At 36.4% G+C, this 72,089-nt stretch overlaps 1 protein-coding gene and 3 long non-coding RNA genes across 4 annotated transcripts; 2 read left to right on the top strand and 2 right to left on the bottom strand.

Moving 5' to 3' along the window:
- Positions 1–13,533: 13,533 nt before the first annotated feature.
- On the bottom strand, positions 13,534–30,770 carry LOC144312221 (uncharacterized). The gene is made up of 4 exons (XR_013377687.1): positions 28,686–30,770; positions 25,551–25,600; positions 20,575–20,705; positions 13,534–13,772 (listed from the first exon to the last, which is right to left on the bottom strand). It is a non-coding gene; the product is annotated as an uncharacterized LOC144312221 (long non-coding RNA).
- On the top strand, positions 29,120–34,487 carry LOC144312220 (uncharacterized). Its single transcript, XR_013377685.1, has 2 exons — positions 29,120–29,372; positions 32,584–34,487. It is a non-coding gene; the product is annotated as an uncharacterized LOC144312220 (long non-coding RNA).
- Positions 34,488–36,050: 1,563 nt separating this feature from the next.
- On the top strand, positions 36,051–52,646 carry LOC144312023 (TLC domain-containing protein 3A-like). Its single transcript, XM_077894337.1, is given in 5 exon segments — positions 36,051–36,103; positions 36,807–36,853; positions 36,916–37,058; positions 51,952–52,424; positions 52,426–52,646. Coding segments are annotated over 5 exon segments (831 nt in total). The 3' UTR covers positions 52,541–52,646.
- Positions 52,647–58,529: 5,883 nt separating this feature from the next.
- On the bottom strand, positions 58,530–67,125 carry LOC144311803 (uncharacterized). Its single transcript, XR_013377316.1, has 4 exons — positions 66,787–67,125; positions 64,562–64,713; positions 62,987–63,099; positions 58,530–59,065 (listed from the first exon to the last, which is right to left on the bottom strand). It is a non-coding gene; the product is annotated as an uncharacterized LOC144311803 (long non-coding RNA).
- Between the last annotated feature and the right edge of the window lie 4,964 nt (positions 67,126–72,089).

Consider the following 72,089-nt stretch of genomic DNA (forward strand, 5'->3'; position numbering starts at 1 on the left):
ATAAGTCAACACTCACTTACGCACTAACCAATGTGTGCCTGGAAACTCCAGCAAGTGAACTGTCCCTATGATATTTGAATTTCATACGTAATGAATAAAACCATCTTAGTACTCAGTCCTTTGCTATGTCAGGCCATTGGTAGAGCTTTGACAATATTTCTTCCTTGTGTAGGTGATCCAGTGTTTATTTATATTAACAGTAATTCTTTCATAAGCACCTCATCCTTAACAGTCTTATAACTGTGCACATATACTCAACTATGGGAAGGCTGTGACTTGGACACATGACATATGCTGAAATTAATGTAAGGCATTATTGTGAGACATCAGTCACTTGAAAGTCCATTTATGTAACATCTCTGCTAGTCTCTTGTGCTAATAAGTGTTCTTGGCATATTTAATAACACCCTTTACAAGGAAGCAAAAAGAGAGCTCTGTACACTGAACTGATGAACTGACATACTCATATTCTTCCTATTATTTTGTGGCCTTTGACTCTTAAGGAAGGCTTGTTCTTTGACAAAAAGCATGGTTTTACAGAGATAAGAAGGCTTAAATGCTGGTGTGGTTTCATTATTTATTCATCTTTAGGAGACCTTGTTCTCTCATTCTATAATTTAGGATGCATAGTCTGTTTCTTTCTTGAAGTCAAGAAATAGGTTGATGCCGTTACCACAGGATTCTCAGTTCCAAGGTAAAAATATGAACCTCTCCTCTCCACAGGAAATGTTTTTGGCAGTTTGAAGGACAGACCTAACCTAGGTTCTGTGGCTGAGGTCTTCTCCAAAATTTTCTGACTCCAATTCAGATTCTAATTCCTTCTGTAGCAAAGACTAGTAACCAATATGATGTTCTCATATGACATACACCTATACTACTTTACTTGCACTGCTCTGTGGTAAAGGATGGCCATGTGACTGAGTTCTATGGAATAGATTGTGGGAAGAAGTGCTGTACATGAGTCCTAAGTTCTTTCTTTTTACCATGAGAATACAGAAGATGACTTACGGCCCCACGAATATGTTGGAGGCATAAGATACAAGAATTCTGGGCCCTTAAATTACCACACTCTTTGTCACATGAGTTATAAATCAACTTCTTTTGTACATCCATTGAGATTTGGGGGGATGGTCCAGCAGTCTCCAAGGACTGAAATGTCATCCAGATGCACAGTGGTTTCACTTACTCAATCCAGATTCCAAATGGGATCTGACTTTTATGATCTGAATCCAACTATCACTGTTCCCTTTTCTTCTTTCAGTCTTTAGTGATTACATTTACATTTCCCAGAATGTGTTCCATGGAACTCTAATATCCAAGAATATCAATAGATATTACATTTGATAACATTGGCTCAAACAGACTAACTTGTTCATTTACTGTGGGACCTCTCAATGTCTTTACATTTTTGAGTCTCAAGGAGAGACTACAAGTAATATTTTTCAAGCTTATTTAGGAATTATATCACATCCCATCTTTCTTTTATTAACTTCTTATGAAGTATACTTTAAGATAATTTTAGACAATTAGATTCATGATATGGCTCTTTCTACATAAGTTTTCCTGCCTCTGCAATATTCTATTACATCTCACTGTGGTGGGTATTCACGCTATTTGACATATGGGAAGAAGCACAGATAGACAGTTGGCACCCAAATTGTATAGCAATATCTTTAAAAATCACCAGTAGAAAAAGTACTTACCATGTGTGTTAGTAAGATGATGAAAGGATGCTCCTTTGTTTCTTAAAGCTAACACCTAAGCTAAGGTATCTCTCTCTCTGATTAGTCTTCATTTCTGCAATTCCCTTGGTACTCTTTATAGGCTCTTAGGTATCTAACCTGAATAAAAAGCAGTAAATTTTTGTGGAGAGGCAAGAATTATTTACCTTATGTTTTAGTTGGGACAAATTGCTGTGACTGATTCATTGCCACGCCACCAATCAAGCTTTAGGGCAACAGGACACAGCATAGAGAAGCTTCAATTGCAGGTAGGAGTAAGAAGGGAATGCAGAGTGAAGTCTACTATTACTTTGGTGTGAGGTCCAGGTAACCAGGAGAGAGGCAGGCTACGAATGTAGACATATTAAAGTTGTTTCATTATTTAGTAATTATGTCTGAGTAAGTCGTTTAACTTCCTTAAGTTTTAGTTTTCCATTTGTGAAAGAAAGTAAATAAAACTATCTTACCCCAAAGAATTTTGAGAATTAAATGGGAAAATACATACTTAACATTAACTGTTATTTTTGTTATTACTAATTCGGTCCTCTGAATAGTACACCAAAAATAAGGCTGTTAGTTATTTACCAGTGAATCATATACCTTTGTCAAACAAAGGAGATTCAAGGGTACATTGTTAAGAGAAAAAAGTGAATTATTTGTCATTGGCATTCAATCTTTCATGCCACTCAAAAATTGTGCTCTAAACATCTTCACTTGTAATGTATCATATCATTCAAAAGAAAGAATAGAATTCTTTCCCTTACCTAGAAAAGTGATGGATCTTTTGATTGATATACTTGTGTAACGTCTTCAATTTGGAGTGATTCAAATTTGACCATGTCTCTTTGGAGTTTAGGAAAGCTAAGTATCACTTACATTGTACTTCCCAGGTTTTTGTTATTAGTCAATATTTAATTCAATGAAATGTTACCCCATCAGTGATCTTTGAAACAAGACACTCCCAAACTGGGATTCAGAATTGTTCTTTAAAAATTCATCCCTTCACTTATTGTTAGCACAGCTGTTGTGTTCCATCAAGGAGTTCCTGGTGAGTACATTTTCTTTGTGAGGCTGATTTGTCTTCTTTTTTACCTCTACTTTAAAGTTATTAGGAAAAGAATCTAGCTGACATTCACCCCTGATACACAGATACACTGAGATTTTAAAAAAATCCTTTTGGGACAAAGGTGTGGATGAAAATGTCTCTCTAGACAATTTGGTGAAAAGTAGGATTATTTTTATTGATGTGTCAAATAGAAGGCCATTTTTAATTAATTAATTAGTCTATTTATTTATTATTAATTTATTTTTCCAACCATTCCTCTGTTGTTATATATTCATTTAAACATCATCAACAAATACTAAGCACCTAGCACATAAAAGGCTCACTGTTTAAACTCAAGTTTTTTGTTTTACTGTTTAAGGTGTTTAAAATGTAGATCTACTGTCTGGTTGGGGAGTTAAAACAGAGATTCAAACATAGAGGCAATGTATAAAAACCAGAACAGTTATTACATAACCAAAATAATACTTAACATTTATTGAGTACCTATTATGTCCCAAGCACTTTATTGTGATTTGCAATTATTAGTTTATTTGATCCTCACAATCTTTACATCTATCTTGTAGATGGAGGAATCAAAGTATATAGATTTAGTGACTTATCTAGCAATTTAACGTTAGAAATATTGCAAACAGGATTTAAACCAGTCTTCCCTCTGAATCTTCTTAACCACCACATCACACATATAATAAATGTATTATTATTATTTTAAAGATTTTATTTATTTATTCATGAGAAAGAGAGAGAGAGAGAGACAGAGACAGAGAGAGACAGAGAGAGAGAGGGAGGCAGAGACACATTCAGAGGGAAAAGCAGACTCCTTGCAGAGAGCCTGACGTGGGACTGGATCCCAGGTCTCCAGGATCAGGCTCTGGGCTAAAGGCAGCACTAAACCGCTGAGGTATCTGGGCTGCCCTAAATGTATTATTATTATATACTTAATAGATAGCATACATGAAAGACTTACTTATATCCAGAAGGATAGGCTTCATATCCACATAGGCTTCATATGTGTCATACACACACACACACATATATATAAAATCAACTATTTAAAAAGTGTTTTTTAGAACAGTTTAAGTTTATAAAAAAATTACCAGAAAGTACAGAGAGCTCCCTTGTATCTCCTCTTCATCCTCCTCCCACTCCACAGTTTTTTCTATTATTAGTATTTTACAGTAGTGTGATACATTTGTTACAACTGAACAAAATATGCATTATTTTTTAACTAAAGCCACCATTTACTTAGTGCTCACTCTGTTATACGTTCTATGGGTTTTGACAAATGTATGTCACATATCCACTGTTAGAGTATTATACAGAACAGTCTCACTGCCCTAAAATCCCCCAATGTTCCACCTTTTCATCCCTCTCTTTTTTGTTTCTCCAAAATCCTGGCAACTACTGATATTTTTACTGTCTTTTTACTATTTAGCCATTTTCCAGAATGCCATATAATTCATATATGACACATAGAGTTTATAGCCTTTTCTGATGTCTTTTTTCACTTACTAATACGCATTTAAGATTCTTTTATGCATCTCCATAGCTTGATAGCTTCCTTATTTTTATTGCTGAATAACATTCCATTGTATAGATGTACCCGAGTTTGTTCATCCATTCACCTATTGAAAGTCATCCTTGGTGCTTCCACATTTTGATGGTTATGAGTAAAGCTATAGGAACATCCACACGTAAGTTCTTGTGTGGACATGTTTTCATATAATTTGGATAAATACCAAGAAGCATGATTGTTGAGTTGTGTGGTGAGACTATGTTTAACTTTGTAAGAAACTACTAAACTGTCTTCCAAAGTGGCTGTGCCCTGTTTCATTCTCATTAACAAGAAGTGAGAGTTCTTGTACTCCACATCCTCACCAATGTTTGGGATTATCAGTGTTTTGGATTTTTGCTATTCTAATAGGTGTGGAGCATCTTTTTGTATGCTTACTTGCCATCTATGTATCTTTCCCGGTAATATATCTGTTCAGATATTTTGCTAATTTTTAAATTATTTTTGTTTTCTTACTTTAAGTTTTAAGAGTTCTTTGTATATTTTGAATAGTAGTCCTTTATCAGATAGATGTGTTGCAGACATTTTCTGCCAGTCTGTGGCTTGTCTGTTCTAAGTCTTAAAAGTACCTTTCAAAGAGCAGAAGTCTTAAATTTAATAAAGTTCAACATATCAATGATTTCTGTCATGGATCAGGCCCTGTTGTATCTAAAAAAGTCATCTCCATCTCAAGATCATCTAAATTTTTCCTGTATTATCTTCTAGGTGATTTATAATGTTGTAATTTACATTTAGGCCTATGATATATGTTGAATTCATTTTTTTGTGAGAGATATAGTCTAAATTATTATTTTTTGCATGTAAATGTTCAGTCATTCCACACCAAGTGTTGAAAAGACTACCTTTCTTCATTGCATTGCTTTTGCTTCTTTGTCAAAGATTAGTTGGCTATCTTTGTGTGTGTCTAATTTTGGGCTCTCCATTCTGTTTTATTGTATATTGTTTGTTCTTTCACCAATATCACACTGTTTGATTATTGTAGCTTTATAGTAAATCTTGAAGTCAGGTAATATCAGTCCTCTGACTTTAATCTTCTTCAATATTATGTTTGTTATACTCAGTATTTTGCCTTTCCATATAAGCTTTTGAATCAGTTTGTTGATAGTCATGAAATAAATTCCTGGAATTTGATTGCGATTGCCTTGAATCTATAGGTCAAGACTCATACCTTAGCAATATTGAGTCTTCCTACCCATAAACATGATGTCTCTGTCTCCCTCTACACTTCTCTCTCTTTTTATATTTTTTCTTCAATTTCTTCATCTGAATTGTGTTACTTTTATAGTTTTATACACACATATATGCTACTTACACTGCATAGATCCTAAAAAATATAAAATTATATGACATTAAAAGTCAGCTAATCCAATCCGTTATTTAAAAACATGAGGAAACAGAACCCCAGAACAGAAATGAGATTTAGACAGTCATCAACTGTTTAGTAACAGAGGCAGGACTAGTGCTCAAGTTTTTTGATGTGCAGACCTCTAGAAGGGTTGGGGGGTGGTGGGGAGAGTTAATTTTTATAGTAATATCTTGTAGATCCTTGTATTAGTTCCCTATTTCTGCCTAACAAATTACTTCAAAATTTAACAATTTAAAACATTTATTAACTCACAGTTTCTGTGGGCCAAGAATCTGAACATGGCTTAGCTGGGTGCCTTTGTTCAAGATCTCTTACGAGTTTCCAGTAATATGTGGTCTCATCTGAGGAATCAAATACAGGAAGATCTACTTCTAAGCTCATTTATATGTCTGTTGGTCAGCCCCAGGTCCTTGCCACATGCTGCTCCAAAGGACTCCTAACTTCCTCTAGGGTAAGTGACCAGAGACAGAGAAAGAGGGAAAATAGAAGACAGAAGATACAGTTTCATAACCTCAAACATGACATCTTGTCACTCTACCATATTCCATTCTTAGAAGTGGGTGACTAAACCAGCACCCACATTCAAGGGAGGGGATTCCACAAACATCTGAATATCAGGAGATGGGAATTACCAGGGGCCATCTTCAAGGCTTCTAATTCTGGCATCAGTCTTTTGGGGCAAAGTGTTCAGGACATAGGGGGAATTGATGGTGGAATTAGTTTCTGCTAGCATCCTTTCTTTACTCAGAGAGGAAAGGGGCTATTGATCATAAAAGGAATGGAGACTTACTCCTTTGCATAATAAGACACTTTGATCTTCTATAAAATTATCACCAATCTCTAATCTTAGTACATAGCAACATAATCAAAATTATTCTCTCCACATCTAGCTCTCCTACCTGGTGACTTTTTTGAGGGAAAAAGAACCTGCCCAAGATGAAAGAAGACTTAACATTAAAAAATTATTTATTTATGTTTTTAGAGAAAGAGTAAGCGGGAAGAGAGAGAAAGAGAATCTCAAACACACTCTATGCCCAGCATGGAGCTCCATGCAGGGCTCAATCTCATGACCCTGAGATCACGACCTGAGCCAAAATCAAGAGTCAGATACCCAATTGAGCCACTCAGGCAACCTGCCTTAAAAATTTTAAAGACCTTACATCTGAGATGGTTCTCTGATGCATTTTTTCACATGGTTCTTAGAACATATCTATACAGAGAATATGTGAATATCATACTGAATAAAACTAAATTAGGAACACCATAAAAAACACAGGTATGTGTTTATCTTTTTTGTCTCTTTAAAAAATAATCTGATGTTATTTAAAAACAGCCACATGAGCTATGCAATCCTGTTATTTTATGTAAGAAAGAGAGATCTGAATATTTGCTCATATTATGCATCTACAGTTTTGATTCCCTACCTTGATTACCTGGAAGTGTAATTAGGTCCAAGTAATGGTATGTACCTCTGAACCAAACAACAGAAATAAAAAGAAAGCCTGAGGGAGAAGGAGAAACCTTCATGTGACTCTATCTCATAACTGGACAGCCTTTCTTAGTTCACTAACTGTGAAAAGATTCCCTTTCATAGAGAGTGCTGGAGGAGAGAGGAAAATGTAATTTTACTCAGAGCTTAGAATAAGATCTGTGAATCTCTAAAACTGATGAAGATATTAGATTCTGAAAGAACTACAACTTAAAAGCTTCAGGCTTTTCTCTTATTCTCTTTTTATATAGTTTGTGGGCATAAAGTCATTATGTAAATGTTCTTTTCACTGAAGGACCACTTTGATAAACCTTAAAGTTTTTCAGAGATAAAGCAAAATTTGAAAATAGAAAAATTCAAGACAATGTGGACCCCAAAGCTGAATAGTTCTCCCTAATAATAGAAAAAAGCTGTTTCTATTTTAGCTAACATCCCATCTGATCATATTATGCTTTCCTTAAGAAGAAAATATATTTTCATGTTAAGATTTAGATTGATTCATCTCGAAAATATTGATCATACTTGGAAGATGAGTATGAGTTCTTGTCCTATAAAGTGGACAGAGGTCAAAAAGAAATATGCAGAAGATTGAAAGTAAAAAAAAAAAAAAAAAAAAAAAAAGAAGATTGAAAGTATGATTGGTGGGATCCTGAAAGGGATTGTATTGACTTTGTTATAGAAGTGCAACATGCAGTATTTTACAGAATAAAGAAACCAGACTTTGGAAAGTATATTGATGTTGTCTATTGTGCTAATGTCAAGAGATTAGAAGATGCAGATATTAGGACCAAATTTCTGTGGGATCCAGTGAAGATTGTCCTGAAATGAATGGACTCTTCTGTTGTCAGTCACTCCTGGAAGAAAGGCTGCCTTCTCATGAGGGAGTAAAATGGTCCAGATATATCTAGATATACCCCCTCATTATTTTTAAATGTAAATATTAAATATTTAATATGTAAATACTAAACAACACAGTACTGCATAAGCAATGGGCCAAATAAGAAATTAAATGAAAAATCAAAATATGTCTCAAAACAACTGAAAAAGAAAAGAACATTACAAAACTATGGCATGCATCAAAGTAGATGTTAGAGTGAAAATTATGCTATAAATACTTGTATTAAGAAAAAAAGCAACATTACATCACTAGGAATTAGAAGTAGAAGAAACAGCTAAAAATTAGTAGAGGAAGTAAATAACAAAAAAATCAATAGAGACCAGAATAAATCACAATATAATATTGAAAGTAATCACCAGTTTTTCCAAAAACGTATAAAGTTGGCAATTCTTTAACTATATTAACAACAACAACAAAAAGGACTCAAAAACCAAAATGGGAAATGGAAGAGAAAATAATACAATAGGTACCACGGAAATACTTTGTGTGATAACAGATTACTAGAAACAATCATATAATAATAAATCAGATAACAGGAAAAAAACCCAGATAATTCCTGAAAACATCCAAATTACCATGATTGAATCATGACTGTTGAATCTAAAAAATAGGGAAATCTTCTTAGAAATAGGAAATCTTCTTAGTCCAATAGCAATCATGAAAGTTGAATTAGGAATAAAAAATCTCCCAGCACGGAAAACCCCAAGAAGACATGGATTCATTGGTGAATTCTACCAAACATTTAAATAAATAATTAATGATAGTCTTTATAAAACTCTTACAAATAATGGAATAGATGGAACACATTCAAAATCATTCCATGAAGCCAGGATTACCCTGATACCAAAGCAGGATAAAAATGATACGAGAACAAAAAAAGTCTAGTTTGTCTAAATTAAATATTGCTACTCTCTCTCTCTTTTGACATCCATTCACATGATAAATGTTTCTTCATCACCACACTTTCAATCTGCAGATGTCTTTAGGTCTAAAATGAGTCTCCTGTAGGCAGCATATAGATGGGTCTTGTTTTTTTTTTTTTTTTTTAAATCCATTGTGATACGCTATGCCTTTTGATTGGAACATATAGTCTATTTACATTCAAAGTAATTATTGATACGTGTGTATTTATTGCCATTTTTATTGCTTGTTTTGTTATTGTTTCTGGAGATTCTCTAATGCTTTCTTGTCTTTGTCATTGTTGGTCTCTCCTTTGCACCAAAGAGTACCCTTTAATATTTCTTGCAGGGCTGGTTTAGTGGTCATGAACTCCTTTAGTTTTTATTTGTCTGGGAAACTCTCTCTCCTTCTATTTTGAATGATAGCCTTGCTGATAGAGTATTCTTGGCTGCAGAATTTTTCCATTCAGCAATTGAAATATATCATGCCACTTTCTTCTCACCTGCCAAGTTTCTGTTGAGAAATCTCCAGCTAGCTTTGTGGGTTTCCCTTATAAGTTAAGGACTTCTCTTGCCTTGTTGCTTTTAAGATTTTTTTCTTTACCACTATATTTTGCAAATTTAATTATAATATGTCTTGGTGTTGGCCTGCTTTTGTTGATTTTGATGGGAGTTCTTTGTGCCTATGGGATCTGGAAGTCTGCTTCCTTCCCCAGATAACGGAAGTTTTCTGCTCTCATTTCTTGAAAGAAATTTTCTGCCCTTTTTTCTCTCTCTTCTTCTGAGTATTATGAATGTCATTACATTTGATGGAGTCACTGAGTTCCCTAAGTCTGGTCTTGTGTTGAATATTCTACTTTCTCTCATTCATTTAGCCTCATTATTTTCCATTATTTTTTCTTCGAGGTCAGTAATTATTCCTCTGCTTCTTCTAGCCTGCTGTTCATTGAATCAAGCTTGTTTCCAATCTCATTTATTGCATTCTTCATCTCTGATTGGTTCTTTTTAAACTCTTTTATCTCTGTTCTAAGGGTCTCCTTTATGTCTTCTATTATTTTTTCAAACCCAGTGAATATTCTTTTTTAGGCAGAGGCAGAAGCAGGCTCCATGCAGGGAGCCCAATGTAGGACTTGACCCGAACTCCAGGATTAAGCCCTGGGCCAAAGGCAGGCACTTAACTACTGAGCCCCCAAGGTGTCCCAAGCCCAGTGAATATTCTTTATTATTTTAAATTCTCCATCAGGCATATTACTTAATCTGTTTCTTTTAGATCTCTGGCTGTAAGCTCGTCTTGTTCTTTCATTTAGGATAAATTCCTTCATCTTGGCATTTTGTCTAAGTCTCTGCCTACTTCTGTGTATTAGAAAAGCCACTTATGTTTCCTGTTCCTGAACATAATAGCCTCATGAAGAAGAAGCCATGTAATGCCTAGGGCCTGGAGCTTCAGGGACTGTCTTGATGTTTGTTGCATGCAATCTGCTATTTTCTTTCAGCAGCTCTATCCTTCAGGCCAGTCATCTGCAGAGGTTCTCCTTCCTGCTATGAGCAGTGTTTGGTCCCTGACCTGAGTGTGGTGAGTTTAACTAAGCATGCTCTGGTCTGCTTGTGAAATGAGACCTGGAACCAACTCCACCAGAATTGAGGCCCTGCAGAGCTCTCTGGTTGGGAAATGTGGTGTGGGCATGGTTTTGTGTTAGTTTTCTGGGGGAAGGGCCCATCAAGCTGGGACTGAGGCAAGTTTGATTGAGAAGGGCAGTCTCACCAGAGCAAAGGGGGGCACAGCTTGGTGTAAACATATTAGGGAGCCTGTGTCAGTGCTGGGCTGTGTCTCACAATTGGCTCTGTGTTCATGCTGAGGGTTGGGGAAGGGAAATGACACTGGCAAGCTCTTTTGTTCCAGGGAGGCATCTTGGGGAATGCTGCATCTCAGGAACACACTCTGAGAAGAGCAAATAATCTCTCCATTGTGTGCCTCAGGCATTCTTCAGATCACTGTTTCCATGCTGTTTGCCTTCTATGTTTTTGTTTTCTTTGTTTTTTTTGTTTTTGTTTTTGTTTTTGTTTTTTAACCTTCCCTCCAGGAGCAGAGTTTCCCCCTGTGATCTACCCCAGTCAAGCCTGCTGACCTTTAAAACTCTAGGCTTTAATCCCCACTGGTTGCAAGAACTCATGAAATTCAGCTCTTCTTATTTCCCAAGACAACATCTTGGGAAATGTTCTCCTTGTGCATCTCTCTCTCTCTCTCTCTCTCTGTGTGTGTTTGTGTGTGTGTGGTCACATCTCCATCCCCTCTACAGCACCCACAATCCATTTCACCCTTAAACCATGTCTCCACACCTCCTACCTTCCTTGATGTGAACTCTTCTCTTCCTTTAGTTGTGGAGTTTGTTCTTTCAATCTTCAAGTTGATTACTGCAGTATTTAGGATGATTTGATAGTTATCTAGCTATGTTCATGGGACTCTGCCACTCTGTTTCACCTTGTACCTTTTATTGTTAATAATTAGAAAGCTGGACAAAATATATGACACAATTGTTTTCAGATATCAAACACAATGCAGGACTGTGATTTTTGAAAGAAGATGAACAAATGAAGTAAATGGTACAATTGCCCTGGTTCTATGCCTGAAAACATTTTCAAGTTGTGGCACAGGGAGTAGAAATCCAAACAGCTCAGCAGTCTTGTTGAGTTGGATACTCAGAGATTGGAGTTAAGAAAGGCTGGCATGACTAGAATTCATGAGAGATATATGCAGGGAAATAGCCCCAGAAGTATGCTTATGTCTGTCATTGAGACCTTGACTGAACAACCACCTGCATGTGCAAGAGTAACATTCATGAAGCAGGACAAAAAATAACTTCTGAGGAAAAAACAGTTTCTGCATAGGGGTGGGAGTTGTCAGCCAAATAACTCTCAGAATTTACACAGGACTTGGAATCTTTTAAATCCCAAACTATGATAGAGAAACCTATATGAATACAAAGAACATTCATTAAAGGTTTATAAAGAGAAAACTAGTCTAGGCTCATGATCAAAAAGCTTAAAAACAAAACTTGAAAGGATGAAACTAATGTGCAAATTATTTAAATATCTTCAGGAACCAAATTCAACATTCATTAAAGAAATATAACAGACTTTAGCATTCCAAAAAAATAAAATCACAATGTCCAGGAATCAATAGAAAAATTTTTCAGCATGACAAGAATTAGAAAAGTTTAGTACATAACCAGGATAAAAATAAGTGAGGATATATCCAGTTTCTTATCTGACAGGTAAAGAGCTTGGAAGCTATCACTCTTATTCTCACAACAAAGCCAAGCAAACTGAAAATTTTCCAAACTTGATGATATATACCAAACCGTAGATCCAGGAAGTTAGGAGAACATCAAGCAGGACAAATATTTAAAAAAAAAAGAAAACTTGGATATATCATATCTAATCTCAGAAAACCAAAGAAAAATGAAAATCTTGAAAGAATCCAGAGGAAATAATTCATTACCTGTAGAGAAGCAAAAATAATAATTATGTCAGATTTCTCTTCAGCAATCAAAAAAGCAACAGAAGTACAGAATGAAATACAGCGTTGGATGAAAAAAAAATCAAATGATACAAGAATGTTATATCCAGTGAAATTATTCTTTAAAAGTAAAGGAGAAATAAAACTTTTTCAGACAAGCCGAAATTGAGGGAAATCCAAGATCTCCCTTACTAGAAATGTTAAAAGAAATTCTTCAGAAGGAAGGCAAGTACTATATATAGGTCAGAAATTTGGATCTATATAAAGAAAAGAAAAGTGTTGGGAAAAAAGTAAAATAAAATCTTATATTTTTCTTATTTTTAATTGACCTAACAAATAATGGTTTGTTCAAATAATGATAGCAACAATATGTTTAGTGATTATAGCTTATAGATAAGTGAAGTGGGTGATGACAATGTTATAAAGGAGGAATTATATATACTCTGTTATAAGGCAATTATACTACCCATAAAATAGTAGTATTATTTGAAAGGAGACTTTCATTAATTGCAAATGTACACTGCAAATTCAACATCAGCCACTAAAAAAAAAAAAAAAAAAAAAGGGAAAAAGAAAATATAGTTAACATTGACAATTGATATTGTGGAGTTGATAGTCTATAAGAGAAACAGAAAGACAATAATCAAATAAAATATGTGGTATCTTGAATGACGATATTGCTGTGGTAGAGAATAAAGTTCTTTGTACATTTTGTTTGGGCTTTTATTCAAAGATACTAACCGTACCAAGGCACCTCTAAGACAAGTGGGAATTTAGAAAATGGACTGATAATATATGGTATTGTTAATTTTGTTAGATTTGATGATGGCGTTGTGGCTGCATTCCAAAGAAATAAAAGTAGTTGTCATTTAAAGATGTAGACTTAAATATTTGTGGGTAAGATAACATTGGGTTGCAAAAATTTGATAATTCTTGTTGTTGGATGATAAATATATGAGGCAGAATCTTTATACTATTTTATTTAATTTTATATGTATTTGAAAAATTCCTACAATAGATGGAAAGCAATAAATAGGAGTAGTGGATAGGTTGTGCAGTGAGTGTTGCAAGACCAAGTAGAGAAAGCACTAAGAAAATGACATTTTGACCAAAGTTAAAGAAGGTGGGGAAAGGAGTTTTGTGGATCTCTGAGGAAACAGACCTGGGCAGGATTAGGAGCTAGTGCAGAGGCCTGAGGTAGGAGTTTAAGAAGGGAGGAATCTATTCCAAAGAAAGCTGGACACAGCTGTAAATAAATAAAATATGGTCAAAGTTACCTTCCACACAGCTTTATAGATAGTAATACTGTACCTTATTGTGTCTTATGCAACAGAATATTTTTGTATAGCATCATGATGCCAATTAAGCTGGGGTTGATGCCAATTAAGCTGAGGTATCATTTTGAGACCAATTATTCAGAATTTAAAGAAAAAGGAATTGAATTTGTAATTGAAATTGTAGACATTATGAGTTCTTTAAAACATCCAAATTATTGCAGCTTTTCAAATTAGAAATGAAAAGGCTACAGAAACATCCTATAGGTTTTTAGTTCTAATAAGTTAAACATCAACAGCAATTTTCCACAAAAAAACAAAATTTGCGGGAGCTCCTCCATAGTTTTTTAAAGGAGTGAAGGATTTGTAAAGCCAAAAACTGAATATGATACTACGAATTATTACCAAATGTGACCAATTTTGTTGAAGTAAAATTAACATACAGTGTTATATAGTTTCAGGACTACGACATATTAATTCAACAATTCTATGTTACTCAGTGCTCATTGTGATAAGTATAGTCACTATCTGTCAGCATAGAGCATTGTTAAAATATTATTGACTATATTCCCCATATCATACTTTTTATCTCTATGATATTTATTTTATAACTGGAGGTTTCTACTCTTAATCTCCTTTATCTATTTCACCCATCTCCCCTCCAACTCCCCTCTGACAACCAGTACTTTATTCTCTATATTAGAGAGTGTGTTTGATTTTTTTTTCTTTTTTAGATTTCACATACAAGTGAAATCATATGGTATTTTTCTTTCTCTGTCTGGCTTATTTCACTTAGCCTAATATGCTCTAGATCCATCCATGTTGTTACAGATGGCAAGATCTCCTTCTTGTTTTTATGGCTGAGTATGGTTTTCCACAGTGACTACACAGTGGCTACACCAATATGCATTCCCACCAACAGTACATAAGGGTTTCTTTTTCTCCACATCCTCACCGACATTTATTTCTTGTCTTTTTGAATCTAGCCATTTCAATAGGTGTAAGGCGATCTGACTGTGGTTTTGGTTTGCATTTTTTCTGATGGTGAGTGATGCTGAGTACCTTTTCATATGTCTGTTGGCCATTTGTATGTCTTTGAAAACATGTCTTCAGGTCATCTGCCCATTTTTTAATTGGATTATTTGTTTTTTTGGTATCGAGTTGTATAAGTTATTTGCATATTTTGCACATTAATTTCCTATTGGATATATCATTTACAAATATCTTCTCCCATTCAGTAGGCTACCTTTTTGTTTTGTTTCCTTTCCTTCACTGTGCAAAAGCTTTTTTATCTTGGTGTAGTGCTGATAGTTTATTATTGCTTTTAAGTTTTTTGCCTGAGGAGATTATATATAGAAAAATGTTGCTGAAGCCTATATGTAAGAATTTACTATCTTACGTTTTCTTCTAGGAGTTTTACGGTTTCAGGTTTCACATTTAGATCTTTAACCCATTTTGAGTTTATTTTTGTGTATGGCATGAGAAAGTAATTTAGTTTCATTCTTTGCATGTAGCTGTCCAGTGTCATTTATTGAACACATATACAATGGTCTTTTCCCCATTGTATATTCTTACTTACTTTGTCAAAATTAATTGATTATATAAGCATGGGTTTATTTCTAGGATCTGTTTTACTTCATTGACCTGTGTGCTTATTTTTATGCTAATATTATGTTATTTTGATTACTATAGCATTGTAGTATATCTTGAAATCTGGGATTGTGATATCCCAGCTTTGTTCTTTCTTAGGATTGCTTTGGCTATTTGTGATCTTTTGTAGTTCCATACAAATTTTCATTTTATTTGTTCTAGTTCTGTGAAAATGCTTCTGATATTTTGATAGTGCATTGAATACGTAGATTGCTTTGGGTTGTATGAACATTTTAATGATATTAATCTTCCAATGCACAAATATGAAATAATTTTTAACTTGTTTGGGTCATCTGGCATTTCTTTCACCAATGTTTTATAGTTTTCAGAGTATAGATCTTTCACCTCCTTCATTAAATTACTCCTAGGTATTTTATTAGTTTTGATGTGATTGTAAATGGGATTGTTTTCTTAATTTCTCATTCTGCTACTTTGTTTTTAATATATAGAAATGCAGCAGATTTCTGCATATTAATTATGTATCTTGCAACTTTATTGAATTTATTTATCAATTATAATATTTGTGGATTCTTTAGGGTTTCCTGTATATAGTATCATGTCATCTGCAAATAATGATAGTTCTACTTCTTTGCCAATTTGGAAGCTATCTATCTATTTATTTATTTATTATTTGTTTGTTTGTTAATTTATTTATTTATTTATTTATTTATTTATTTTTCTTGTCTGATTGTTGCAGCTGGGACTTCCAGTACTATGTTGAGTAAAAGTGATGAGAATGCACATCTTTGATTTGTTTCTGATCTTAGAGGAAAAACTTTCAGTTTTTCAGCAATGACCATGATGTTTGCAGTGGATTTTTCATATGTGGCCTTTATTATGTTGAGGTATGTTCCCTCTAAATCCACTTTTTCCAGAGTTTTTATAATGAATGGATATTTTATTTTGTGGAATGCTTTTTATGCATCTATTGAGATAATCCTATCTTTTTAAAATCTTTCTTTGATAATGTGATTTATCACATTGGATGATTTGCAAATACTGAACTACACTTGCATCCCTGGAACAAATCTAAATTGATTGTGGTGAATGCTTTTTAACGTATAGTTGAATTTAATTTGATAATATTTTGTTGAGGATTTTTGCATGTATATTCATCAGAGATACTAGCCTGGAATTTTTGTTTTTGTTTTTGTCTTGTCTTTAGTATCTTTGTCTTTTTTAGTATCTTTAGTATCTATGAGGTAATGATAACCTCATAGAATGAATTTGGAAGTTTTCCTTCCTCTTCTGTTTTTTGGAATAGTTTGAGAAGAATAGGTATTAACTCTTTTTTAAATGTTTGGTAGAATTAATCTGTGAAGCCATCTCATCCTGATCTTCAGTGGGTTTTTTGTTTACTGATTCAATATCATCACTAGTAATTGGTCTGTTCAAATTTTCTATTTCTTCTTGTTTCAGTTTTGGAAGATTATATATTTCTAGGAATTTGTCCATTTCTTGTAGGTTGTTTAATTTATTGGCATGTATTTTTTTATAATATTCTCCTATAAAACTTACTATTTCTGTGGTATCAGTTGTTATTTCTCCTTTTCCATTTCTGATATTATATATTTGAGTTCTTTCTCTTTTTTCCTTGATGAGTCTGGCTAAAAGGTTATCAATTTTGTTGATCAAAGAACCATCGCCTGGTGTCACTGACCTTTTAAATTGTTTTTATTTTCTATTTTATTTATTTATGCTTTAATATTGCCTTCCTTATTCTAGCTTTGGGCTTTATTCTTTTTCTCGCCCTTTTAGATGTAAGTTTAGGGTGTTTATTTGAGATTTTTCTCATTTCTTGAGCTAGGTCTGTATTGCTATAAATTTCCCTCTTAGAAAACCTTTTGCTGTGTCCCAAAGACTTTAGAGCATTATATTTTTATTTTCATTTGTTTCCATGTATGTTTTAATTTCCTCTTTGATTTCTTGGTTGACCCATTCACTGTTTAGTAACATATTAGTTAGCCTTCTTATATTTGTGTTCTTTCCAGATTTTTTTTTCTTGTAATTGATTTCTAGTTTCATAACATTGTGGCTGGAAAAGATGCTTTATATGATTTTAATTTTTTGGACCTGGGTTTTGATTATTCCAGTCCAATAAGATGGTTTTCAGTGACTTGAGGGACTTTGACCAAATTTAGCTTTCTTTGTTGTCATTGTGGGTGTTTAAAATGTATTTATTTGTTGTTAATTTTTCTTTTTCATTTACTCTTCATTTTCCCATTTGTTCTTGTCTTTTTAATTTTCTTTTTCTTCTTTTTTTTCCTACTTATATTTTCTCAGTCTTTTCTTTTAAAATTTAGTTTGTATTTATTTTGTCTATTTTTATTTTTTTTGGCATTTTGTTTTGATTCCATTAAAAGATCAGTTTGTCAGATGGGCTTTATTTATTTATTTATTTTTTAATTTTTATTTATTTATGATAGTCACACAGAGAGAGGGAGAGAGAGGCAGAGACACAGGCAGAGGGAGAAGCAGGCTCCATGCAGGGAGCCCGACATGTGATTCGATCCCGGGTCTCCAGGATCGCGCCCTGGGCCAAAGGCAGGCGCCAAACCGCTGCGCCACCCAGGGATCCCTTAGATGGGCTTTAGAAGTGATTTTTTTAAAGTGAATTGGACAAAGCTTCTCATCAACTTACCTCAATTTTAATTTGATTTCTTGGTACCTTCAAGATTAGTTTAGCAGTAAGTTCATAATGTTGCCAGGCCTCTCTTTCATATCTACTGAGAAGGAGACCTGCATTCCAACTACTGACTCCTTGAGATTATCAGTAATGGTAACTACATAAAGAAGAAATTAGTCTAACACGTCTTGACTCAAAAAGAGGTGTCTGAGAAAGTCATTGATGAAGCTCAGTGGAACTCCTTCAGTAGTGTATAAGAGAAAGAGGCCTGAGCAAAGTTTGTCAGTGTCTGATATACAGAACTGCCACCAAAAATGTATTGCTTGTAGATACTTTCTGTGACAGCTCCTCCTCCCATGCTGGCCTAGAACTCTTCCAGGTTCAAAAGTACACCAAGGATCTAAGGTATATGTATAGAGCTGTAGTCATCCTATATATACTGTTCAGGGAATCCCTGCCTTTTGATAGACAGAACTTCAAGAAGCTACGGGAGTGGATACGGAGCAGAATATATCATATTCCATTCTACTTGCCCATGGAATATGGAAACCTGGTCAAGAAATTTTTCATTCTTAATTTTAGTAAAGAGAGTCACTTTAAAACAAATAATGAAGGCTCAGTTGATAAATGTGTGGGACATGAAGAAGAACTATAGCCCTACACTTCCTGACTACAACAACCCCTAGTGGGTGGTATTCATGGGTTGGCAATATAAAGAGATGCAGGGCTCACTGATGGGCCAAAAGTACTATAAAATAATGGCCTTCTGTCTCCTGGCCTGTAAGAGGTATGAGTTGGAGGCCTGAATCATCACTTTAATGAATGAGGGACTTTGACCTCTCTGTATCCTGAATTCTTTGCCCTTTTTTTCTTCCCAGAACCGGATATTCTCTACAAGCTGCTGTGCAAGGGATATTTGCCCCTCTTTTCAGGAGCTTATGTTTCTTCCATGTTTGTGGGGGAGAAGAGATAGTTTTAGAGAAAATAAAAAATTCAAATGAGAAAAAAATTAGTAAAAATTAATAGACTAAAAAATTATAGAAATTATAAAATTGCCAAACAACAATGTTAAAATGCCCACTATGAGTATGCCCCATATGCTCAAGTATTTAGAAGAAACAAAGGGCATGGTCAGGTGATGAATGGAAGATATAAAAGAGAAATCAAAATGACTTTTAAGGTGAAAAATATCTGAAATGAAAATTTCACTAGGTGGTATTAACACTAAATTAGTTACTGCAGAGGAAATGATCAATGAATGTGAAGAAATAGCAACAAATATTAGCCAAAGAGAAGCACAGAGAGAAAGAATGTTGAAAGCAGTAAACAGAGCTTCAGAACCAATGTTGAAAGCAGTAAACAGAGCCTTGTTCAGGGTTAACAAGTGATCTAACAAAACTGTAAGTAGAATCTCAGAAGGAGAGAAGAGAAAAAAAAGGACAAAAATATATTGAAGAAATAATGACAAAAAATGTTCCATATTAGATGCGAACTATTAACTCATAGATTTAAGAAGGTAAATAGACACCACTCAGGAAACACACACACATACACACACCTCAAAGTACACCATAATTGAATTGCAGAGCATCAGTTAGAGAGAAATCTTAAAAGCAGCTAGAGATAAGAGACAAATTATATAAAGGGACTAATGATAAGAAATATCACCTACTTTTTGTGAGAATCGACATAAGCCAGAAGGGAGTGGTACAACATCTTTAAAATGCTAAAATTAAAGTGTCAATGTAGGATTTTATATTCACTAAAACTGTTCTTCACAAACGAAGGTAAAATAAAGACCTTTCCAGAAACACCAAAGCTGAGCATATTTATTGCCAGAAGACCTTAACTATAAGAAATGTTAAAGTATGGGTTTTTTTCAGGCTGAAATAATATGCCTAAAATTTGGATCTATACAAAAGAATGAAAATGCTGAAAGTGGTAAATACTTGAATATACATATGACTTTTAACCCATTGTTTCAAAATCTTTTAATGGAACGCAGTATTTAAAGCAAAATTAACAACACTATAATGGGGTGGTCATAATTTTTGTAGAAGTAAATTGATTTACTATATTAGCACAGAGTATTCAATGGGCATTTCATAGTTCACTGCTGCAATGTTTTTACATTATATGTGAAGTGGCATGATATTTGAAAGTAAACTTTGATGAGTAAAAGATGCATTTGTAAACTATAGAGCCAACCAGCCTAAAATATAAAAATAAAACAAAGAGCTAATTAATAAACAGTAGAGATAAAGTCATAAAACATACCCAACCTTAAAAAGGGCAGAAAAGGGGTAAAAGATATAAGGAACAGAAGGAATAAATGCAAAATATATAACAAGATGGTAGATTTACACCAAACCTATTGATAGCTACATTCAACTTAAATATTCTGAACATTCCTGTTTAAAGGCAGAAATTGTCAAACTGGATAAAGATGAGATCCAAAAATATGTGTCTATAGGAAATACAGTGGATTAAACGTCTACCTTTGGCTCAGGTCATGATCTTGGAGTCCTGGGATTGAGTCTGGCATTGGGCTTCCTGCTCAGCTGGGAGTCTGCTTCTCCCTCTCCTTTTGCCCCACTCATGCTCTCTCTCTCAGATAAAAATATAAAATCTTTTTAAAAAGATAGATATTGGTTAAAAGCGAAAGAACACAAAAAGATATAGCATGCAAGCAGTATAAGAAATATAAATTAGCTATATTATTAGACAAAGATAACTTCAGAACAAAGAATCATAAGAGATAAAGGCGAATTTATAATAATGAACAAATGCACTTATGTGAAAGCTTAATAATGTGTGGACCTAATAATAAATATACAAAATGCATGGGGTAAAAAGTGATAGAATCGGAAGGAATAAATTGACAAATCTATAATAATAGTAGGAGATTTCTAAACTCCCTTCTTTTTAGAACAATTAGAAACAATGATAGTTATTTAGAACACAAATGCTATCAGCTAGCTTTACCTAATTGAATGTATGGAACACATATGGAACACTTCACCCAGCTGCAGGAGAATACATATTCTTTAAAGTGCACATTGAACATTCTTTAAGGTAGGCTCTATTCTGGACCATAGAATAAACCTCAACTAACCAAAAGATTTTAAAATTAACCTAGAAATAAATAACAAAAAAGCTATCTGGGAAATCCCCAAATACTTGAAAATGAAGGTATACATTTCTAGTTAACTTATAAAGGAAGAAATCAAAGGGAAATTAGATCATATTTTTAACTGAATGAAAACTCAGCATATCAAAATTAGTGAGATGCAGTTAAAGCACTGCTGAAAGTGAAATTTATGTCTTTAAAAGCTTATATTGAAAAAGAGGTCTAAAATCAATTGTTTAAGTTTCCACTTGAAGAATGTAGGAAAAGAATAAAGCAAACTCAAAGTAGGCAAAAAGAAGGAAATGGTGAAGAGAAAAAAAATCAATGAAGATCCTAGAGAAAGGTTTAGTGAATTCTGAGAGTAGTCACAACTTATATTGCCTTTAAGTTCTTTATTGTTGCTATTCTTGTCTGTCTCTAGCACATGCTAAGACTACATCTTGGTCTCCACAGTCATGGAGACCTGACGGAAAGGTCTGTTACCAAAGCAGAGGCAAAATGACTCAGTGTTAGGCAATAGTGGCTGGACAGAAAATGATTTCAAGATGGTAAGAGGAAATCTGTGAAGGAACAGACCAGTAGCATGAGGCCAACTGGTTGGCTGTGATAGTGAGCCACAATTAGGATATATATGAGAATCATACTAAGTTTTTCTAGAGTTTCCTAGAGACATGTGGGCAAGGAAACCTGGAAAAAAATGGGCCTTCTACAGTCAGTTAGGATCAGGACTTTGAGATTTAAGAATTAAGGAAATATATTACCTCATAGGCTATTTAAGTTTGGAATATTTGAGCCAATGATTTTGGTAAAGCTATTTTCTCTTTTCTCTATGGTTAAGAATGGGTATTACTAGAAGTTTTCACTGTGAGGAAATGGTAATGTTCTTAATTCAGGAAGAGAATTGGTTGATGAGACATGAGAGTTCAAGGGGGAAGCTATAAGTAATGATGTAGATGGCCTAGGATGTCTCAACCATATGCTGCCATACAGGAACCAATATGTTAGATTTTGGCCACTTTTAAGTAGTGGGGACTCCTACTAGAACCCCAGTCTTCTGATTTCTCATACAATACCTTTCCCATTTATTGTGATTTTTTGAATTTTACTGATTAAAGTATATAGTAAATCAAATCATTGGGAAGTCATTTACTTAGCAAATATTTATTGAATATTTTCAAAGTGCCATGCACTGTTTTAAGTTTTTGAGACACAAGAATGAAAAAGAGAGACATCCTCTTGGCTTTCATGGTACATAGTATGAGGGTAGATAGAAACATACACTTGTTAAAAAGTAAATGGAGAAGATATTTTCAGTGCTATCAAGGGGAAAATATGTTGTGATTGAGTGACTGGCAGAGAAGTGAGAATGACATTAGACAGAGTGGTCAGGAAAGGCCTCTTTGTACAGTGGCATCTTAGTTGATGTTAAATGGTGTGAAGACAGCCCTCTGTGTGAAGAACCTTCCAGTTAGAGAAAAGGACAAGTCTCCAAGCTGGAATATGCTGTCTGTTTGCAGCTGGATCTGTCTAGAAAAAGTAGCCACAAATAGCAAAGAGGCTCTATGGGTGATCCAAGAGAACTATTTCTGGTTCTCCTTCCACCACCATTTAACTCTCGTCTTTATTTTTTTTTTCACCTGTTAAAGGGTCATAATCAGTGTCTCTTCTGTTCCCCAAACATACAAGATAGCCAGAAACATTGAATAATATCACTTATGTGAAAGCAACCCAAAAATCTGAAAGGAATTCTCCAGCCAGCAGGAGGTTAGGATTAGAACAACCACTGAGAGCTGGAGAGTTGCCTGATCCCCACAGAGGCCATATGATCCCCTACTAAAACTTTCTTCACTCTGGCTCATTTGCTTGCATGTGCTAGGAAATTTAAATAAATAAACAAATAAATAAATAAGTAAATAAATAATAAGTTGGCCTCTGCCCTTCCTCAGGATTAGGGTATTAGGGTTAGTTTAAGAAAACAGGTTAGGGCCTGTGAAAGGAAAATGCTAGGGGAGAGTAGAATGTATTTCAATGTTACATTATACCTTGGAACAGTGGGGAGTAAGAGACCTTCTCACTTGTCAATATAGTTTAGCACAAAACCATGCTGTATTTAGGCTTGTGCCCAATCCCAGAACCACATTCTCCCTGAAATGAGGTGAATGCTTTAGGGATATGTTCAAATTACTTCCATCAGGGCAAAGCCAATAAATGCATTAGGGAGCTTTAAAAAAAAGCTTTGCTCTTGTTTAAGAGGAAGATAAATAATTACATTTGAGTTTATGACCCTGGTTTTTAGGACAAATTTTAAAGCCAGTTTCCAGCCCCACAGTGCTGCAACATGAGTGTGTGTGTGTGTGTGTGTGCGCGCGCACACACACACTGGTATTTTGAGGATGCCAGCCTGTTTTTCATCCAAGATGATTCCAGCTCAATGAAACAGAACAGGAAGGGAACAGTTTCCAGAAGACAGAGGTACACCAAAAGGAATCCACTACTTTGGGAGAATTGAAGAAAGGTTAGTGAATTTCACAGACGGTCTACAACTCTTCATGAATAATCTATGAAAGAACTAAAAATAGGAAAGCCTTCCATGATGCTATTTATGAGGTAATAATAGAACATGCATGTAGATCGCTTACTGGGGACATCTCAGGCAGTCTGAATGGTTATCTCATTAAAAGAAGTACTTGGTATCTGTAGATATATAGATGGAGGTATAGTTCCTACTGAATGATGTAATTTATGAAACTTAATGTAGCCTCCTTAATATAAATCTTTTAGAATGATGGTAGCAATCCTATCTCCCCACCATCTATGAAATATCCTAGGGCCATATTTAGATGGGTGACAGGCAGCAAGCTGAGCTAGTTTTTAAAACTAGTTCCTTTCCTCAGAAGTTTTCATGCCTATTTAGGGCAGAGGTGACAAATCTGTAGAAGAGCCTTCAATGAACATTTCTGTTGCTTTTGGCCCCTCTCCACCCCCATTTAAGAAGATTGGATTCATAGCCAACATTTAAAAACTCAGATAACTTGAATGTCCAACTTCTCTTAAGATATGGGATGACCTAGCAACACTAGACTCGTCTTCTTACATAGCTACATTTATTTAACATTGAGTAGCAACTCCCCTTTAGACAGGACATGTTGGTTTTTTCCCCTAGGTCTTCACCTGGTCCACTTATATCTTCCTCCATTTGATTTTTAACCCCTTATGTGGAGACATCATGTATGCTTGTCTCCTTACCACCACTCTTATTGCTCTATGAGGCAAAGTTTGGCACATACAGCATATCTATATCTTGTAAGTAGTTTGTATTCTATAATTCAGTTGCAGGTAAGCTTTTTGGAACTAACCATTTATCCATAGAAAAAATACTAATTCAATTTTACAAATATTAATTGAAGTCCTATCAAATGCAAATCACTATACAAGGCACGTGGTAAGGAGGGTAATTAGAACAAAATATATGGTTCTTGCTCCCAAAAAGTCCAGGAAGGGCCTTTAATATTTGTTTAATATATAGTGCATTTGAAATGAAAACATAGTGGAAATATAATTTGCAATTACTTGCTAGGTAAAAAAAGTTGCATGTTGCATGTTTTATTCTAAAACCTGCTTCCTGTGGATAAGCAAAGATAATAAGAAGTGGATGTTGACAGTTGTCAGTATTCTGAAGGAAAACATTGAGAAACTGTTAGAAATTTAGAGGTAAATGATACTTGTTCCCTTGACATTTTTAGGTTTTGAACCATTATATTATTTTTCTATTTAGGAAGAGGCAAAATGTAGAGTGAAAGGAGAAGAGACAGGTGTATAGGGAAATAGAAAAGGGAAAGCGAAAAGAAAGAGAAAGATTATTTTTTCATCTTTACAAAGGCTGTGAAAGCTAGATTGCTGAGTTGGAACTAATGAGGAGAGGAGATGCACTTGTGTGTGGAATCCTGATCTGACTATTGATGAAGACTGATAAAGACACTTCTCTTACCAAAGCCAATGTCTTTCACATTGGGAATTCTAAAGATCAGTTGTCAGTCTTCATGTTCTACTTAATTTATCAGAACTATTTAACGCAGGTGATCATTCCATCCTTCTAGAAATACTTTGGCTTGAAGGACACCATACAATCTTGGTTTTTCCTACCTTATTGGCTACTCCTTTGCACTTCTACAGATTCTCCTGATTCCCCCAATCTCAATGGTAGAATGATCCCAACACTTAATGATCGAGCTCCTTTGCTTTTCTATCTACTCGTACCAACTTAGAGGTCTCATCTGCCTCATGGCTTTAAATACCACCCACATACTAATCATCCTTGAATACATACCTCAGCCAAATACATACCTCAAATACATATTCCAGATTGGTCGAGTTTTAATATCTCCACTTGGTATCTAATAAATAGAGATCTCAATTTTAACATGCACAAAAGCCAATTCTTCATTTTTCTTCTCCAAGTTGCTCCTCCCTCAGTTTCTCCTTCTTAAATAATGCAAAGGCCATCCACTTGGGTTCAGGGAAAAACCATTTAGAATCATCCTTCACTTGTCTATTTCCCTCACCCTACATTTAATCTGTTTGCAAATAATTTTTGACCTGAAAAATCCAAATTCATACAACTTATCACTTATATCATTATCATCTTGGTATAAGCCATCATTATCTCCCTCTTGGGTAATAGCAACTTAAGGCTCCCATTCTTATCTCACCAACGGTCTATCTTCAACAGAGACCAGATAAATTATTTTAAAATATAAGATCATATCCATCCTCTGTTCAAAATCCTCTAATGGCTCCCCATTTCACTAAGAGCAGAATTCCAAGTCCTTACAGTGATCTCTAAACCTACAAAATCTGGTAGCTCATTACTTTCTGAGCTCACTTCCAACAACTTCGCCTTCCTCTCTAGATTGCAGTCCTATTTGTCTTTTTCCCATTTGAACATTTCAGAGATGCCCACTGACTGTGGTCCTTTTCATTTACTTTTTTTCCTGCTTAGAATGTTAATATCACAGATACATGCTTCAGTCCTTTGCTCAAAAGTTAAAACTTCTCATGGAGACCTTTCCAAAACATGTTATTCAAAACCAGACCTCTATGTAGAAGCTAGACACCTCCAATCCCTCTAACTTCTCTATTTTTCTCCGTAGAAATTATCACCATACATACTGTAACTTCTACTTGCTTGCGTTTTAAGAGCCCTACACTGAAATGTAAATAGATCTTTGTTTGGCTATGTTTCCTCAGCTATACTTTTCAGTCTCATGACTTATTTATTTTATAACTGTAAGTTTGTACTTCTTAATCCCCCTTAATTTATTTTATCCTTTCCTCTGGCAACCACCAATTTGTTCTCTGTATTTATGGAACTGTTTCTATTTTTTGTTTGCTTGTTATTTTGTTTTGTTATTTAGATTCCACATACAAATAAAATCATATGGCATTTGTTTTTCTCTCTCAGACTTATTTCACTTAGAATAATACCCTCTAGGTCCATCCATGCTGTTGTGAATGGCAATTCTTCATTCTTTTTTATGGCTGAATAATATTCCATTGTACATACACAGTATATCTTCTTTATGCATTCATTTATTTGGACACTTTGGTTGATTCTGTATTTTGGCTATTATAAATGCAGCAATAAATATAGGGGTGCATATATCTTTTCAAATTAGTGTTTTCACTTCCTTTTGGTAAGTACGCAATAGTGGAATTAATGGATCATATAGTGTTTCTATTTTAAAATTTTTAGGAACCCCCATACTGTTTTCCATACTAGTTGCATCAATTTGCATTCCCACCAACAATGCATGAGTGTTCCCTTTATTCTACATCTTTGTCAACATTTGTTATTTCTTTTCTTTTCTTTTCTTTATTTTTATTCTAATTTATTCTAATTTATCACTATTCTTACTGTTGTGAGGTGATATTTCATTATGGTTTTGATTTCCCTGATGATGAGTGATGTTGAGCACCTTTTGGTGTGTCTATTGGCTATCTGCCTTCTTTAGGAAAATGTCTATTCAAGTCCTTTGCCCATTTTTAATTTTTTTTAATTTAAAATTTTAATTTTAATTTAAAATTTTAATTTTAATTTAAAATTTTAATTTTAATTTGGTGTTGAGCTGTATAAGTTCTTTATATAATTTGGATATTAACCCCTTATTGTATATATCACTTGCAAATATCTTTCCCATTCAGATTACCTTTTAATTTTGTTGATAGTTTCCTTCACTGTGCAAAAACTTTTTAGTTTGATATAGTCCCAGTTGTTTATTTTTATTTTGTTCCCTTTGTCTTGGGAAACAGATCTGGAAAAATACTTCTAAGGCCTGTGTCCAGGAGTTTACTGCCCATGTTTTCTTTTAGAGGTTTTATGGTTTCAGGCCTTACATTTAAGTCTTCAATCCATTGTGAGTTTATATTTGTGTGTGGTATAAGAAAGTAGTCCAGATTCATTGTTTTGCATGTAGCTACTGAGTTTTTGAAGGAAGACATTTTTGTCTGTTTTACTTATTGTGTCCTTCTCATACCCAGGGTAATGCAAAGTATGGGCTCAACAAGTAGCTATTTAATGAATGAGTAAAAAGTAATGGTGCAACTAATTATTTTATCAGATAGCAACCTTGTTCAAACACCAGGTGGCATCTAGCACCACCGTTCCAAGATAGTTTCATAGACCATCATTTAGGAGAGGAGGTGAGAAGTACAGGGCAGTTTATGGTTCAAATAAACCTATTTGACCTTTTTCCTTCTTTATCACCGAATCATATGCCATCCTCCATTCCCTCCCCACCCTCACCATGGGGCCATATATATAAGTTGGAGGGAGGGGTACTGATAAAATAGTGGAGTGTGGCATGGGAGTCTGGCCACCTGCCCATATAGCTTACTGGTGCCTTCTGTACTTTCTCATACCTGATACCAAAAGTAACACATCCATTTTAAGGATGAATTGCTGCTGAGTCCTCTGAACCTTATGCCTTGATGGGTTTGGAAATCCAGCTCCTGATGGGAAGCTAGGGCCACTGATCAATTGGTGTTCCATGATCTGATATTCTATTCCAGCCAGGAATGAATAGCATATTTTTTTAAGTGGCCAAGAAATCTCTTCAGTAGATAGAATGAGCCTTGCTATCAAAATATACCTAGAAGTCTGTAATATCATTCTCATATTAGAGCTCACCATAAACTCTACACATCTATTGTCAACACAGATACCTCTAATACCATAAGGTCTGCTAGGTCTCATGCCCCAAATAGAATGACTGCTTGCACTACACTTTGGGCCTGTTGCAGATCTCTTTCCTGTTCTGGGATTCATTCAAAGCCATAAGTCTTCTGTGTCTCTCAGTAAATGGGTGGAAGCAGTATTCCAAAGTGTGGAATATGTTGTATCCAGAACCTAAAAAGGCCTACCACACATTGTGCTTCCTTCATATTGATGGAGGTTATGAGATGCTGTGATTTGTCACTCACTTTGGAGAGGATGTCCCAGCATACAGTCTTGGCTGGAAGGAGAGTAAGAAGGCTGTTTCTTAGTCTTCCACTTGGTTTTTCTTATAATAGCTCTTAACCTACAGACTAAAGGAGATGTGTATAGGTCCTAACAACTACCAAGAATATTTATTCCAATTATACACCCAGAGACTAGGGAAATGATGATGGAGTAGGTCCATGGTCCTCAGTGGACCCATAGTGGGCAGGTATGGACCAGAACTCCACTTATTGCATGTACCCATTTAGCCCCACTAAAATAGAGGTCCATTGAGATGCTTTGATAAAGATGTCAATTTGGACTCTGTCCTACAGTTCTCATCCAAATATTTGGATATTTCTTTTTCAAGTATGAAGTTATTTGAGTAAATGGACAGAGATCCCTTATGTAATAATCATTACCAAGCAACCTTTCATGGTGTTATGGAATTCTTTTTCCTGGAGACATGACATTTCCATCAGCCAGTGTATTCCAGGACTGAGAAAGGCTCAGGTCTGGATATCGGACAAGTTTGTGAATCTTTATTGAGATGTCCACCTCTAGCCTCTTGATCATCCATCCTTAATTTCTTTTCATTGTACATCTTGAGCAATACTTTCAAAGGCTGCCCATTTATCATGACATTTGGAGTACCGTGTTCTATTAACCATTTCCATGGTTCTTTAGAGGTCAGCTTCCTTGATTACTACTTTGACCTTACTATTTATTAAGATAATTGTGTTCCCCTTGCTTTTTTCAGTTAAGTGGGTTATTTTCAGTGGGTTGAGTTACCTATATCTTTTATATGAGGATCCTCTCATGTCCATTGTTATTGGGGAGCCTAATTCTTTAGCAGAATCTCTCATTGCCCTGGAAGACCAAAGACAGCTGTCACTGAGCTTACTGATGCTAGTGCCCATCTTACTGGAATGTCACTTAACACTTTGGTAAATGGATTGCTCTCTAGGCCCTTTCTTAGAACATTATAAATGGGTTGGTTTTATGGATTATGTATTATATGTTATCTAGCAGCCTCACTTCTCTGAATCTTTTGATTACTGTCTTTGCCATCTGTCTCAATTCTACTTCATTAGGTGTGGGCTATTGCTTTGTCCAAGCTTCTAAGAATCATCCTAGCAACATATTAGCACTGTCTTCTGGGGTCCTTGATGGGGTGTAAATCTTGGATCACAAGAGACTGCTCACATATTGATAAACTCATCCCTTTCCAACTTCACATTCTGTTCTCCTTGATACAGCATACCCAGGATGCATGTAAAGTATCCTGGCTCCTGCTGAGAAATGTTGACTAGGTGGTACAGCTTCTTTGATATATAGTTTTTAAGTTCCTTTAGCAGGTTAACTATCACTGATGGATTGTTATAACTTTCTCCATGAACTGGTGGCCAGGAGAAAATGTGGAGCAGATCATAAAGGGTATAGGTTATTTTGGAAGTACAAAAGCATCTGTACCATATATGAGCAAAAGTGGAATGAGGAGTGCAAGACTTTAAAGAGAGAGGAGTGGACTACTTTTGAATAGCTAGAGGATTCAGGGCAGTCTGAACGTCTCCAAAGGTTCAAGTTTTCCTAATGCATCAACCAACATGTTCCCATCTCAAGTCTCCATGTCCTACTCCTTCCCAACCAGAACACTGCCTATATTTTAAAAAACAACCTGGTATGGAGAAGTCAGCTCTCTCTGCAGCTCTGTCTGGGTTCGATCTGCAGTTTTCCTGTCCTCTGGTTGCAGGAGATGAGTCTTTTTTATATTACTGGCAAGGCCCTTAGCGTCTTGTACCACCTTATGTTGGCAGTATTTTACCCTTGGGGTTTCATTTCCATCTCAGTTCTCCATTAGTGGGATTTTAAATAGTTGCACCATAACTGTACACTAGTAATGGGATTCTCATCTTGGAGCTAGGTGATGATCCAGCTTGTAAATTCCATTTTATAGTTGTCATCCTAGAATCATATTTGGCAGCAATTGTCCCAGGTTGGCTTCCTCAGGTGACTGAGACTGAAATTTGCATCAGGAAGTTAACTGAAGAGTGCTTTTAATAATAACAGCTGTGATGAGTGAGAGTTGCTGGACTGGGCAAAGGGAGAAGTTGAATTGTGACATAGTTTCAAGAAGGGCCTCAGTTGATTCTATGTTGATATCTGGAACTGTGATGTTCTTCACAGTTGTTCTAAGTGAGTCAAGAGCCTTAGTACTCTAGCACCACCAGTCACTGGATGCAGAAACCTCCAGGAAGGGGGATGTGTATTCTTTCAGCTTAGAGTAATTCCTGGGGAGGAACTCAGTTGTGAGCTATTAGCAGTCTGTACTCCTGGAAGCTGGAGAAATGGGTTTGTCAGTCTTAAAAGAGTATTTGGGCAGTGGACCACAAAGTTCACCATCGTTACCAATAGAGATATGTTGAATTAATGATTGAATGGTCTTTTTGTGGTTACAAACCTCTGGAATGTAGATTCCTTTTGGGTTATTATGTAGCAATTAGAATAGCACCTTCCATATAATAGTTGATTGGTCATTATGTGTTCATTGAATATATGAAAGAATAAATTTTAGGTCTCTTGACTATTCTAGGTCCTAGTCAATACTTTGGAGATTTTAACTGTAATCCCTCTGCATTATGGTTTTATAAAATTTGTCATCCCCACAAAGAAGGATGATGTGGGTTACTCTTTGTGTGGAACAGTGACTGGGAAGGTCACTTTGAGATATGATGATGTGAGTGGGTACTACCTTAGCCCAATTGAATTGCAGCTATGACTTTAAACCATGATGTAGAACCCACTCGAGCCTAGTGGATGTCAATTCATTGGCATGCATGGGCTTAGATAGAGGCTGAGTCTTGTGTGCTGTGGAAATGGGTATTAGCTTCATTCTGAATACTTAAGAGCATACCAGACATGCTTAAAAATTCTTTCTTGGAAACAGATTGTTGGTAAGTGCTTTATTTCCTCTCTAAATACATAGTTTGTCACCACATGCATTAATTCTTCATTAAATGATGTCAACATTCTACTCAGTAGAAATAATTGTACCCTTTTCTTAGGTGCAATTATCCTGATGAAAGTAATTAGTCAACACAGCTACTTAAGAAGGAGCCCTGCATTTGGAAGAGATTCAACTTATATGTACCATGTGGTAGGGATTTAGCTTGGCACTGGATTCAACTTGGCAACATGCACAACTTCACAGAGGGCTCCTTGGTTGTTTTTTTCTCTCTTCCCCATAAAGGTGATGTCCCAGGAAAATCCATTGCAAAGAAAACATACTTACATGTATTAAGACCAAAAGTGTATCTGTTGTTCTGACAAAAATTATTTGTATGCAGTATTTTTTAAATCCACATAACAAAATAGGATTCTAATTTTGCTTTATTCTCTCCTGCCTGACTGCCAACTCACTGGACCATCAGCTAATATTGTACATACTCATAAGTCTCTCCCTTGCCATCAACTATGCATTTAGAGTTTGGATTTTGCTAATACAAATAGAGGAAAGCAACTCTTTAATGATATGATATCTGAAGCAATTTGTGAGGGTGGAGAGTTCCTATCAAATTTTAAACTCTTTAAATTATTCTTGAACAGTTTCTTTCTGAGTAAACAGGTAAAGAAATTATTTCAAAGACTCTCAAATATCCACTGCTAAATTTTCCAGGGGTGATGGTAATCTTGATAAGGATTTGTGTTGCACAGGTGTTTGCATTGGTCAAAATTTAGTGAATGATCACTTTATTTCAAAGGCAAAGACTTGAAACAAATATTGAATTCTAATGATATGGATGCAAAGTATTTATGGAGAAAGTTACCAATGCCTGCAATTCAACTTGAAATGCATGAAAAATAATATGAGTTATTCCTCTACCTTTCCCCATTCAACAGATATCCACATCTTCTGGTGCAATGCCAAGCCACATCCCCAAGACATAATGATGAAGGTTGGAGTAAATAAATTTGGCCGTATTGGTCACCTGGTCACCAGGGCTGCTTCTAACTCTGGCAAAGAGGCTATTTTCACCATCAGTAACCCCTTCATTGACCCCAACTACATGGTCTACGTACTCCAGTATGATTCCAACCACAGCAAATTCAATGGCAATGTCAAGATTGAGCACAGGAAACTTGTCATCAGTGGAAGACTTATCTCCATCTTCCAGGAGTGAGGTTCTGCCAATATCAAATGGGGTGATGCTAGTGCTAAATATGTTGTGGAACCCACTGGAGTCTTCACTATCACTGAGAAGGCTAGAGCTCACTTGAAGGGTGGGGCCAAGATGATCATCATCTCTGCCCTTTCTGCTGACACCTCCATGTTTGTGATGGTTGTGAACCATGAGAAGTATGACAACTCCCTCAAGATTGTCAGCAATGTCTCCTGCACCACCAACTGCTTAGCCCCTCTAGCCAAGGTCATCCATGACAACTTTGGCGCCATAGAGGGACCCATGATCACAATCTATGCCATTACTGGCACCCAGAAAATGTGGATGGCCTCTTTGGGAAGCTGTGGCATCATAGCCAAGGGGCTTCCCAGAACACCATTCCTGCTTCTACTGGAGCCACCAGGGCTATATCAAGGTCATCCCTGAGCTTAATGGGAAGCTCACTGGCATAGCCTTCTTTGTCCCCACCGCCAACATGTCAGTCCTGGATCTGATCTGCTGCCTGGAGAAAGCTGCCAAATATGATAACATCAGGAAGAAGCTGAAGAAGGCATCAGAGGGCCCCTTCAAAGGCACCCTATTGTACACTGAAGACCAAGTTGTCTCCTGCAATTTTAACAATAACACCTGCTCTTCCACTTTCAGTGCTCGAGCTTGTTTTTCTCTCAATGACCACTTGTCAAGTTTATTTCCTGGTATGACAATGAATTTGACTACGGCAACTGGGTGGTGGAACTTATGGTCCACATGGCCTCTCAGAAATAAGAGCTCTGTGGACCACTAACCCCAGCAAGATAAAGAGGAAGAGAGAGTTCCTTAGCTGCTGGGGAGTCCTTGTCCCAACTTATCTCCCAACACACTGAGAATCTCCCAACCACCACATAGTTTCCATTCCAGACCCCCTGAAGAGGGGGAGGAATTTAGGGAATCCTACCTTATCATGTGCCATTAATAAAGTATACAGTACCCAGCCAAAAAAATAATATGAATTGCTGGATGTATATAGGGATGGATAGACAGTTATATGATAAATCAAGTAGAACAAGATGTTAATAGTAGAATCTAGGTCAAAGGTAGAGGCGTGTTCCATGAAAAATTATTAAATTTTTCTAAATGGGGGGACAATTCAATTTATCCAGTATTTATTGAGTATCTCTCTTGGCAAAGTTTGGTGCTGGGTATGAGATTTCATTAAGATTCCATGCTTAGCAATCTCCCTCTACTCTTAAGTATGGCTAAGTGCAGCAGCTCTAACCTCTCTCTTTAATTCCAGTTCCAGCAGGAAGAATATAGGCAAATGTATCCCAACACTTTGGGATTCATGGATCGATTTATTTGGGCCACCCTTCCTTCCTTCCTCCCTCCCTGCCTCACTCCATCCATGTATCCATACATCAGTCTGTAGTCTATTTTTCTGTTTGGCATGAAGCATTTCAATAGTGTTTAAGAATTCTACAATCAAGAAGCTTCAAATGTAATGGCAATCTCAGCATGAAGTCACTATTCTTGCAAGTTCCACTCTGACCTTGTTTATTCATACTTTCAGATACAATCACTTCAAAATGAGGGATGTGATGTAAGATATATGAAAATATACTTGTGTGCATCTGGAAAACTTCAAAAGTAGCATTTTTAAAAATTTTCCTGGTAATTTCTAAAGCCACAAAATATTCCAGTCACAAATAAAAAACCAAGGCTTTCCTGTGGGAAACTTTAGAGAAAACCTAACAAAACTTTCCCCAATTGGAGTAAACCATTAAATACTTAAAAGCATTTTAGTAGCATATAAAACCAAACCAAGTCCTCCGAAAATCATGAGGCCAAATCAAATAAGATTTAAAAAGTCCCAACTGAATGCATCTCACCCAGGTCCTGCCAAGGGAGTTACTGCTCCCTCCAGAGCTGTCTCCTTTTTTTTATTGGTTTTAATTAAGTTTTACAGAATAAATTAGTTCACCATATTTGAATCACATTTGCACACAGCGATGAAAAGTTCTTCTTTCTCCCTTCCAAATCAGGGCTTTACTGCGGAAAAAGCAATCTGTGTGATGCAACCACGACTGAAGCTCCAGTCAATAAAAAAGTTCAATGAAGTGAGAGGGAGAGGAAATAGGAAAAGGAACCAAAGAGGAGGAAGCAGAAGCAAAGGAAGCAAATGGAAAACAGGAAGGGGAAGGAAAAAACTAGGGAAAGTAGATAAAGCCATAGGTAGGCAATGAGTTGGTACTCTTAGTTAGAACCAAATGCTAAAAAAACGTTCTGTGAGATTCTAAACATGTCTCTGGTTCCCTTTGCCTCCACTTCAGAATCAGTAAACTACTAGTTGAAAGGCTTCATATTCCATCTTTTGCCATCAGGAATAAGAAGTGCCAGGTTCTCTGTGATCCTAAGAATTAATGATCCAGATCCCAGGTTCTTGGCTTTTTAAAAATTTTATTTATTTATTTATTTGAGGAGGAGGGGTAAGAAGGGTAGAAAGAGGGGGAGAGAGAGAGAATCTCAGGCAGACTTCATGCTGAGCCTGGCTGGAGCCTGGTTCCTGGACTCCATCTTACAACCCTGAGGTCATGACCTGAGTAGAAATCAAAGGTTGGATGCTCAACTGGCTGAGACACCCAGGCACCCCTATGACTTTTTAGTATCATCTACAATAGGAAAAATATTTCTCACCTATTTCTGTTTTGGTATTAGAATTCCTGGATGTTTTTCTTTACCTGCTTTTGCCTCCATTTAGGCATATATAAAGAAAAACAAACAAGCAAACAAACAAACAAAAACCCCATGTTAGACTAAAGAGAGAGCTTGAAACTTAGAGAGGCAGGTCCTTCCAAAGATGGTGCTTGTCTTTCTGTCTTTATTTTCCATTTTGAGAGTTAGAATGACTCTGACTTGTGTTTCAAAATGATTTTGTCAATTATACAAACACATTTTTTTAAAAGGTTTTATTTATTTATTCATGAGAGACACAGAGAGAGAGAGGCAGAGACATAGGCAGAGACATAGGCAGAGAGAGAAGCAGGCTCCATGCAGGGAGCCGATGAGGGACTCGATCCCGGAATCCCTGGATCACACCCTGAGCAGAAGGCAGACACTCAACTGTTGAGCTACCCAGGCATCCCTACATACACATTTCTGAAAGTATCATAGGATTTTATTCATTGAGACATTTAAGTTACATGGTACATTATGGAAGTGGGAGATGAAGGGAGTATTGCAGTTTGGAATACTGGAATTTTCCAGTATATAATATTCCAGAATATAATCCTGGAAACAGACACTGGGATGGAGATTAGTATGCAGGGAATTGTGGAATGTTTATGGGATTGACACCTGTATAAGCAAATGGAAAGAAGCAGGATTGGGCATAAGGTCGGTTTAGACTGTGATGGAGTCGCAATGCAGGTTTTAGCTAACTCATGGGATGACCTTCCATAGTTGTTCTTTTGGGGATCATAGGCTAGGCCCCTATACTTCTGTATTGACTAGTGACTGGGTGTGAGTGGCTCCATGAGACAGCATACTGTTTGGTGAGACAGCTCTCTCTCACAGAGGCACTGCCTGAAGAGGGCTGGAGGCTGAGATAGTGCTCACCAGCCTCATTCCTAGCAACTGCAGAAATAAATCCTGCCCTCCTAGAGGGAGATTTCTGTATCCACTATAAGGGGCATGTTTTTTATTTTTTTTATTTTTTAAAAGATTACTTATTTATTTATTAAAAAGAGAGAGAGAAAGAGAGAGAGATCACAAGCAGGGGAAGTAGCAGAGGGAGAGGGAGACGGAGAAGCACGCTCTCTGCTGGGCAGAGAACCAGATACGGGACCTTGATTCCAGGACCCTGGGATCATGACTTAGCCCAAGGCAGACCTTAGCTAACTGAGCCACTTGGATGCCCCAGGGCACTTTTTCTTTTTCCTTTTCCTTCTCTTATTCTATGTTTCCTAGGTATAAGGCAGTCACAATCTCACATGGTTCTTTGGGTCTCTCTACAGGTATGTGGTTAGCCTGGGCTGCTCCTTTTCAGTTTTTTTTTTTTTTTTTTTTCCTGTTTCAGGTTGGGTCTCTGAGCAGCTAAAGCTGTGGCTTCAATGTTCCTACCAGCTTATCTTTTACCTTTGGTTTGAAATTGAGAAAGACCAATGTGCCTCGATGGGGGAAATTCCACCTACTAAGATTGCTAGGCGGGGGAGGAGCAAAGTATGACCCATTAGTGAGAAATGTACAGGTACTGGATTGGTTTCTGCTAATTTTTCTGATCTGTTGGCTTGTGCAAAAATGGATGGTAGTTGTTTTTCTGTTTCTTGCTCGTAAGGAATGTTAATATGAGTTTCAAGTCAACCCACTGGTGGATCTATATATTTTCCTTGGAGAGCTTAAGAAGGGCTCACTAAATAATATTCTTTCCCACCCATCAATCTGTGTTAGGAAGATGTATGACTGGTATCTAAGGCGCTGTCAGTATGTTATTTTCCATGTTCCTCTCACATGTCAAATATAAAAATACAGCCTGTCAGTGTAAATGTGATATGGGGCATTGTTCAGAGAGACTGTGAAAAATCCTGCAGTGCTCCCTGATTCATCATTTCAACAGGCTAATCATTTCATAGCCCCGTCTAAACAAAACAGTTAAGGGCATTCCGACTTCGGGGGTACTGAATCAGGGTTGATTCAAAAAGGACTGAGAGATCCCATGAGAAAAAAATGTTTTGGAGAAAATGTGAGAATCTTTGTCTTTGTCCTCAATTTCATAGTTACTGATCTTTTTTGGAAGATTGTTTATCAGTTAATTATTCTCCACCACACCCTGCACCCTGACATTTTGCCAAAGCGGCTGGGAGGCCTCGTTAAATCAGAATTTCTACTTTCAGCTCACCTGTCACAGCTAAAGGCTCCCTCAAATGCATTGACATCGATTAATATTTAATGATTGAATAGTAGAAATATTGGCTCAGCACTTTTTGCTTTTTCTTCCTTTAAATTAAAAAAAAAATAAAACCCTTTAGAATGGACTCTGCTTCATGTGCACTCAGCTCTAGATTTCTACAATGTGAAATTTATGTGGATGTCAAGAAAGGGTAAAAAACCCCACAAAAAAACATCTCGCCCTGTAGAGGGCAATATGTGCTCCAGAAAAAGCCAAGCCTATGATGGAGAGAAAAAATTAACATTTAATTAGCACTCAACTCTGTTAGGCACTATATTAGGTACTTTCCATAATTCATCTCCAATAGTCACAACACACCTACAAAGTAGGTATCTTTATTTCATCTACAAATGAGGAAACAGCTTCAAAGAAGTTAGAAAACTTGCCTGAGGTCACATACTCAAGTGACAGAGTCAGTATTTGAATTTGCGTTGTTTGGCCGCATGATCCATACTCTTTCCAGACACGGGTTGCTTCTCTGGGAACAGGAAGCCTAAACCTGATGGAACCAGTATCTTATTTGACTCTCGCAGTCATTTCATGTCTTTGTGTCTCCATTTTTCCATCAGTGAAATAGGCTATAAGCCACATCTTGAATTCTAATTTGGGCTCTTTTAGGACATTGAGATTCTGATTTTAAATCAGGTTAGCTCTTAGTTTATATGAGCAATACCTTACAGATAATTTCTTTTTATGGCATGCAGATGAAAAAGGAGACTAGGAAACATTTCCTTCCAGGGCAAGTAATAACATATATAAACATGCTAAAAAAACACCTTAAAATATGGATAGTGTGCATTTTTAGAGAGATTGATCATCACAATAATGACAGTGGAGAAGAGGCATGCTCGGGTAGAAAGGCTTTGGATCAGACATAAGTTAAATTCTGCCTCAGACAGATAAGTTAAATTCTGCTTCTGGTTCCCATTAGCTCTGAAACTGGGGTGAGTTTTGTAACCCTGACAAGCCTTGGTTTCCTCATAAATAAGGTATGAATAATAATGACTACCTCACAGAATTTTCGTGAAGAAGGGAAGAGGTAATATATTTAAGGCGCCTTGAATAGTGTTTGGCACATAGTGGGCACCTGGGAAATGAGAGATTGGTATTATTAATATTAAAAAGGAAATGTCAATCATTATCAACCTTCATAAGTATACCAGGTTAGTTCAATTTTGTCATTTGTTGACAGAGAGCAAATAGACACATGCCAGAAGGGAACCTATAGATGAAGCACAAAGGAGTCATTTCGATAACTCAACATCCTAGATTTAGGAAGATTCATGAACAGTGGGTTTCAGTGAGCAAAGAAGGGACAACTTAATTCAGCTCTGAGGGTCAGAAGAAACCTGCTGAAGGAGATGCCTGCCCTGAGTTTTAAGGCATATGGAAGGTTTGCCAGGAGTTGTGGGTTGCTGGCTGTGCTACAAAGTCTATTCTCTCCTAGGTAGAACTGGAGATACCCCTTTGCATATGCCCAGTTTGAGACAATGTTACCCAGCCGCCTTTGCAGCTTGGTGTGTTCTTTTGACTAGTTATCATCACTGCTTAATGTATGTACAGTCTGCATCCATTGCTTAAAAGAAATGGTGTATTCACTTACCCTACATGGACATTTTGGTTGTTACAACTAAGACAAAACTTTTCAAATTGCGTACCTTAAATAAGAGCAGTTTAATGTATATAACATACACTTCAATAACATATAAACCAAATAACTAGGGGAAAAAAAAACAAAATAGCTCACCCTTTAGTGTTTCTCTTTCTCCTTCCTATGAGCTGGGCTATAGATATGATAGTGATGCAGATTTGAAAAGGCAGTCAGAGACAACAACCCAAGAGATGTCAGAGCAACAAGATAGTAGGCATCTGGGTCATGCTAGCATTATGGTGCAGAGCTGCCGTGATAGCTTGGAATTTTTCTTTGGACTGGCAGATGAGGGAGATACTGCCATCTATCTTATTTAAGCCGTTGTTTGGGGTATTTTTGTTACATCAGCTTAGTCTATACCTTAACTATACGACATCAGGCAGCAATACCAATAATCACTTAGTATTTCTCAAAGGTTTGTGAAGTGTCATCTTCATTAGAATGACCTGGGATGCATATTCAAATGCAAATTTCAGACATCATGAAGCCAAATTCTCGAGACATAGTAAGGCAGGGAATTTGCATTTTAAACATGCTTTTGAGTGAAGTCTATACAAATTAAAGATACAATGATTCCAGATTATAAGCTTTCTTCATTTTTAGGGCCTATGGAAAATGTTCCAAGACAGTAAGTAGACAGGCATTGACCTTTTGGTATTTGTAAGTAACATTATACATAGGAAGTCATGAGAGTAAAATCAAGAGAATTTTTCCAATTATGCCTAGAAATTTGTGTAAAAATTATTGTTAATATCCTTTTAGCTTTGCTACTACTTCAAACTCTGATCTATGGATAGCAGCTTCAACATCATATTAGAGCTTTCTAGAAATGCAAAATCTTAGCGCAGACCTACTGAATCAGAATCTGCATTTTAACAATACCAATAGGTGATTCATATGCATAAGGGTTTTAAAAACAGAGCTTTGTAATCCCCCTGGAAATAAGTCTCTGAATGAGGTCCACATTTATACAAGTGGCACCAATACTTGAGAATTCAATGAGCAACCTCCAAAATGGTACAGACAATTCTAGAAGTCAATGGGTATATAATAGACTCAGAAGTGGGATTCCTGAATCATATGGTAGTTTGTCTCTCATTTTCTAAGGAACCTCCATACTTTTTCCATAGTGGTTGTACTAATTTATGTTACCACCAGTAGTTCCCAAAGAGTCCCTTTTCTCCACAACTTTGCCAGCACTTGTTACGTCTTTCTTTTTGATAACAGTCATTCTACAGTTTGGAGGTGCTATCGCATTGCAGTTTTGATTTGCTTTTCTCTGATGATTAGTGACGTTGAGCACCTTTTTCATCTACCTCTTGGCCATTTGTATATTGGAAAAGTATCTATTCGAGTTCTTTGTCCATTTGTCAGATTAATTGGATTATTTGATCTTTTTGCTATTTAGTTGCATGAGTTCCTTGTGTATTTTGAATATTAACCCTTGACTGGGTATTTGGTTTGTAAATATTTAATTTCATTCCTTAAGTTCCCTTCTCAATTTGTTAATACTTTCTTTTGCTGTGTAGAAGTTTTTTAGTTTGATGTGATTCCACTTGTTTATTTTTGTTTTTGTTGTTCGTGCTTTTGGTGTCATATCCAAAAAAGTATTGCCAAGGCCAGTGTCAAAGAACTTTCCCTGTATTTTCTTCTAGGAATTGTAAGTCTTATGTTTAAGTCTTTAATCTATTTTGAGTTAATTTTTGTGAGTAGTGTAAGATGGGGTTCAATTTCATTTTTTTGCATTTGAATATTCTATTTTCTTAGTATCATTTATTGAAGAAATTATTTTTCTCTATTGAAAAAATGGGTTTCCCTTTTCAAATATTGGTTGACTGTATATCCATGGTCTATTTCTGGACTCTCAATTCTATGCCATTGGTCTGTGTGTCTGCTTTTATGCCAGTACCACACTGTTTTAATTATTATAGCTTTGTAGCATAGTTGAAATCAAAATGTGTGATGCCTCAAGCTTTATTCTTCTTTCTCAAGATTATTTTGGCTATTTAGGTTCTCTCATGGTTCCATATGAATTTTAGGATTATTTATTTACTTCTGTAAAAAGAAAAGTCCTTGACATCTTGCTAGGAATTGCATTGAATCTATAGATGGCTTTGAGTGGTATGGACATTTACGAATACTCATTCTTCTGATACTTGAATATGGGATATCTTTTCATTTATTTTTGTCTTCTTCAATTTCTTTCACCAATGTCTTAAATAGTTTTTGAGTGTACAGATTTTCCATCTTTTTAGTTAAGTTTATTCTTAAGTATTTTATTGTTTTTGATGCTATTGTAAATGGGATTGTTTTCTTTATTTCTATTTTGGAAAGCTTGTTGTTAGTATACAGAAATACAACATATTTTTTTGTATATTGGTGTGTCTTCTATAACTTACCTGAGTTTTTTAATTAGTTCTAAAGTTTTGGTAGAGCCTGTAGGGTTTTCAATATATAAGATCATATCATCTGCAAACAGATAGTTTTACTTCTTCCTTTCTCATTTGGATGCCTTTTATTTCTTTTTCTTGCCTGATTGCTCTGGATAGGATTTCTAATACTATGTTAAATAGGAGAGTTGAGGGTGGGCACCCTTGCTTTGCTCCTGATATTTCAATGTTTCCCAAATGAGTATGATGTTAGCTGTGGGCTCATCATATATGGCCTTTATTATATTGAAGTACAGTCTTCTATACCCAATTTTATGCAGAGATTTTTTTAATCATGAAAGTATGTTGAATTTTGTCAAATATTTTTTTCTGTATCTATTGAGATGATCATATGATTTTACTCTTCCATAATAGTAATGTGATATATCACATTTATTGATTCATGTATGGCAAAGCAACCTTGCATTGCTAGGGATGAATCCCACTTGATAAATGTGTATAATATTTTCAATGTGCCGTCGAATTTGGTTCACTGGTATTTTGTTGAGAACTTTTGCAACTATATTCATCAAGGATATTGGCCTGTAATTTTCTTATAGTGTCTTTATTTGGTTGTGTTTTCAGGGTAATGCCACTCTCATAAAAATGACTTTAAGAGTGGTTTCTTTTTCAGTTTTGAAGAAAGATTCAATAAGATTGTTTTTACTTCTCTTCTAAATGTTTAGCAGAATTCATCAGTGAAACTACCAGTTCTGAACTTTTCTTTGTTGGAGGATATGTTATGATTAATTCCACCTCTTTACTAATTTTTGATTTGTTCAAATTTTCTATTCCTTTATGTTTCCATCTTTGTAGTTGTATGTTTCTAAGTATTATTCATTTCTTCTGGGTTTTCCAATTTGTAGGTATATAATTGTTCATAGTAGTCTCTTATGACCCCTTGTATTTATGTAGTGTCATTTGTGATGTCTTCTCTTTCATTTATAATTTTATTCATTTTAGTTTTTCTCTTTTTTCTTAGTTTAGCTAAAGGTTTGTCAATTGGACAATCTTTTTAAAGGATTAACCCTTAGTTTTGTTAATCTTTTCTATTGTTTTCCTATTCTCTATTTATTTCTCCTCTAATCTTTATTATTTCCTTCCTTCTGCTAACTTTGTGCTACCTTGTTCTTTTTCTAGTCCCTTGTGGTGCAATGGTAGTTGTTTATCAGAGATCTTTCTTTTTTCTTAGTGTGTGTGTTTATAGGTGTTAGCTTTCCTCTTGGAACTGCTTTTTGCTGAATCCCATACGTTTTGGTATGTTGTGCCTCCGTTGTGTTTTATCTCAAGATATTTTTCATTTTTCTTTCAGTTTATTCTTGATCTATTTGTTATTAAAGATCATGTTGTTTAATTTCCACGTATTTTTGATTATCCAGATTTCCTTCTGTTATTGATTTCTAAATTCATATCATTGTGGTCAGAAGATATACTTGATATAATTTCTATCTTTTTGATTCTATTGATATTTGTTTTGTGGCCCAATATATATGATCTATCCTAGAAAATTAATATTGCATGTGCACTTTAGAAAAATTCACCTGTTTTTTTTTTCAATTAGACATTTTTAACTGCATTTTTCCATTGATATCTGGAATTCATCATGCATGTTCCCTGTAGTTATGACAAACAAATGTGAACTACACCATCATGTGTCAGTGGACATTTCAAGTACAACATACTAATTTTCTGCTCAGGCAGAGTTACTGTCCCTATCTTAGGAATAAATGTTCATTAAAGGTCCTTTAAGCAGGTCACTAGGTGGTTTATCCATAATTACTTTGACCATATTCAATAGTTTGATTTTTTGAATGGACTAAAAGTCCCTAAAGGATGCCCTGCCTTTAGTAGGCCAGTCAGGTGCTGATTTAGCTTATTATTCACTGGAGATGAGGTTTGTATGTTTGGAGAAAGATTATTAGGATTATCTCTTCCCATTGTTGAGGGTTGGTGGTGTCAGAGGATTAATTTAGAAGTCCTTTAGGGTTGAGGTGGAGAAAAACAGGTCAATATGAATTAGTCAATTGTTAATGATAATAATAATAATTTACACAACTGTAACCATAGTATTAACACAATAGATTATTTATTGAATATTTTCTATGAGTCTTACATATATTACCCCCACTAAATTCTCCAAAACAATATGATAAATTTGGAAACTGATGCTTAGAAAAACTAAGTGATTTGTCCAAGATCATATAGCTGGGTGAGTGGAGCAGCTGGTATTTAACTTAGGTTCATCTGATTCTAAATGGTCTCTTTGCATACAGTAAGATGTGACCTCTCAACAAGTCATCCAAAACCATAACACTAAGCTGATGACCAATTTTGAGGTGCAAAGCCAACAAAAATACAGCTAATTAAGATGTGAGAAGAAATTAAGTGAGTGAGATATAAGATCATGTGGATGAAATCTGAAGGTACAGGTTAATTTTATTTGATGGACAGTCATGGGAGTTTAACTCTTTGAGGTCCATTTCTCCTTCTTGTAAGCACCTTAGCTTTTGTGGGAGATTTACCTCTTTCCCTCAGGATTCCATGTGGTGAGATCCTAACCAGGAGTCCTCCCCCTATTGATAAAAGAAATAGGTTTGTGATCTAAAGCCTACTGGGAAAAAAAAAAAACAAAGCCTACTGGACACTCTCTCCCTGAAGACTGAATCTTAAACAGAGTAACAAGTAGATATGGCATGATCAGAGTTTAATAACCTGAAGGTTAGCCAGATTCTTTCTTCTGTGAGTTCATTCCTCTAGTTCCTACAGTCCTTGATTCCAGGTTTCCAGGTTGACACTTCTGTCTCTTTCAAACTTGGTCTCCAACTTGCCTCTCAACTCTCTGATTTCTGAGAATATTTTCAACGTATTTCCTTTGGCTTAAATCAACTAAAGTGCAATTGATTGACTGTAACCAAAGAACCCTGATTGCCACACCAGAATTGTATTTTAATCCACTCCTTATGCCCTTATGGGTAGGTCAGAAATATCTAAGATCTGACTGAGAAATAGAAGTGATACTTCTGCACAATACTGAAAAGGAATTATTAAAATTACTTATAAATAAAAGCAAATTAATTCGTAGGAAATAGGTATGAATTTTTGAAAGGAGGGCATAAGATGAAGCCAGGGGTCATCAGTTTGAATAACAGAACTTTTCTACCTATCATTTGATGACACAGTCTTTAATTCAGTACATATGTTCTTAAAATTTCCTGCAAAACAGAATTTCAATTAAAAAAAAATTAAAGCGAACACTTAAAAGACATTTCAGCAGGGGTTCTGCAGGGCTTTGACCATCAAAATAATCAAAATGGAATTTTTGGCATTGGTTCACATTAGGCACTCCTTCTTCCACTTGGAGACCTGAACAAGGAGGTCGGTCTTTAAAATAATGATCATAGAGAGTCAGAATACCATGCAGTTGGGGAAAGGAGAAGGTTGCAGAGTCATTATGGATAAAATGGGAGTAAAAGACTGCTGGACTCTGGCAGTTAAGACTAGAAGCTCTACCTGTTAATGAGTATTTCAGCTGAGGTATAACAAGGGTATTCAGCCTACACCCAAGTCCACAAAGACAGGTGTTGAGGAAAATTCACATATTTTTTTCTATTGGGGAAAAAATCAATAAAGATCTTTCCTTGTTGATGGAAAAATAAACAGAAGAACAAAATGAACTATGGGGAAATATCAACAACCATGAATCATAAAGGAAGAAAGCACTAGCCTAAAGACTTAGAAGAAGACCAGACCTCAGAGGATGATTTGTTATATTAAACAGAAGAGAATTTTAGAAAATTGGAGCATAAGCAGTAGAATGCAAGACATTGTGTCCCCATGAAACAGTAATAGAAAGTCATAATGAGAGACATTGGTTGAGATAAAATGAAGATTTGAGTGAAGAAAGGATTTTTAGGATGCCAAAAACTAAACATCAGGATAAAATTGAATAGCAGTAAAGAATAGTACAGAGCTGATACAAAAATAGACACATAGATCAATGGAACAAAATAGAGAGTCCAGAAATAAACCCATAATTATATGCCAATTAATCTTGACAAAGAAGGCAAGAATATACAAAGGAGAAAAGATATTCTCTTCAATAAATGGTATTGGGAACACTGGACAGCTACATGTAAAAGAATGAAATTGGACCACCTTTTAACACGTTGAAGTGGATGAAAGACCTAAAATATGAAACCTAAAACCACAGAAATCCTATAAGAGAACACAGGCTGTAATTTCCATGACATTGGTCATAGCAACATTTTTCTTGGTATGTATCTTAAGGCAAGGGAGGTAAAAGCAAAAATAAACTATTGTTGACTACATCAAAATAATGCACGCACACACACACACACACACACACACGGAGTATTATTCAACCATGAAAAGCGTGAGATCTTGCCATTTGAGACAACATGAGTTCCATCCATGAACTAGAGCATATGCTAAGTGAAATAACTCAGACTGAGAAAGACAAATACCATATGATTCTACTCATAAGTGGAATCTAAAACAACCAAAAAGAACCCCAGAATCAGACCTATAAATACAGAGAACAAGCTGACGGTTCTGGGGGGCTGGAGGGGATGGGAAACATGGGTGAAGGGGAATGGGAGGTACAGGCTTCCAGTTACAGAATGAATAAGTCACAGGAAGAAAAGGTACAGCATAAGGGAATACAGTCAATGATATTGTAACAGCAATGTTTTGGGACAGATGTTAGCTAAACTTGAAGTGAACACAGGACAATGTCTAAATTTCTCAAATCACTATATTGTACACCTGAAGCTAATGTCATGTTGTGCATAAACTATACGAAGAAGAAGAAGAAGAAGAAGAAGAAGAAGAAGAAGAAGAAGAAGAAAGAAAAAAGAAGAAGAAAGAAGAAGAAGAAGAAGGAGAAGAAGAAGAAGAGGAAAGCACAGACACTATAGAAAATGAAATCAGTGACTCATTGAGCAAGCTCCAGAACTCTTACAAAATGCAGAGGAAAAAGGATAAAAAGATGAAAATAATGGAGATGATTGTGGCTCTACAAAGCAGACTTCAGATGAAACTGAATGACTTTCAGTGTTAAAGAGAAGGAAACAAGCACAACTGGAGATGAAGCAATAATCAAAAACACACGTTAAGTAAAAAGCAGCTTCTCCCAGTCCTCCAAAGACAAGTATCAAGAATAGGAGGATTCACTGTATGCTGGACAGAATCAAAGAAAAGAGAACCACACTTGAACATTACTGGCCAAAATGTTTGAATTAGAAGAATAAAAATAAATCCTACATTTGTCCAGGCAGAAAGAAAAATGTTGCCTACAAAGCCTGACCTTAACCTTTCTATAATAGCAAATGTCAGAATTTGAGAAAAATCTTAGTGCTTTTGGATGGAAAGTTTGTAACCCAAGAATTTTAAAAGCATCCAGATTGTCTTTCACGTGTGACAGCTCTAGAAAGACCTTCACCATTTTCCAAAGACTCAGAAACTGCTCGTTGTTGTGATCCTTCTATTTAAGCATTCATTTAAAAATATACTGAAACCATGCTGGAGATTTAAAAAAAAAATGAGCAAGAAGAGGAGTTCTAGGCATTGTGTTGATTAAGTCACACTTTGCATTCTAAAATCAATAATAAATTGGATTTTGTAATTGGAAGCCTGAGGGCGTTACGTGGCTTAGCTTAGCTTTATGGCATTTCTCTCTCTGCACTCTTACCTTTTCCACTTTTTTGGCACCAGATGTTACTTGTGAGCTGTATCATTTCGTCTGCTGTGCTCCTTTTCTGGTGAAATCCTTTGCAGGATTCATGGTACTCCTCTCTACAAGTGCTTATTGACAATGGATGACCTATGTGCAAGGTTTAGTAAGAGAGCCCAAAAAATGACTAAACAAATCATTGGCCTTTGTTCTACACAAAAGTAAAGCCACTATCTATATTCTGGTTATTTACAATGCCAGAAAACTTGAATGACAGCATTTTGTATGTTTCAAACACATATTGTACGACTATTTCTTGGGATTTAATCTGGAAAAGATTATAAACAACCCAGTGGAAAATTCTATCACCAAGGCCCTCTTCCCAGCTGTTCCTCACTTTAACTGTATAAAACATTTAAATGTTTTAAAACACTATGAGAAAAATGCAGCTAAATGTTAATAATATTAACTGGCAAGTGGTAGGATTTGAGGTGATTCCATGTTTTTTTTTTCCACTTGCGGTTTGCTGTAGTATTTCACAACTGAACATATTTTACAGTTATAACTAGTAAGGAATCGAATTTTAAAAAACACAATATTTAAAGGATATAAATAGGAAACTCACAAAAGCAGATACCTGAGTGACCAGGAAACATGAAAAAATATTCTGCCTCAGAAGAAATCAAGGAAATTCAAAATAAAACCTCAATATATATTTTCATACCCATCAGAATGGTCAATCAATTTACAAGTTTGGCTATACCTTTGATGGTGAGGATATGTATGGACCTCTCATGTCCTGTAAAAATATAAACAAGCACAAGCTTTTAGAGATTTAATATGATGGTATCTAGAAAAGTGAACAATGTACACATTCACAATCCAATTACACTTTTAGATTGTCACAGGATTGCTTATGAGGACAAAAATGTGGAAAGGAAAAACTGGATGAAAAATTTGTGGCTTATTCTATATTGTAATTAAAATAATTGAACATGAATTACAAAGAACACAATGTGGAATAAATCTGAAAAATATAATACTGAGAGAGGAAATGCAAGTTAAAAAGGAATATTTAGAGCACAATCTCAATTTTATAAGTTTAAAAACATAAAAATAAAACATTTCTTTATTTATTGATATGACATATGTAGTCAAATTATAAAAATATAAAGGAAATTATAAATTCAAGAAGGTGTTTATCTTTGGGGACGAAGGGAAGGGATGTAAAATCGGGGAGGGGAAACTCAAGAGACATTAACCATTCTACACTGTTTTTACTTTCTCCTTGAGAAAACATAAAAATCTGGGACATGAATATGAAGATGTTAATATTGGCAAAGCTGATGCAGTAGGTAGGTACATTTTATTTATTGAAATACTGTAATTTATTTGCTTGAAATATAGCCATAGTACAAAGAAAAATAAAATTTTAATAATATATTTTGCTTATAATGTGTCTTTCTATAAATATAAACATAAAGTATGTATTTATAATTTTAGTGTCCCATATGATTATAAGCAGATAAAATATTTATAGCACAGAGATTGAAAGGAAATAAAATAGAAATCAAATACTGGTAATATTTGGAGGATGGGCTCTATATAATTTTAAATTTTTTTATTTTATTTTCCTGTATTTTTAAAATGTTCATTGGGTTCATACTATTTTTATAGTTTAAAACATAAAAATGTATAGAAATATGATAAAAATGTATGTTTGAGCCCTGTGTAGGATCTTTAATGTCATGCTAAGTTTTAACTTTATCCTACGGACTACTATTTCTCCAGGTGTGACCCTTGAGATGCTAATTTGTGTTCCTGGGAAATATAAGGGTTCCCAGGTCAATAAGTTAATGAAACTAGCTCCTAATCACGAAGATATCTAAAACCTCATATAGAAAGTTACATCATTGCAAGAGAGATTCTGGACGTTGGAAGCGGCAGTGTTGGGCAAGATAGATTGGAGGTGATGAAGAATGGAGTCTGAGAAGCCAAATTGCAGTAGATACAGAGTGTGTTAGAAGGGCTTCAGTACATCACTGATGACCTTAGTCAATCATCACCACAATCATGTACTTAACACACAATAAACACTTATTTCCCACATATCTAGGTCTGCTGGGATTTGGCTTATCTTGTCCCACAATGTAGGTTAGATCAGGGTCTGTTCTCATTGTCCTTAAACAAGAGATTACCCAAGATATGTTCTTCCTATGGCAAAATACAAGCCTATTTCAAGTCTTGTGTCATGTCAGCTCATATCCCATTGGCCAAAGCAAATCCTATGGGTGACCAAACCCAAATCAAGAAGACAGGGTCTTATATTCTACTTACCATGAGGACAAAGCAAGTCACATGGCCAGGCTTAGCATCAGAAGGCTGAGGAAGCATATTCCTCCCAGGAAACTGGGAGTTGGGGGAGGAAATAAATATCTGCTGAACAATAATCTCATCTATGGCCCTGTTTACAAAATGAAGAAAACACAGCCATTTTCTAGATAGTAGAACTCTGAATATATTGAGGTCATCAACGTGGGCTTCATCTCTGAAAGAGGCCAGGGATACCATGAAAGAGTAGTTTCAGCATGGCACAAACCTAAAGGCAGTAGAGTGATGCCAAAATGCTACCCACACCTCGTTTGTTCTCTAGGTGTTATAACAAGTGTCTTAGAGCACAACGTGTCCAGGAATCAGGGAAAAGAATATTGCTAAGAAATTACAACAGGATCGTGAGAGTTTAGCCCAAATCATTGTGCCTGGCAGAGGTGACCAGATGAGTAAGATGTTCTTCTTTCACATTCCACACAGCTTTCCTCTTTCAACGTTAATTGATAGTTAGTATTCAGAGACATGACCAAGTCTAGATCTTAGAGAATAATTTCAATCCCCAAGGGAAAAAAAGGAGTGATCTTGAATATTTTGAAATAATGTGGATTAAAACTGTAGGATCAAACAACCTGTCGCATTTTTAGGTCCTTAATATTTTTATTCAAAAATGCTTTGATGCTATGTTCTACATTTAATACCCACAAAAAACATATGGTAGGGATTATTTTTTCAGTTGCCATCTCCACATACTAATTGTGTAAATAAGATACAACTTCTTACATGGAGGCACGGTCTCTTTCTTGCTTTAAAGAGTAACAATAAAATATATTTTGAGGTTCTGTTTTCTGGCCAGAAAAATTTTTAAAGAAAAGGAATCATGTCAAGCTGTGTTGCAGAAAAAAAATGGAAAATGAAGAAATAACTAGAAAGAAACATAGAAGTGCCTGCCCTGTGGCCAAATTATAAAACCAGTAAAATGTGTCCATGGTACTTGGTTCTCATAAATGTCCTGGCCTTTTCCTCACTGTCACAGTTCAGTGACATCATGGTCCCTACTCTGGCACTGGGGACAGAGAATCTGAAACTCATTCCCATCATGGGATAAATGGCTTTTAAGGATTCCTTCTTTAAACACCAAAGTGAGAAATCTATGATGATCAGAAAGACTGGGAAAGGCAGGTGGGGGAGCATTTTGGAAGATGAAGATTCTTTCAGTATGTATAATATACTATCAGGAAGGCACCAGATATGTTCTACCCATGGAAATACATGTGTACATGACATATTTAGTGCCTCACTGAGTCTATAAAGAGCATTCAATATGTAGTACTAAAAAAAAAAAGAAAGGGTGCACAAGACAAGATAGTCTAGATTTATGGCATACCTCTTATATGGAATGTGATCCTATTATTTTAAACATATAACTCAAGACAAAAACAAAATACATAGAGTGGTAAAGATATGAAGCTTTGAGAGATGGAGTATCAAAAATATTACTAATGTTTAGCATTAACTTTTATACCTGGTTAATCACTTGTTGAGCCTCAACCTGAATGAATATCTGCCTAGAAATTCTTCTAAGTACTAGTAGCTGTGTCACCTAAGTTAGATTGTTCATTGATGTTCATTCAGCAAGTAGTCCCAGATGAGTAATTATGAACAATAATAATGATGATTATAGCATCATTTATACAAAGTGGTCTTAGGAAACTATTAAGTAGTTTTGTTTTAGAATCATCTAGTATCAGCCATGACTGGAGGGATAAATTTTGGATGGTCACATTACCTTTAGGACTGAGTTCTACTAATTTGTCTATTCATTCAGCAAGTAGTATTGAACATTTACCCTATATAAGTCTATGCTAGGTGTTATAGGTAATGCTAGAGGAAAACTATGCAAATATTTTCTTATAGTGAAATTACAATATAGTATGTGTGTGTATGTATATATATGTATATATGTAAAATTTAAATGCTATAAGACAAGTGTATCCAAAATATTAAGACCCTACTGCTCCCAAGGTCCCCTTGGTCAGGGCCAGTAGGTGTCCCCCTGCCACCAGGGGAGAAATGACCCCAGCTGGCACTGGCTTGCCCGAGAGTATGTCTGGTTCTTGATTCCGTACATGATCTGTGACTTCTATGCCATGTACCTCTGTGAGTGGTACCGAACCAGAGACCAGAACCACAGACACTCCCTCACCACTTTTCGAAACTTCCTAAGTAAAAACCACCTCATGGTCATGCACCACACAGTCATCCTGTTTGTCCTTGTGCCAGTTTCACAGAGGCTTAGGGGAGACCTTGGAGACTTCTTTGTTGGCTGCATCTTCATGGCAAAACTGAGCACTCCGTTTGTGTTACTGGGCAGAGTCCTGATTCAGCTAAAGCAGCAGCACACCCTTCTGTACAAAGTGAACGGAATCCTCATGCTGACCACCTTCCTTTCCTGTCGGATCCTCCTCTTCCCTTTCATGTACAGGTCTTATGGCCAACAGCAGGGACTCAGCCCACTCTGAGTGCCATTCAGCATCCCTTTACTGCAATGTGGCCAATGCCTTCCTCATTGCTCCCCAGATCTACTGGTTCTCTCTGCTGTGCAAGAAAGCAACCCGGCTCTTTGACACCGCCCCAGTCAAAAAGGATGGCTAATCGCTCCCAGGAGTCAGGCAGTGAGGGTACCTCCTCACACCAGCTGCCTTCTCCACTCAGTATTCCATGAACCATATTGTGCCCTGGGTGGCCTCAGCCTTTTGGGTATTGATAAGCAGATAGATGGGTTTGTTTTTCTAAAGAACGTTCATATTACCTCCCTCTTCTAACCTGCCCCTTTTGCAAAAGCACTTTTTTCTAAGTAACAACAATTGGATCCTATCAGACCTCCATTGGCAGCAAGGTGGTTTTAATGCAAGCCCAAGGATCCTTCCTTGGGTCTTACCTCAAGGGTTCTGGGAGGTAGAAGCATGGGGTGTGGAGACAAGTGGACTAGGGTGATAACTGTCTGGGTACCCACCTGGCCCTAAATATTGGTGGCTACCCACCTTTCCAACCACTCAGGGCAGTATCTACGCTTACTAGGCCAATGGCAAGTGATGACTTGGTTCTTGAAATAAGTTCTCTCCTCGTGATGTTGGCCCAGGAAAATAATTGTAGGTAGGTAGTTTTTTATTGTGTACTAGATAACCCCTTGGTCCCATGCCTTATCCTGCCATCCACGTGCCAAGATTGAACTCCTATGTCCACTGACTTCCATTCAGAAGTCTCACTGGCACAGGGGTAAGGGGCAGGGAAGGGGACCTGAAGCACATGAGTAGGTGGGGAGGCCGATAGCTCAGCGCCATTGTAGGCTGACTTGGGAAGACCAGCATCAAACTTGTGAGCTTGTTGTAAGGCCACAAAAACTATTCCTTTCTTAGCATGTCCCCTTAATCCCAGCTTTCACCATATCCAGACGCACAGGATGCTGTTAAAAACTGTAGGGGTAAAGTGACATGGTGCCTATCAAGCTCTTTCCTGGGTAACACCACTCTTTGACATTGTCCGTTTCATAGGACATGGAAACGGGCTTCTGTATTCCAAACCATGAGAGGTCTCGTCCACACTGCCTCCCAATAAGCCAGAGCTTGTGTTCCAAAGCCTGTTCTTAAAGGAGCATACTGCCACTTTGCCACAGAAGGCTGGAGAGTGAGAGTGCGAGAGAGCCTTGGCCAAAATACATCCTGTGGACTGACTCACCTACCATTTGCAAACAGGATCCTCTGGTGCCAATACTAATTGTTCCTTATCTAGGATGGGTTTTAGAAAATGCTACCAAGAAGGTTTTTTTTTCAAGTAGTAGTAAAAATCTAAATGTTAAAAAAAAAAAAAATTAAGATGTCCAAAAGAGAGAAGGGCATTTTTGGTTAAAGTGTGTAGGTTAAAAAGAACAGGAGTGGAGAGGATTGGGAGTTTATGTGCAAGGGAGCTTTGAGGCTGGGGTGGAGGTGGGGGGATGGTAAGGCACCACAAATTAATGCAGTGTTCCTCACAAAGAACTGAGTAAAACATTGGTATAGTTGTCAAATGGTGAAAATTCCCACTTGACTGTGTCACAGGTTAGGTGCAGGGGAGTGGAAGCAGTAAGTGTTGGGAAGATAAATTGGGGATAGAGCACAGAAAATTTCAAATTTCTAGATAATGGGATTGAACTTTATTTACAAGATACTGATGAGTCACTGGATCTCTTTGAGCAGCTGTTTGTCATGACATAAGCTGTTATTTGGGAGGATTACTCTGGCATTATGGATAGGAGGGAAAGGAGAATGGCTTCAGGCAGAATTAGAAAACTGCCCCCAGTAGTTCAGAGCACCCCCATATCCCTAAGAGGTAATCACTGGGAAATGTAGCTGAATGGGGAGGTGGTTTTGTACATACAAAGCACTGTGGGAGCAAGGGGACTGAATTTGATAAGAACTAATGATGCTGGCACAATCTGATCATTACAAGCCACTGATAGTAACAAACCAGTGTTCGTTTCCAGCACAAAGATTCTAAAATGAGAACATGGACAAAAAGGGCAAAAAAAAAAAAAAAATCCAGATTAAAATGGGATTGGGAACTGGAGAAGGGAGATCTTACAAAGTACAAAGCCATATTTTTGAAAATTATTTTGAGAAGAAAACAGACTAAAGAGTTTAGAATCATGAATCTAGAAATTATTTTAGCCTCTCCTTCCTCCTAAAAGTAGAGAAAAACTCATTTACTTACATGTGAGCAAAGGAAAAAGTATGCAGTCTAATAAAGAGAATGAGGAACAGAATAAATTCCCCATGGCCTGGGAGGCACATGGAAAGACATGCCCATAAAACAGATGAAAACTGAAACCCAGAATTTCAAAGTGGGCTGAAGGAAACCAAGTAAATGATAGAAACTGTGACAATAAATTGCAAAAGGAAGAACTCAAAAATGATATGATTAAGGAAGGTTTTAAGAGAGAGCTTTTTCTCAACACGATTAAAAAAAAACTAGAAATAAAATAAGATCATTTTTGTAATGAAAATGAGCCAAGAGAAAGACAAAACAAATAAACAGAAACAATAATGCAATGAGAGAAATAGACTGTGTGAAAGGAAGAAAGTTTTAAAAATCAAAAAGGTATGAAAAAAACATTTAAAGAAAGCGTCTGAGAGAAAGGGATGATTCAGAAAAGTCAACATATGTTCAATACAGGAGTTTATTGCCTAGAGAGAAGGACAGACTGCAGGGTTTGTGGGTAAAATTCATGTGGTTTGTGGACTTCATTGGGAAAAATATGTCTACATTTTTGCTAACCTCTAGCTGAATTTAATTTTTTCCTTTAATCAATATGCATGCACCAATATACAGTGGTATTAACAGTACCTGTGACTTTGTCACCAGAAGGAATCATAAATGCAATCATATCAAATTATAATTAAAATAATATTTCCAAATATTACTTATGTTCATCACTTTTTCAAATTTACAGTGGCTCTTATACCTATAACTAGATCTAATTATTTAATATGGTAATAAAGAAGTAAATAGATCATTGTATCACAATTTAAAAATATTTGAGAACTATATTTCAATATAATTAGCTTCCTTTGCTGTTCTGTGTATTCCATTTTATGCATTTAAAAATATTATTCTGAGAATGGGTCTATTGGTTTTACCAGACTGCTAAAAGTTTCCACAGTATAATAAATTTTGTGATCTCTATTATATATCAGGAAACTCTGAAGGGAAATTATAATTCCAAAATCTTTCTTGAGATACAAGACAATTTGAAATTACATATTGAGAGGACTAAAAATTGTCCCATAATAACCAACACTATCCTGTAAAGAAAAATCATTTGGACATCCCAGCAAAAAGACCAATAGAAAGAAAGTTAGATTGCCACCAGTATCTTTAAAAGCAACACTTTTATGACCAAGGGAAGTATAGTAACATATTTAAGAAAGCTAAGGAAAGAAAATGTGGGCCAAGATTCTGATGTTCAGCCAAAATGACCTTTAAGTATAAAAAGCCTCTGGTAAACTGATGTAAACATGCAAGAACACAGAGAATATTGTTCTCATGTGCTTTTCCTAAGGAATCTACCAGACCACAATGAAATAAGAATGGAATTTAAGAGTAAGCATTTTCAAGCTTTTATAGCATTTTGACATTGCCATGACATCCAAGCACATGAATCATTTCTCTAGCAATTTATTTTCATTGTACTTTATAAAAGTATTAGTCCATATAAGATAGGGGGAAAAATTTAACTCCTCATACTAAAATAAAGGCTTTATACAATCAAATTTACTATAAGGATATAGAGAACACTAAGTATAAATTTATCTGTAAAATTAAGACTGAAAATCACTATAAGGGAGACAGTGTAGTAATGCAATGTCTATATGCTCTCACAGTGTAGATAATGTGACTGTTTTAAAAATGGGGAATTGCAAATAGGGAGATTATATAAAAGTTACCTTCTAGTTCTGCCCACTGAAAAGACGTAGAAATAGTGACCAAATTATTAGTAATGAGCATTTCTCATATGCAGACTATAGTCTTGAAATACTATTTCCTACTACTTGGATTTGGGTGATTCTGAAGTTAGAATGTCCTAGAGAGCAAGGAAACTATCAAAGATGATCAAGATCATGTCAAAAACACTCAGTAGCTAACTTGGGCTGCTTCCATATTTTGACTATTGTAAATAATGCTGAAATAAACATAGGGGTGCTCATGTCTTTCAGAATTAGTGTTTTTGTTTTCTTTGGGTGAATACCCAGTAGTGGAATTCCTGGATCATATGGTATTTCTATTTTAAAGTTTTTACTTTAACAATTTTCAATTGTTTTCCACAGTGACTATACCAGTTTGCATTCTCACCAATAGTGCATGAGGGTTTCTTTTTCTCCATACCCTTGCCCAAGTGTATCCACTGACAAATGGGTGGATAAAGAAGATATGGATTATTACTGAGCCATAAAGAAGGATGAGATCTTGCCATTTGCAACAACATGGATGGACCCAGATGATATTATGCTAAGTGAAAGAAATCATATAGAGAAAGACAAATACCACATGATTTCACTTATATTTGGAACCTAAAAATAAAAGAATAAACAAACAAAAAGAATCAGATCTATAAATACAGAGAACAAACTGATGGTTGCAAGAGGGAAGGGGTCTGGAGAGATGGGTAAAATGGGTGAAGGGGAGTGGGAGACATAGCCTTCCAGTTAAGGAATGAATAAATCATGGGAATAAGAGGCACAGCATAGGGAATATAGTCAATGATATCTTTTTTTTAATTTTTAAAGATTTTGTTTATTTAATTCATGACAGACACAGAGGCAGAGACATAGGCAGAGGGAGGAGCAGGCTCCATGCCGGAAGCCCAATGCAAGACTCAATCCTGGGATCTTGCCCTGAGCCAAAGGTAGATGCCCAACCACTGAGCCACCCAGGCATCTCTAGTTAATGATATCTTAACAGTGTTGTAAGGTGATAGAGAGAGTGGCTACACTTGTGCTGAGCACAGCATAACAAACCTGTCTAATCACTATGTTGTGCACCTGAAACTAATATAACATTGTGTGCATACTATACTCAATTAAAAAAAAAAACAACAGTAACAGTAAAAGACTCAGTAGTTAACTTGAAGAGGCTCCTAGTGCTCAAATATGGGTGGGAGAAGCACAGTTAGGAACAGTTAGGAACTTGGAGACCTGATTAGAATGGAAATATAAGGGGGATGGAAATGATGGGTGGAGAATAATTTGTAAAGAAGGGACTTGAACTAGAAGATGTTTAAAATGCCTTCCCACGTGTCATTCTGTCCCTGCAAACTCTTCTGGCCACTTGGCCAGCGTGATTGAGGCATTCACCACTTGTGAGATGAGAGAAGCAGAGGGAAAGACCCCATGCTGTTGAGAGTGACTGGAAAGTGTGGTGATAATCGAAGGGTGATGTCCATCGTAGCTCTCTTGAAGGTACAGCAGACCCTAGGCCTAATCACTCAGCTTCAACTGTTTTCAGGAGGGCTTTCTTTGTGATTACTGCCATATATTATGAGAGCAGTAAGTCAGCTTGGATGATGGTTTACCTATATTTGTTTATGAACTGTGTTCCTCTTGTGATTTACAGCATAGAAGAGATGACGGTCTTTAGCTTTTGAACAGGTTAGTTAGGCCTGGGAAAGAAGATAGCAACTCTAAGAGCTCTTGAAAGACTCAAATCATATACCATTGAGTCCTACTCCTGAGGAAAGAAACACGACTCTTCTTTGATACTATGAGATTCATAATTATTCCTCTCTGAAAAGATATTAAGGGATATCTAAACACATAATGTGTATTTTATGTTCTGAAGCCTTCTTTTCATGCACTGCTACTTTGAATATTCCACTATTTTAAATCAAGATTAAAACAGGCTTAGGATAACTAGAGAGCATTGCCCTTAAGTAAAAGGACCTTGAGACAAAAAAATAATAATCGTCTCCCATTTGCATAATGCTTTTAATTTTTTTCAAAGCCTTTTTCATATCTATTATTTCACTTGATCTTCACAACAACCATGTGAGGCTGTTCACTTTAAAGAAATGAACTTGAAAGCAGTGAACATTTAAAACGTTTCCCCAAAATGTAGTAAAACCACAAAGAAAATTCCCAGAGCATCTATACCATCGCTCTAACTTAAACTGTATTTACTGCAAATTGTATTGAGTCAGAAGAGATGGTGGCTCGTAAATACAGTTTCTCTGTCCTGAACCACATTCAAACTGCAGTTGTTATGAATACAAAAGAGCTTTCCGAGTACATAACTGTAGTTTTGCTGCATTAAAGCAAAAAGCTGGCATTTGGACTAGAAAACAGGCTGTAACTGTGTCTGTTCTGCATGGCAAGCATCTCAGTGCCTGCCAGCAATAGGGATGGATTTACATATATTGACTCAATCCAGCATATGAGTAACGATCAATTTTCTTGATCTATTCTATTCTGTCAATCTGTGCTTTTGCTAGCAAATGAGGAGACATTGCTGTCAGCCAGAAATAGAGTTTCCTAGGCTTATGTGAGCTTTTAAGATCTCTTTTCTACTTAATTAAAAGATACATACGGTGGTTGGCAGGGAGCAGCCGGCAAGTCAAAGTAACAAAATTTGCTATGTATAGACGGGTTCCTGGAAGAAAAATCATGAAAGATGGCTAAATAAATGTAAAGGCAGACTTCCGTTTCTGAGGATAGTATATTTTTATGTCAATTCTATTAATGGTAAAGTAAATACAAAGGGACAAATACAATTTGTCTGTCAGTAGTAACCAGTAAAACTATCCTCTTCGGGAGTCACAAATTATGCTTCCAGGTAACAATATGTAAAACAAAATGCTTTTCTTTTTGGTCTCTCCTATTAATGTATCATGTTAGACTAATTCATTTGGTTTGGGCCCAGATAATCTCTGCCCCTAGCTTGTACTGGAATTTTAAGTCAGATCAAATAGTATATACAAAGCAAGTAAGAGCGTTCTCTTAAAGGACGCTAAGGAAAGCTTTACACATGTTGGACTCCTTGAAATCCCCTTTCACTTCCAACCTGCTGGTGATTCCAATGATTCTGTGAGGGCCTCGGCAATATCTGAATGCTTTTTGTAGAGTTAGTTTTATTTTATAGTAAGTAAGTGACCAAATGTTTCTGCAAGGGGGCATAGTGTTGCCAGACTTATAATTTCTACTCTGACTTCTTTCAAGTGATTTGGGGGATGAAGATTCTGAATCTGTACCCAGAGTAGGATATCATTTTTTTATACATCTGTTGGCTTTAATTAAGTAATGGACTGGCTGAGTTTGGCTTCTGTTTGTTCCTTAAGACCTTCCTGAATGCTAGTATCAAGTCCTTCTGGAAATATCTAAACAGACCAGAGGACAGATTTTAGGAATCACATGCATTAGGAAGGAGTAAATTCTGTGTTATGGTGAAGGGAACCATACCCTGAACCAGCAGTCAGGAAACCCTGGTTCTGGCCTGGCTCCTTCATTGATGAGTTCCACGGTGATGAGAAAGTGATTGCCTTTAATTGCAACTCAGGTTTTCTCATCTATGAAAGGAAGGTGTTGTAGTAGATGCATGATTTTCAAACTGAATTTAGGGGATCTCCTCAGCAGGTATCAGTGTGATAAAGTAGGTGGGACTCCGGGACCTCCATTCTTCGGGAGCCAATGTTAGCAGCTGTGCTTGTAACCATTTTATACAATGAACTTCCAATAAGATTTTGTTCAAACCAAGGTTGAAAAAGGTTCAGAATCGTGGTACTAGAGCATCCTGGCAGTTTCTTGCATCTCTAATAATCTATGGTCAGTTTGGGAACATCTTAGTCTTTTTGTCCGTTGGGTTTATGATTAAGAATTCTGTTTTCCAAATTCCAGGAATGGACTTAGAGAAGTCACCTCTAATTCTAATTGGTCATATGTGACAGATCATTTGGTTAGCTCACTGGTACAGCATCTGGCACATAGAATGAATGCAATATATAGGTATTGAATGCCTGTCCGGTCCCTAAGATTCATATTTCTCAATTTTAGCCAAAGAAACTGGTGAGCATGGCCAAAAAGAGAATGGATGCCCACAAGGGCTAGCATTTGGTACAGGAAAAACTGAGAAATAGAAAAATAAAATAAATTAAGGTGTCTGATCCTTAAGAATCAAGAAATTGATGCAAATTCTATGTTTATTCCCTAATCCATCTCATTTGGTTTGGAAATGAAAACAGATACATGGTGCTCTTCTGAAAAAGCTCCTTTTGGAGCTACCCTCCACTGCCTCCTTGTTGACATATGGCGTTAAATATCTAATGCTGAACATTTGCCCTATGGAGACAGTAGGGTGAAAGATTTCAACCCAGTCAACACCACAAGGGCCTGTCCCAGCAGGAACTGAAAGTCACCCTAGAAAGGAAGGCAAGCACTTCTGGCTAGATGTCTCTAATGAGGATCTATAGCCATGATGGACTGTGACCTAATATGTATACTGCCTTAGGACAAGACTATCTATTCTCCAATTATGTCAGGTTTCTAATGCTCACACTTAGCTCTAACATGTTCTAACTAAGTACACTAAGAGCATTCCCTTTTAATCCATTCTTTTTTAATCTGCTTCATTTAGAACTAAGGAAATTGAGATCCAGACTGAGTATAGGACTGGCACAAGGACACGCATTTAGGTTGTAGGGCCAGACAGATATGCTTGCACTTATGCATATTCCTCAATGAAGTGATCATTATCTTTAGATATTTCATGGCTCACAGATGTGAGATGGGTCTATGAGTCAATAAGCCAGCCTATATTTACTGAGCATCTACTGTGTGTAAGGGATGGTGTTAGACACTTAAGATATAGTCATAAACAAGACACTTTCTACTTTTACAAAATTTATAATCTTATGGGAAGGATACTCAATAAAGTTCATTTGAGCAAAGGCTAAAATGTAATGCTAAATATTGTTAGCCTAAAACAATTAAGAAGAGGATGTAACCCTATTTGGGGGACCAGGAAGGAAGAGGGAGCTGAGCAGTGAAAAGGAGACAGATAAGCATAGTTTTTTTTAAAACTTCAGATAGAAATTATCAGAGTATTTGTTTGAAATCATGTATTTCCAGGCTCCTTCTATTGGAGATTCTGATTCAGTAGATCAAGGAGTGATATCTAGGAATCTGTATTGGTAACTTTCCCATGTTGTTCTGGTAATCCACAAAGTTTGGGAAATCCTGAATGAGCACTCTAGGCAGAGGCATTGTGCATACCAAGGCAACACAATGAGGGTAGAGAGAGCCTAGGAGAAACTATTTTTGATAGAGGGCAGAGTATGATGTCCAGTGAGGATCAGGAACGATTTGCTAGAAAAATTTGTAAGTTATTGAAACTTCGAACATGACTGAGCAGAAGCTTGAGTATTGGACTGAGCAGAAGCTTGAGTATTGGGATGTGGGGGAGAGGAGGAAATTGGTGACTGCTCTACAGAAGGACCTAGATGCTGATTCCTCAGAGGTACCCCTCAAATAAAGTTTGCTTTCCTTTGTTTTAAGGATTATTTTCTTTTAGCACTAAGGAGAATCAACTGAATAAGAAGGTAATTTGTGGAAGAACCTTAGAAAGACTCCAGCGCTCTAAGATACTTCTATAAACAATGAATACAATTCTGTAGAGAATTACTTTTATGCTTACATTTCAATAAAACGTAAATAGTCATGGCAAGGGGGCTCCTCATCAACCACAAATCTGGGTGTCTTTTTGTGTGAGACACTATGCTTTTGGATTTGGGAGAGATTATGTGCACAGGAACATGAAAGATTAGGCTTGCTTTCTTTACATTTCAAGATAAGGTGTACTGTACCTTTAGGTTTTAAAATCCCTGGCAGTGGTTTGCTGGAGCCAGCTCATACTAGCTTGTGAGAACCTATCATTACCATCTCTTCACATTTTTGTTCAGTGACTTCACTAGGTACCTTAAAATTACCCATTTAGGAGCATTTACGCTGTGGAAATTAGCAATTGGCTGCCCCCCTCTTTTTTTTTTTTATTTTTTTTTATTGCCAAGAGCCTGTTGTTAAGCACTTACCAGCACACCACTGCCTGACAAGTATTAACATTTTTGAAATTGCGGCTCTTTCTACATGAGAGTATTTACTGACCAGAACTCCTATTAATAAAGGCTCTTTTCTCCCTACTCTCCTTTTTATTAGGGAGGAAAGTCTCCTAGAACCTTTAGTACACTGCTATTATTTTTCCTTGGTTAGACTGGTGTCCCACGGCTATTCAAGGGAGGCTGGGATAGTGAGTATCTGGCTTAGGGGAATGGGGCTGCCACATTTGGTCTAAGCCAATCCTGACTTAAACTGTGGAGCTGGACACAATAACCCTGAACAAAAATGAGGCTCTATTAGTAAGGAAGACTTTATCCTTGTCCAGAGAACAAATATTTCCCACATTAGTAAAACAAGAGAAGGATGAATGTGGTCTCTAAGATCCGGAAGCCTGAACCATAAGAGAACTAAGTTCTCCCCGTTGTGTTTGTTTTTATTTTAATAGCTGATGGCATTTAACGCTCACCATCTTCTGGCAGTGGGTCTCCAAGTGTCCTCAGATCAGTGACATCGGCATCATCTGGGAACTTGTTGGAAATTCAGATTCTTGGGCCCCACCCAAATCTCCTGAATCAGAAGCTGTGGAGGGAGGAAGTAATGTCTAAAAGTATGATTAAGGGTGTAGCCTAGCAATCTGTGTTTAATAGGTGCTCTAGTTCATTCTGATGGATGCTAAAGCTTGAGAACTATTATCTTAAGAGTGTTATTAACTCTATCAATGTGATAAAATGAATTTCAATGAATAATAAGCACCTAGTGGTGTTAGCCACAGTGGACATAGTTGTTCATTCATTCCTTTAATAGACATATAGTGAGCACTTGCTGTTATTATCCTGTGTCATATAATCCATTGCCCACTGGCAGCCAGAATGATCTTTTTAAAATGTAAATCAAATGTGCTATTTGCTTGCTTAAAACCTTTCAGTGACTCACATAACAAGATGAAATACAAACTTGCAGTCTCCCTTAGACAAACTCTAAGTCTCTCTTAGACTCGGTTTACCTGCCTCTCCCAGCTCCTTTCTTACCTCTTTCCCCTTCCTCCCTTGCTCCTTCTACCATGCTGACCTTCTTTCTGTGGTAGATTCTATCTTATTCTAGTTCTAGCTCAAATTTCACCTTTTCAGAGAAGACTTCTAACCGCCTCATCAAACGCACCTCCTCTTGACCCCACTGTCCTTACCATGTTAGCCACTGATTTTCTTCATGGCATATATAATAATTGTATCTACTCATTTGCTTATTGTCTGGCTTTTCCACCAGAATGTAAATTCCACAAAGAGGTGCCCAACTGCCTCGTAGTACCTAAGTGGACCCTGGAACACTTGTCTTGGCACAAGTGTGTTGAATGGATTTCTAGGCATTACCCTAGATGTGCTAGAGGAAATGGAGAGCTAGAGTCAGCACTTTGGGAGAGGCATATCGTGCTTTTTCCATTTGAAATTATAATCTATTTCATTTGTGGAAACTTAAATTTACTTATAGGAAGCTCTTCAAGGAATCACAAAACTCACTTGTCTGGACAAGATCAGTTTGCTTCAAGTTGAGTTGGCAGTATGTTCATTTATTGACAGAAGATTGCCAGTAACTTGAAAAAGAATATCAAAATGTCTTATACCTTGCATCATATCAGATAAGCAAGTAACTGACTCAGAAAATTTATGATAGTCTTACAGTTGTTTTTCCCAGAGATGGTTCTGGAACTAGAAAGACGAAATCAGACTCCAGTGCCATCTAGTGGCCATATTTAGTTCCTCTAGAAATAAAATCCAATATACTCTAATATTGATTTTTCACTTCTCATTTGGGCAAGGTATGTGTGTGTGTGCGTGTGTGTGTGTGTCTGTCTTTCTGTTCTTACATATTACTCTAGTCATTACCATGTTGATGCATATTGGTTAAATTCTAGGAAATTCACGTGGAACATTAAATCCTTTATGTTGTCATATGATAGAAATGTTCCTTATAAAATAATTGTATTAAGGGACCATTAATTATAAGCTACATAGTACTCATTAGACTGAATCCACTTGATGCTCACTTTGGTGGTAGACATTGGTGGTCACTCAGGCTAGCAGAGAACCCCAGAATTCTGATCTCCATTAACCAGCTTTCACCCTGCTTTGTTGTAAATCTAGATATCTCATCCTATTCTTGTTTTTCATCTCTTCCATTGGCTCATAGTGAGGACCTCTGCAAAAGAAATAAAATGGACAAATAAAATGGATAAATTATTTTTAAATTAAAATTAGAACCCATAAAAGTTTTTTTTTAATAAAATTATTTTCATATTCTATAGCCGTGATCTGACTTATAGGGTCTATAGAAACTAAGGGTAATTACTATTCTGGATGCATATAAAATAGACTTTGCTCTGTGCTAAACATTTTATGTACATATATCTTTATTTTTTTAAAGATTTTATTTATTTATCTGGCAGACAGAAACAAAGACAGCGAGAGAGATAATGAGAGAGTAGGAGCAGGGAGGAGAGGGAGAAGGAGGCTCCCTGCTAAGCCTGATCCCAGAACCCTGAGATCATGACCTGAGCCAAAGATGCTTAACCAAACAAGCCACCTAGACGCCCATACATATATTTTATAAAGTGAACAATCCTGCAAAATATGGTTGATTACTCTCTACTTTTCAAAGGCCAATAAGAGTAATAGAATTGTTGTTTGCTGAGCTCCTAATTCATGACAGATGTTTTTCATGCCTTCTTTTATATAATCCCACAAACTTTTCAGAGATAGTATCATCTCTTGTTCAGATGAAGAAACTAAAGCTCAGAGAAATTATTTGCCCCATATCTTGTATCTGGAGACTGGAATTGAAGTCCTTCTGGCTGGCTCTATATTGTCTATTTCTACTCCTTTCTTCAGAAAGAAGTTGATTTTTAATGATTTAAAAAAATTTCTCCCTCCACTATACAACTTATCAGATGCTCAGCAGTATGAAGGCAGGGACCATATCTGATGCCTGGCATGTAAGAACTCAGTGAGCATTTATTGAAGGAGTTGAAGGAGGGATGCTTGGGAAAGTTCCATTTCTTTAATCAGCCACTTCATTAACATTTGCTGCATAAAATATTACTGCATAGATTTATTTATTTAAATAAATTGCTTATTTAATTGCTGCATAAAATATTTTATTTTATTTATTGCTTATTTTGCTGCATAAAATATTACTCCATTATTTTATTTTTATTTTATTGCTGCATAAAATATTTTGTTTATTGCTGCATAAAATATTACTACAAAACTTACTGGCTGAAAATGACACATATTTGTTATCTCTCAGTTCCTGTGGGTCAGGAATCCAGGAGAGGTTTCTTGGGTCTCTCACAAGGCTGCAGTCAGGATTTTGGCCAAGGCTACTATTACCCCAGTGCTCAGCTAGGGCAAGATCTGCGTCTACAGTCATTCACATGGCTGTCGGCAGACCCCAGAAGATCTGTATCATTCATGTGACCATTAGCAGACCTTATCTCACCACGAGGCTGCCTTGCCTCACAACATGGTAGATGGCTTTCCCCCGGAATGAAGTGATCCAAGAGAGAGTGAGAGAGAATGCCCAAAGATGGAAGCCATAGTTATTTTATAACCTAATCTTGGAAATGACATCTTTTCATTTGTGTTGCATTTCATTTAGAAGTGACTCATGAAATCCCTCACACCTAAGGGGAGGACATTACAAAAGGGCATGAATATTAAGAAGTGGAGATCATTGGAGGCCACCTCAGAGCTATAAGCCATGACATTAGTGGCTTATCCATTGAGTATTAAGCCTTGAAACCACTCTGTAATATTACAGATCAGGACCTTTTCCCATATTAACCAAGAATGTTTTATAATCTAGCAGGGGCTAGATAATACATTGAAGAGCTAGTTCTGGTGCTAGACAAACTAGATCCAAATCCAAGCTCCTTCACTTCCTATGATCCTGTTGATACCTCCATTCCTTATCTATGAAGTAGGCATTATAACAGTGTTTACCTCCTAAGTCTATCATGAGGATTAAATTAGATAATATCAGTAAATTACTAAGTACAGCAAGTACAGCATCTGACACATGAGAACAGCAACATATTCCAGCTAATACAGACTAAATATCCTTGTGAATTTGTTTTTTCTTTCCCTAGAATATTTCTTCGGTATTGTATGCTTTATTTTTCTCAGTTTAATACTAGTAAGGTGGTAGATTTGATACATTTGTTCCCATTTTAAATATTTAACATTTGAGACACATAAAAATTGAATGACTTACCAGTACATGTTGAAGGCCAGCCTGCCATCCAGTTTTTCTTTTGCCCAACTAATTTCTCTTTCCCAATTTTTTTCCTTTTTTCTTTTCTTCCCTTCTTTTCTTTTTCTTTTCTCTTCTTTTTCTTTCTCTCCCCTCCCCTCTCCCTTCCTTTTCTTTCTTTCTTTCTTTCTTTCTTTCTTTCTTTCTTTCTTTCTTTCTTTCTCTCTTTCTTATTTCTTATATCTGAGAGGCATGGGCATGGGACATCCTCACTACTCATGACTATATACGTTTGGTATTGTTGTCACAGAGCTGTTAGAATCACCTAAGTACTTAAACCAAAACTTGTTTTAGAACAGACAGAGTCATATTTTGAATGTCATAAAAGAACTATCTATAAACTAACTGTACTATATGTACCACATTCTAAACTGTACTATTATGGTAGCTTAAGAAACCCACATCCTGGCTTCAGTTCCTCATTCTATGAGTATGGTTTTTCTGTTAAGTTAATGAAAAACAACCTCACGAGACTCAGATTGTATCCTTTAATTTGAGAATGGTCTACCAAAAGGCCTAGGAGACTTTCTTATGATAAATTCCAAATGATATTTTACCTAAGCCAACAATAAAACTCTGTAATAGAGACATTGAACCACAAATACATTCCCATTTAATTCCTATTATTGTCCAAGTCCTCAACCCTTTCTCTCCCTTTCCCTCCCAGAAAACCCCAAAGTCAAGCCAAACAATCATGAAGAAAACATTGTTGACTGTGTGTCATAATCACATCTGTCTTCAGAAACAGAGGACTCTATTCCCCAGATATTAGACAGAGCCCTGAATCATTTTAACTTATGAAGCTCATCTATTCAGAAGAAAGGTCATTTTATTATTGAAGCTCAGTGTTTCCTTCTCTCTATTGCCTCTTTACAAAATAAACAAACAGCTTCTCTGAGCAAGCTATGGCAAACCTGTGCTACTAAAGCTGTTCTCTCCTAAATGATTATAGACTTCTTCTAAGCCCTCATTGTCAGGCCTCACATATGTATGTGAACTATTTCTCTTTTAGGACTTTCACTTGTTGGAATAAAGCATACTGTAGTATGCTTTGGAGGGATTAGAAGGAGAAAAATGAGAGAAGGCAGGAGAGAGGTCATTATAAATAAAGAATGGGTAAAAACAATGTTTGAAGGATTTATGTCTATTTTTTTAATTATTGGAAATCTAAGAGAAAACAAAGCTCTTAACACCTGTGGAATATCAAACAAAGTATTCAATGCCACATAAATGTTCAAAAAAGGGAAACCTTTCAAGGTTATCTTTGTAAGGTTCTTTATGTCCCTTCCCTGGGCTAACAGACTTAGTTCTTCTGGAAGGCCTCCAAATACAATAGGTCATCACCACCCCTGGTGTCCATGTCCAGCCCTACAGCCGGAGTAAGAGATCATGTCACCACTATGACCTTTCTGGGGGCTGACCTAATAGAACACTGTGTTCTTCAGAGTTGTTAAAGACTTAAGAGCATATGTATCAAAACAGCAGTGTCACTGTTAAAAAAGTGTCTGTCTCTGTATGTGTACCTGTTAAGTCCTTATATATACAAAGATACACAGATAAGCATAAGTATGTATAGATGTAAATATCTATTTATCTGTCTGTAATCAGTGACCTTTAAGTATAGGCCCATGGGCAGGCCACATCTGAAGTATTGTATACAGCCCTAGGCCATTTTATAAGGGTCCTACACAAATTAAAAAATGCCCAGAGAAGCAATGTAGGCTAAAGAAATATCTGGAAACTACTCGGTAGAATGCACAGTGGAAGAAAGTAGGCACAGCCTTGGAGAAAGTAGGCCATTGCCTTGGAGAAGTGAAGATAGAACAAAAGCAGAGTCCAGAGTAACTTTCAAATACTAGATCAGTGTCATCTGAAGAATGGAAAGACTGACTATGTATCACTCTAAGAGCAGAGCTAGAACAACTCGCAGAAGTCACCAACAGGAAGATTGGTCTTCAAAACTTGATGGGATTTCTATCAACTCTAGACTGTAGCTCAACGATCAGACCAGTCAACTCAGCTGTCCCACCAGTCCCACTAATTGGGGCATCTTGCCCATGTAACAGTTTAAGGAATAATGCTGAATGCTTTTCAGAAATCCATGCTCAGGTCATCTATGATGTACTGCTGATCCAGCAGACTCATGACAGTGATATAATAATGATGATAATAATAACAATGATAATAACAAACAATTATATAGCATGCTTGCTCTGTGCCAGGCCCTATGCATTTACTTTACCTATCAAAGATTACAGTCTCATAAGGATATTTAACTCCTGATGTGGAGTAGGAAGTAGGAAAGTAATTCCTTTTTCTTTGTCAGTGAAGGGTAAGTGGAGTGGCTGAGAATTCAATCAGTCAAAGTAATGTGTCTCATTTTTTTAGTTATTTAAAAATTGTCTCTTCCTTTAAACAAAATGTGTGTGTGTGTGTGTATATATATATTTATATACATTCCTATATATATATATATGAATATTATCCAGACATAAAAATGGATGAAGTTCTGATACATACTACAGTAATGATGAACCTTAAAATCATTATGCTAAGTGAAATAAACCAGACATAGAAGTACAAATATTGTATGATTCTATTTGTGAAATATCTAAAATAGGCAGATTCATAAAGACAGAGAGGAGATTAAAGATAATCAGGGGCTGAAGAAAGGAGAGAATGGGGAGTTATTGCTTAATGAGCACAGGGGTTCTGTTTGGGGTGATGAAAATGTTCTGGAACTAGATAATGGTGAAGATTGCACAACATTGTGGTTATACTTATTGCCAATGAATTATACCCTTAAAAATGTTTAAGATGGTAAATTTTATGTTATGCATATTTTACTAGAATAAAAGACATCAAATCAAATAAAATATTTAAAAGTTATATCCACCCAAAAATATTATCTTTTACTTTCTGCTCAGAGAAGAACTAGGTTTAAACTGGCAACCATCTGGTTGGTTCAGTTGGTTAAACATCCAACTCTTGATTTAGGCTCAGGTCACAATCTCTGGATTTTCAGATCAAGCCCTATGTCAGGCTCTGTGCTCTGTGGGCGTCTGCTTGAGATTCTCTTCTTTCCCTCTGCCCCTCCTCCAACTAGTACATACTTTCTCAAATAAATAAACCTTTAAAAAAATAATAATAAATTGGCAAATTTCTAAATAGGAAACAGTGCTCCACAAGGCAAGGCCTGAGCCCAGAGATGTTTAGAGGTCATTATCAGAAGGGTCTCACTGGGAGGAATGTCCAGGCTTCAGCCAACAGTGGTTCTCCGGAGTAATACCTCCTTGCTTAGTCATGGTGAAGAGGAACTGGTGTTCTGAGCGCTCTGCTCAGAGCAGCACTAACAGAGCTCTCTGCAGTGATGGAAATGTTGCATAGCACTTCAGAAGCCAGTAGCCACATGTGGCTATTGAACATTTGAAATATCCTCATTATGACTGAAGGACTGACTTTTAAAGTTTGCTTAATTTTACCTAATTTAGATTTAAATGGCCATATGTATCTAATGGCTATTGTATTGGATAGAATAATTTCACAGAGTTCCACTCTGGCCCTACTCTGGCAATGCTCCTCCCCAAGAAGTGAGTGGTAAAAGGAGCCAAAGGGTCTTTTAAGAAAATATTTTACTTATTTATTCATGAGAGATGCAGAGAGAGAAGCAGAGACACAGGCAGAGGGAGAAGCAGGCTCCTGCGGGGAGCCCGATGTGGGACTCGATCCCAGGACTCAGGGGTCACAACCTGAGCCAAAGGCAGATGCTCAACCACTGAGCCATCCAGGCACCCTGGGGCCAAAAGGTCTTAAATTGTCCTCTCCCTCTTGGCTTCTCATGTGGTAGTGGCAGGCCCAATGAGGGGATAGGTAGGTGTCAGAACAGTGAAAAAGATCTGACTCAATTTAAGGAAATTGTAATTAGGGTTATAATAAGGAATGAAAAGGCATATAAGAAGATGAAAAGAGTGCAAGTGCAGGCATGAGAACAGGTCATAGTGGGAGAGCTCAGAGGCTGAGTGAACTTTTATGCTCATGTGGTCACAGGGATGGCATATTTCCTTTTGGAGATGTGGGAGAGAGAAGGAATTTTTCCAAACCCTTTCAATTATGAGGGAAGAATGTTACCTTCTAGGGGAAAATGAGACCTTCCTGGTTCCAGGTCTGGATGTAGCTTAGTCTGTTAGGAGCAGGCCTTGAATGTATATGGCTATGCTGGAATTCAAAATAAATTTGAAGATTGTCATACAGAACTAGAACTAGAATAATCTAGTCCACACAAGACTGTGCGGCTTCTAAATTTATGCTTTTCAACGTTTCTCTAAGGAGATAACACTCACCATCCTATTTCCCAAACTGGAACTGAAGACATAGGTCAAAATCAGGGAAACCTCTAAATTTGGCAAAATCGAAACCCCAGTGAATTTGGAGATGAAAGGATGAATTAATTATCAGTTCTCTTGTTGCTGATTCTTTTCTGTGAAAAAGGCCCTTTATTTACTCCTTCTTGGCAATCACTTGCCTGCTTCTGAGAAATTACACTTTTAGTTCAATTTTCATTTGGAAATATTTGCAACAAGTGAAGAGGTGAATTTGCTGTCTGGAAATCCAGTGGCTGCCTTGATGTATGTGTACACTAATGCAATTAGTAAGCCACTGAGAAGCTGCCATTGAAACTGGCTACTGTGGGAGGTGAGTGAGAAAAAGTTGTACTTCTCTTTCCTTGACTTCTTACCAGATCCAAAGAGGAATGGGTGTAGTTGTTCTAAAGCACACAGCTAGCCCTAGATAAAGCCGTGAGATGATAATATGATTATTACAAAAATACCATGGAAAAATACAAAAATGGAACTAACCAACATATACAAGCTAGTGTATATGCAGCGCCTGCTCCATTCCAGGCACCTGTCATGTACGCATACTCTAAGGTCCACTGTCTCTGTGACAAGAGATTTGAGGCTCAGAGGGGGGAAAGTCACTTGCAAAAGGATGCAGACCTAAGATGTGGATTTAATTCTGTCTGATGCAAAAATTGTAAATCAGGTGATGCTCGTCTTTCCTCTTCTTCGTCCCAGTTTTCTCAGGCCTGTGGGTCTTGATGCTCTCCTAAATCCATACTCTATTGAGGCTTCCCCTCATATTGCTCTCTGGGGTCCCCCCCAGGCCCCACAGACTTCATGCTCCTGACCTGACCTATCTCTTTTTCCCTGGTCCTGAATTCTGACGCTCTGCACCTGTTTGAGCTCTGACTTGTTCTGTTTTTG

This window comes from Canis aureus, chromosome 4 (genome assembly GCF_053574225.1).
Source record: "Canis aureus isolate CA01 chromosome 4, VMU_Caureus_v.1.0, whole genome shotgun sequence".
Taxonomy (NCBI): domain Eukaryota; kingdom Metazoa; phylum Chordata; class Mammalia; order Carnivora; family Canidae; genus Canis; species Canis aureus.